The 69,488-nt window shown below is 33.2% G+C and overlaps 10 protein-coding genes, 1 long non-coding RNA gene and 1 other non-coding gene across 44 annotated transcripts in view; 9 read left to right on the top strand and 3 right to left on the bottom strand.

Annotated features, from left to right (window-relative positions):
• The window catches only part of LOC103835593, a 1,833-nt gene extending 528 nt beyond the window's left edge, over positions 1–1,305 (bottom strand). For 3 of the 27 annotated variants that reach the window (XR_626688.3, XM_009111779.3, XM_033286204.1), the window contains exons 1-5: positions 905–1,305; positions 654–760; positions 339–380; positions 155–265; positions 1–21 (exon numbers count right to left, since the gene is read on the bottom strand). The exon at positions 1–21 is cut by the window's left edge. Coding sequence is in view for 3 of the 27 variants with exons in the window: in XM_009111779.3 (XP_009110027.2) it covers positions 12–21; positions 155–265; positions 339–380; positions 654–760; positions 905–1,054 (420 nt within the window). In the remaining 24 variants the exon portion in view is untranslated. Of the gene's footprint in view, positions 266–338; positions 506–570; positions 761–904 lie in introns of all 27 variants that reach the window. The other 24 variants (XR_004455937.1, XR_004455938.1, XR_004455934.1 and 21 more) reach the window with 24 other exon arrangements.
• A 2,668-nt stretch (positions 1,306–3,973) lies between these two features.
• LOC108870726 lies at positions 3,974–8,789 on the top strand. Its single transcript, XR_004455966.1, has 2 exons — positions 3,974–5,390; positions 5,502–8,789. It is a non-coding gene; the product is annotated as an uncharacterized LOC108870726 (transcript).
• A 4,428-nt stretch (positions 8,790–13,217) lies between these two features.
• LOC103835574 (cyclin-dependent protein kinase inhibitor SMR13) lies at positions 13,218–14,237 on the top strand. Its single transcript, XM_009111748.3, has one exon. The coding sequence runs from the start codon at positions 13,559–13,561 to the stop codon at positions 13,982–13,984; it is 426 nt and encodes a 141-aa protein (XP_009109996.1). The 5' UTR covers positions 13,218–13,558; the 3' UTR covers positions 13,985–14,237.
• A 1,629-nt stretch (positions 14,238–15,866) lies between these two features.
• Positions 15,867–17,075, top strand: LOC103836529 (nuclear transcription factor Y subunit A-9). The gene is made up of 3 exons (XM_033286199.1): positions 15,867–16,405; positions 16,507–16,869; positions 16,908–17,075. The coding sequence occupies exons 1-2, from the start codon at positions 16,262–16,264 to the stop codon at positions 16,816–16,818; spliced, it is 456 nt and encodes a 151-aa protein (XP_033142090.1). The 5' UTR covers positions 15,867–16,261; the 3' UTR covers positions 16,819–16,869; positions 16,908–17,075.
• Positions 16,985–19,091, bottom strand: LOC103835563. 2 transcript variants are annotated; one of them, XM_033286189.1, is made up of 5 exons: positions 18,837–19,091; positions 18,264–18,575; positions 17,970–18,174; positions 17,499–17,727; positions 16,985–17,379 (listed from the first exon to the last, which is right to left on the bottom strand). In XM_033286189.1, exons 1-5 carry the CDS (start codon positions 18,933–18,935, stop codon positions 17,157–17,159), a joined length of 1,068 nt encoding a protein of 355 aa, XP_033142080.1. In that variant the 5' UTR covers positions 18,936–19,091; the 3' UTR covers positions 16,985–17,156. The 2 variants fall into 2 exon arrangements, with proteins under 2 accessions (XP_033142080.1, XP_033142077.1); XM_033286186.1 differs by having other exon boundaries at positions 18,264–18,578; positions 18,837–19,090.
• An 8,827-nt stretch (positions 19,092–27,918) lies between these two features.
• Positions 27,919–29,456, top strand: LOC103835542 (peptidyl-prolyl cis-trans isomerase CYP19-1-like). Its single transcript, XM_009111727.3, has one exon. It carries the CDS (start codon positions 28,466–28,468, stop codon positions 29,318–29,320), a length of 855 nt encoding a protein of 284 aa, XP_009109975.1. The 5' UTR covers positions 27,919–28,465; the 3' UTR covers positions 29,321–29,456.
• A 6,107-nt stretch (positions 29,457–35,563) lies between these two features.
• LOC103835551 (peptidyl-prolyl cis-trans isomerase) lies at positions 35,564–40,141 on the top strand. Its single transcript, XM_033280763.1, has 3 exons — positions 35,564–35,897; positions 36,053–37,975; positions 40,009–40,141. The coding sequence occupies exons 1-2, from the start codon at positions 35,668–35,670 to the stop codon at positions 36,312–36,314; spliced, it is 492 nt and encodes a 163-aa protein (XP_033136654.1). The 5' UTR covers positions 35,564–35,667; the 3' UTR covers positions 36,315–37,975; positions 40,009–40,141.
• A 1,892-nt stretch (positions 40,142–42,033) lies between these two features.
• On the top strand, positions 42,034–44,572 carry LOC108871846. Its single transcript, XM_018658833.2, has one exon. The coding sequence runs from the start codon at positions 42,982–42,984 to the stop codon at positions 44,209–44,211; it is 1,230 nt and encodes a 409-aa protein (XP_018514349.1). The 5' UTR covers positions 42,034–42,981; the 3' UTR covers positions 44,212–44,572.
• A 172-nt stretch (positions 44,573–44,744) lies between these two features.
• Positions 44,745–47,258, top strand: LOC117131898. The gene is made up of 2 exons (XR_004455339.1): positions 44,745–45,580; positions 46,780–47,258. It is a non-coding gene; the product is annotated as an uncharacterized LOC117131898 (long non-coding RNA).
• On the bottom strand, positions 47,024–59,430 carry LOC103835523 (photosystem II 5 kDa protein, chloroplastic). Of its 3 annotated transcripts, XM_009111709.3 has the most exons (11): positions 53,492–53,529; positions 53,005–53,176; positions 52,797–52,916; positions 52,479–52,660; positions 52,114–52,227; positions 51,906–52,000; positions 51,693–51,799; positions 51,531–51,604; positions 51,370–51,448; positions 50,966–51,273; positions 50,410–50,902 (listed from the first exon to the last, which is right to left on the bottom strand). In XM_009111709.3, the coding sequence occupies exons 1-11, from the start codon at positions 53,519–53,521 to the stop codon at positions 50,594–50,596; spliced, it is 1,590 nt and encodes a 529-aa protein (XP_009109957.1). In that variant the 5' UTR covers positions 53,522–53,529; the 3' UTR covers positions 50,410–50,593. The 3 variants fall into 3 exon arrangements, with proteins under 3 accessions (XP_033140809.1, XP_009109966.1, XP_009109957.1); XM_033284918.1 differs by lacking the exons at positions 50,410–50,902; positions 50,966–51,273; positions 51,370–51,448; ... (5 more) ...; positions 52,797–52,916; positions 53,005–53,176 and adding exons at positions 47,024–47,452; positions 48,451–48,456; positions 59,379–59,430 and having other exon boundaries at positions 53,520–53,529; XM_009111718.3 differs by lacking the exons at positions 50,410–50,902; positions 50,966–51,273; positions 51,370–51,448; ... (6 more) ...; positions 53,005–53,176; positions 53,492–53,529 and adding exons at positions 47,024–47,452; positions 55,559–55,563.
• Positions 47,710–50,497, top strand: LOC103835503 (protein RBL). Of its 4 annotated transcripts, none has more exons than XM_009111701.3 (7): positions 47,710–47,967; positions 48,046–48,099; positions 48,165–48,263; positions 48,329–49,416; positions 49,509–49,752; positions 49,979–50,173; positions 50,265–50,497. In XM_009111701.3, exons 2-6 carry the CDS (start codon positions 48,081–48,083, stop codon positions 50,167–50,169), a joined length of 1,641 nt encoding a protein of 546 aa, XP_009109949.1. In that variant the 5' UTR covers positions 47,710–47,967; positions 48,046–48,080; the 3' UTR covers positions 50,170–50,173; positions 50,265–50,497. The 4 variants fall into 4 exon arrangements, with proteins under 4 accessions (XP_009109949.1, XP_009109937.1, XP_009109944.1 ...); XM_009111689.3 differs by having other exon boundaries at positions 47,712–47,967; positions 49,976–50,173; XM_009111696.3 differs by having other exon boundaries at positions 47,720–47,967; positions 48,027–48,099; positions 49,976–50,173.
• Positions 55,686–57,937, top strand: LOC103836513. Its single transcript, XM_009112786.2, has 4 exons — positions 55,686–56,600; positions 56,680–57,249; positions 57,382–57,516; positions 57,599–57,937. The coding sequence occupies exons 1-4, from the start codon at positions 55,686–55,688 to the stop codon at positions 57,935–57,937; spliced, it is 1,959 nt and encodes a 652-aa protein (XP_009111034.2).
• Positions 59,431–69,488: the final 10,058 nt, after the last annotated feature.

Here is a 69,488-nt window from a genome sequence, read left to right as displayed (position 1 = left end):
TAGTTGTCCTCTTATTGTAATCTGAAAAGCCAAAATCTATTGCCTTAAACTGAGAGGTGTCTTTTGAGGTTAACAGAAAATTATGTAGCAAACATTGATAAGATGGTGATAAAACATCAAATGTATAAGCAGAAGTGAAGAGTCTTTTAATCACCTTGGGGTTTGAGATATCGGTGTACAACACTTTGGAGATGACAAAATGCAATCACTTACAATATCTTGTACCATAACAAACTTTGCATCCTCCTCCTTATACTTCCCACCTCTGCACATAAAACACACAACTAAGTTCAGTATAGAACAAACAATCCTACGTCTGAAGTGTATTGTTCCCTTACCTTGAAAGTATTATATCCAAAAGCTCTCCTCCTTCCCATAGCCTAAAACAACAAATCACTACATCACTATATAGACATTATCATGATCCTCATATGCATCATAGAACTGAGAAAGGTTATATCATGACCAGACAAAGCTCTCAATATCTTCACTACTCTCCTTTCATCTACAGAACAAATTACAGAAATCATTACTACAGAACCAGAAGACATCAAATCAAAAAGCATTAACCTTTGCTTTGTTATCATTTCTCTTAAACATAGCAGCAGAAATGTGTTAAAAATGGCCACGACCAAATTCATCACCAAGCTCACCGCGATCCCATAAGTCGCTGGAGCCTTCTTGAAGAAGGACTGAGCTGGACTCGCACCATAAAACGGGAAAAGTGGCTAGCATTCACAGTGGCTGGCATGATAGTTGCCTGAAACATTATTGGAAAGATATTATAATAGCAAAGCATATCATACATGGCTAACAAAATCTCTTATAGAACAGATTCGTAATATTAACGGTAGGTCACCGGAAATCGACATAACTATTGTCAGAAGTATAAGAACAGACTCACCTTCGAATCAGGCAAGAACATATGAACGGACATGAGTTCACCACTGGGCCTAACATATCTCGCCTCCCAGAATCGCAACAATCTAACTTGAACTCTAGAAGAACATTTATCGGACTTCAAATCGAAAAGAAAATTTTTGGAGTTAGCCATATCTCAGAAAATAAATGTGTGTTTGCTGTTTAAACAGATTGATAAGATGGTTGCAAGAGGAAGAATGCTCGCCTATTTATACTCGTAGATACACCGACTTCGAATCAAAGCACGCATTAAAGGCCACATCGTGCTTGATTGAATTAATGGAGATTAAACACGACGAAGAAATAATCGGGAGCGTTTCTGTGCTGAGATGATAGAGACGAAGATGAGAAGTCTCGAAGGAGACCACAACACGACACGCTTAGGATTTTCCTTTTTTTTTTTTCTTATCAAAAGCTTAGGGCTTTCCTTATTCAGGTTATGGGCCTGTTTTTAAATCAACCGTAACCTACCATTTTCCCAGCCCAGAGATACAAAAACACGACTCAAATTAATAAAACGCCCGAGTGTTAATATCAGGACACGCGTCATTGTCTGGTGCTTCCAATTAGTGACGTGTTTCTCTGAGAAGAGAGTCCCTCTCTACTTTATGTTATTAGATATATATATATGTATGTATATGCGAGATTGGCTCTAGTGATCATGGGATCCTAAAACATAGGATTCACTATGTTAAAGCGGCTATTTAGATTCTTATACGTCTTAAGTGTTCACACAGACACTGGTAAACAACTTTGTGACTTTTTCTGCCAGCTAAGTATTCATTTGTAAATTTTTATATATAAAAGATACTTTCAATCTCTCCCAGGGGGTCCAGCTCAGATGCCACATCATCAATTCATGCAAGGAGAACGTGACACCTGTCCCGTACTGCAAAGTGCAGCGTTTCATTTAAGTTTTTCCGTCATGGGCTTCGTTTGTGTATGTGTGGTTGGGCTCTGAAATTGAAAGGTCTATCCGGCCCGATTAGATTGATTATGCGTTCCAACCCTAATTCTGTTTGAACGTCTCCTTTCTTCGTCGAGGGTGACGAGTTGACGTTTGCGCTTCTCCATACGATATGAAATGGTCCGAGTTATGGCTTCGTGTTTACTCCCACTGATTTTCACTCCTCCACTATGTCGTCTTCAATGCTTTGTTTCGATCCATAAGGTTGTGTCTCTAATCCTCTAAAACCCACAGCCTCAGAGGCCCTGTACTATTCATCCCTTTCACACTGCCATTAGGGTTTTGTTCTTCTTCCAAGTACGACAATAATAATTTTGTGCTCTCATACAGCTTCAATGCTGTTTCGATAGCTTAGATGACTGAGATCGGGATGAAAAATCTCTTTGTTTGTCTCCACCCGCGTCGTTTAGCCTTCTCCTCTACTCGGACAAAACGGCCGAGTTACAGATCGGTGGCACTCCACCTATCAATAAGGTTAGAATTCATCTCATGAACATTATCCTCACCTATCCTAATACAAGGAAACACCATTTGGCTAATTCATCAATTGTTTTTTCTGATTTGAAATCGGGGTTGCTCTTCCACCATGGAGGTGCTCCTTCACCAGTTTTGGAAGCAAGAAACTTGAAACGCTTCCTCTGACAACGGTACGTCAATACACGCTTCTGGTCATGTTTCTTCAACCACCGTCAAGCTTCCGAAGCCTGCTTCGTTTTCCGTATAGAAGGTGTCGGCTAAATCTCCGACCGAAAGCTCCTCCCTCCGCGTATGATAATGGAGGAGACAAGACTGCTTTGCCAACCACCACGACAGAAATCATTGTTTCAGAATGCGAAGTGGGTTAATGGAACTTGGGATCTGAAAAAAGTTCGAGAAAGAAGACAAGATCTGGTAATAGTTGCTGGTTAGATCCTCTAAAGCTCGATTCTTTATTTCAGTTCTACCCTTATGCTATGTAATTTGTACTAATGTTTTGTTTCACCATGTTAATATTGAAACAGAACGATAGAGGTTTAAAAACAGATAGGTTGGTCAACGTTATGTTATTAGAAAACTTCTTGCTTTGCCTACTACTGCTGAAGTTTGTTCAAGTACGCCTTTGTGACATAACTTGGGTTCTATAGCTCCACTAACAGAGCATGAAGATAATCATTGTAACTTATTATTCCTTTCAATCGTGTGTATAATTATATTAGTGCACTTATTAAAATCCAGTTGGATTTACAAGGACTCATTGTCCGGGTGGCTAGAGAGCATGTGAAGAAGGCCAAAGCCGAAGGCTATGTTTCCAGTGGTCAAAAGGCAGAACCAACAAAGGCAATCATTGAGCTCTGAATTCCAATAAGATGGTATATCTTCAATTTTAACTTTTTCCCATTTCTTCATTTGATTATTCTTAAGCTGTTTTTCTGAGTGACTAAATTGATTTTATTGTGGTATGGTTGTTAATTTTGCTGCTAAGCCACCAAGCTGATCACATATCTTGATAGTGAATGATACTTTCTACTGATCCCTACTTTTTTCCTTGAGGATGATGTAACAGTAAGGTACATCTCAACGCTGGTACTTTTGCAGTCTAGGGAGTAATGCATATGGTGTATTGTGAAATAGGCCGTAAAGATGTTGTGGAAGTTTCAGTAAGCACAAAACCAGTGTAATTTTTTGTTTAAATCTATCTGATTATCCATCCATCCGTACGAAATGATATTGTCCTTTCGTATGTAAAATATTCATGATTAAGTTTTTATATTTTTATTCTTTGTTAAAAACTCTGAAACTTTTTGTAATAAAGTACTGAGAATAATCAATTTAAGCTACTTTACTATATTTTCTTTATTTACAAAATAACACAATACTATTAAAATTAATATTTTACAACAAATAAGCAGTAGCAAAACCATCATATTTATGAGATAGTAAACTATCATTTCATTTATAATTGCTATTTTAAATGTAAAAATTGATAATACTTTTGATGTTCATCAATTTAACAACACAATTACACAAAAAATAACATAAAAATTCTACATGAAACAATCAATTTGATATTGCAAAACTCTATAATCAAAATGTTATTTTTGAATAGCAATTCCCGTGTAGCTGGAATATCACCAACTATATGAGAAAACATTTTGAAATAACCACTCTGATTAAATAAATAAAAAAGAACATCGTTCCATTCAAACCATTTGAAATATTGTATTTAGCAATTAAGTCAAAGCAACCATTGTAAGACTCAAATTCCTAACATTCGAAAATGACAAGAGACCTAACAGTAATTGACACATAATATACAACCAAACATTTAAATGAAATACAAATATAAACAAAAACTCAACCAAGAGGAACTTTTACAAATAAACAGACAACCCTGCTGATGAATATCCAATCAAATTGACAACTCACATGTTCCTAGCAACCCGATATACAACGCATCCAATAATATTCACATAAGCTCACAAGGATGCTCAGTGCATCACAAATAACTAAAAATATAATACACGAGCTACATATTCATAATTACACAATCGACATAAGGTTATCCAAGGAAAAGCAGTTATGGTATCACAAAAACCTCATTTCCCCACTATTTTTTTATAAACCCTCACAAAAGACGGATACAATGGTATTAGAAAACTCGATCTCATTCACTTCGAAACTGGTTGAATAGTTAGAATTCGAAGTTGGAATTTGGTGTAGACAGCATAATCATACTCACACCCAACTTAACATAAAAGAATATTTACACAAAATTATATCTTTTGTAATAACCGATCCATCAAATCCCGTTATATATATATATATATGTATTATAGTGTTATAAAATTTTAAACACTATAAAAGCTTACAATTCATAATTAAAACAGCAAAAATATTTAGAATTCGAACATTATTAGTTATATAGTTGGAATTTGGTGTAGACAACATAATCATACTCACACCCAACTTAACATAAAAGAATATTTACACAAAATTATATCTTTTGTAATAACCAATCCATCAAATCCCGCACGTAGCATTGTATGTGAATTTTATAGAAAATAAACCTTGGTTGTTCATAGGTTATATCTATTGTAATAAAATAGTGATCTTTTTTATTGTACGAGAACCGTCTTCTTATCCATGAGTATATGCCTAATGGAAGCTTGGGAAATCATTTGTTTGAAAGTAAGTAAAGAAACTCTTTTTTAAATCCAACACTTATGGTTTTATCCTCCACATTCCTCATGGCCTGAGTTGTGCTCATTCTAGGAGGTTCCAATGTGCTTTCTTGGTCACTACGTATGAAAATCGCGATTGGTGCTGCTCGAGAACTATGTTTCTTGCATGATTCTAAGAACGAAGTCATTTACAGGGACTTCAAAGCATCAAATATCCTTCTCGATTCAGGATTCAACGCCAAACTCTCAGATTTTGGATTGGCCAGAGAAGGTCCAAAAGATGACCGTTCACACGTGATAACTGAAGTTATTGATACAAAAGGTTACGCTAATCTACCCAGGTTAGATTTACACGTTTAAATAATACATCAATATCAACCTGATTTTGTTTACATGAACTGACCTCACCCATTCTTTGGCATTGCGTACTTGAAACATCTCATTACTTGCAGTGAAAGCAACAGGCCGCCGTACAGGTTCACGAAGACACGGGAGGTAGCATCCCACTAATTATCATGCACTTTAATGATTTGCAAAACTACAATCAATATTATTTTGAGATAATGAGATTCTTTACTCCGTTTTCATTTTTACATTTGGTCCACATAAGACTCTTATTTTATACTATACGTAGAAACATATAAAAATAATAGTAATAGATTGTACACCCATAATATTGCTAGGTAAAAACTATATATCCAAAATTCTGATGTAAGGACATGTATATCAATCAATAATCATTATTAAATTTCAAAAATAATATATTTAGAAAGAGTCAAAAATTAATTACCAAGCCCATAACATTTTCTTCATATAATCAACACTCTAATAGACAATAAATACATGTCAAAATAATATATAAATATAACTGTATAGTTATATTAGTCTGCTAATACCAAAACATGTAAGAAAAATAACTAATATGTATAGTTTTCTATAATATAAATATATATTAAATACATACTATACCGGTTCAATTTTTATTTAATATACATCCCGTCCGTAGGGCGGGCCGACCCTAGTTCGTTATAAATGTATGTCTCATACTGATGTCATATTACATGCAAACAAGTTTAAATTCGCAGAGCAGAAGAAGTTTAAGAGTACATTAATGTATTTGTTCTTAAAGTATGAGTTTCCATTAAGTTAACATTTAGGTACAATGTATACAATTTATTTATTTGTTTCGCAAAGGAATTATACAACGTTATAGTACAAAATAAATAAAAGAGAGACCGGAGTTACGCGATGTTTCATTTTAATAAATCTTATTCAATAGCAAATTATATTGATAAATATGTCATTCTTATAAATCCGCAGGGACACCCGATAATTTTCACATCCTAGCACTTACCCAAGCAAACTCCCATCATCATCATCGCTTGATGGTACACAACATAATGTAGTGACATATACAACTTTTCTCTTCAATAGTACACTAATGGAAGACAGCAGACTTGGACTCTGGATTGAAATATAGTTTCTTTTGGTTTTGGTTAATACGCATATCTTTTTAAAAATGTATACTTTCAAATTTCAAGGGAGATAGAAAGTCCAACAGCAGATTACTTACCAACGCCTAAACCTAACGAAGAAGCCAGTTCAACCATACCATGTCGAAAGATAACAAAGCTATCGAAGATAACAAAGGTAACGGCAAAGATATAGAAGAGTTCAAACATAAACTACATAGAAAAGAGAAAAAGAACCAATCAATTTAGAAGTGCTCAAGAATAATACCCATTTGAGAGCATTGTGGAGGGGGGCTTGTGTTGAAAAAAATTGTAGAGCACCCGAGAGAGATAAAAAAAATCACCTTGTGCAGCACTTTCAGGAATATAGTAAAATGTGATGCTTAAATTTTAAAATGGATTCTGTTTTTTTTTTTTTTTTTGATAAAAAAAAATGGATTCTGTTCCGAATTTCTATTTTACCGCTCTTATTTTTTCTTTTTCCAATTTTAATTTAATTTTGAAACAAATTTAGATAATCATTGATTGATAGTCCTTAGAAATCAGATATATTAGTACAAAATTAAAGACTGATTTTGTGTGTGAATATCTTGATGTACAATGAATGTCATTTTAGGAAAGTGTTATATGAATCAGCACTGTACTTGGAGGTAGAAGCATTGTGATGGGCGATGGAGAATATGCTTCTAACATTCGCCGTGCCAGAGCTTTGAAACAGACTGCAAAGAGCTGATTGCAATAATAAAGGAACTTCAGGAGTGGCCAAGCTTCGCGACAGAACTGGAGAAGATAGAGACGCGGCAGATTTGTTTCCCGTACTTCAAAATCACTCATGTGCCACGTGTGAGCAACCAGTTTTCTGATTTTTTAGGTAAAACTGCTAGAACCTTTCGTAGGGAGTTACTTTTCATTGGTTGTTTTATTCCGGTCTTGTTACCCAAACCACCTCAAGCTTGAATAATAGAATGGTAGTTCGACGTAAAAAAAAGAGAGGCCATTTTTAGTCCTATTTGGAAGGTAGAATAAATGTAGTCGATATGTTAATAATAAAAAGGTTATAATCTAAAATCTCATTTTCTAATAAAAGAAGAGAAATCACATTAAAAATTCACTACTATTGTTTTAATGTGACAAAATATTTTTGTCTCATTTTTATTTATTAAATATAAAAATAAACAGTTTTATAACAAAAAAAATTAGGACAATAGAAATAATTCAATAAATACTCATATCAATTTAGCAGTCTTTTTTGTTATAAAAATTGATAAAATATTTCAAATACTGTTCTACTGAAAGAATATTTCATTTTCTACAAAAAATGAAATAAAATAAATTGTATTCTATGGTTTGTTAGGGAGTCTATGTGTTATATAATCAATAAACTAACTTTCAACCTTATATAACATTTGAGGAATATCTATTGTTATCAACATTCTCTGAATTTTGGTTGAATACATCTTTTACTGTTAACCTATTATTCTGAAATAATCTGAAAACAATTCTAAAATTGATTTCTTTAGTAGAATATATTTTCAAATCTATTGGCTTGTTTCTATATGTACATTGTAAGAACTGTAAATTACGGATAATTATCATCAAATCTCCAAAAGTCTAGAAAACACGGTTACCTAATATTCAGAAAATATTTACAATTTTTTTTATTTATAAATACAGTTACCAAATATCAAAATTTTTTTTTTTAAATTTTGTTCATACACAAACAAATTTCTATGCATGAAAAAAAAAGAAATTAATTTACCCGCTTTGTGAATTATATGTGGGTTCATTTTCTCCTTCTCCGCAACCAAATCAAGACAAACATACCACCGAGCAAACATCCATAACCATTCACACAAATTAAGCAGTTCTGGAAGAAAGGAAAATCCAAGTCTGAGAAAGTATATGCATCTATATTTTCCTTTACAAGAAATTTGACTTCGTTTTTATTGAAGAAAATTGAAAAGATAGAGAGAAGAACATAGATATTATGTCAAGTGAAAAATGAAGTATTTTACTTTTCCAATTATTTATTTTTAATTTTAGTTGAAATATATATATATATATATATATATATATATATGACAATTAGTTTTATTAAGTTTTAAAAGTTAAATAAGGATTTAATTTGAATTTTCGTAGACATTATACTAATGAGATAATATTCCAAAAGGATTATCTTATTAGTACAATAATAGTGAAACTTTTATGCTATTTTCCAATTTTTCCGAAAAGGAATAACAAGAAAGAAAAATAATAAATAAAATTAAATGGAAAAGGTCATTTTTTCAGTTTGTCGTTGTCGGGTACTATGAGCATCCAAGTAATAATATTACTATTCGTATTAACTTTTTCTTAGTTTATATTTTCTTTCTCTCTCTCTCGTCCGACACCATTATTTTAGTTTAAACAGAAAGATTTTTTTGAAGAACTAAAACAGAAAGGTTTTACTCCCTACTTAGAAAATTTACAGTCGCCATGTGAATTGATAGAGAGCCACCACTGTAAACCTGAATTAATGACATCCTGTATTTCACCTTAATATTGACTAGATTTCCACCCGCACGGTTGTGCGGGTATATATTTTCACATTTATATATATAGATATTTGTTTTAATAATTATTATATATTTTTAATGTTACTCACATATTTAAATTTTTGTATAATTATACCAAATATAATAATTTTATAGTTTTCATGCTGTAAATTAAAATCATCACATATATATGTTGCTTATTATATATTTGTCTTATTGAATTTGCGTTTGATTACTAAACTAAAATTTTTAATGCATGAAACAACATATATGAAAACAATTTTGTATTTAATTTATTATAATCATGATCCGTAATTCAAATCGCTAGATTTTTTTAGTAATTTTTTTAATGTTTATTAATTTTATATAATAAATTACTGTATATTAAAAAGTTTGAGATAAGTTAAATTTTTATACATGTATTATATAGTTTACTAATATTAACCCGTTCTACCAACATATTATATTTTTAGCATAAATATTTTATATTTATAAAATAAAATATATTAACATATCAAATTTAAAATAATTTTATCATATTTTGTTCAATATAAAATTTTTATTTTAAAATGATAGATATTATTATAAAATTGATAAAATAGGATATAATTTTATTCTTTTAGTAACATTTCATTACTAATTACAAAATTAGTTGAAAATATTTATATTCAATTTATGACAATTAAGATCTTATTATAATCTTTTTCAAGAGATTTTTTAGAATTTTAATTTTTTTTAAAAAAAAAATTAAAAGATATAAAAGATATTATGATTAAAGTAGTTAAAAATATTATGAATATTAGCATTAGTGATATACATTTAATATAAAATATAAATGATGGTCCAAATAAAAATATCACTCATAAAAAAATCATGATTTTTATTTTATTAGAAAACAAAATTGAAAAAATTAAAATAAATATAAATATTTATTTCTAACAAAATCTTTAAAAATTATTAATAAATATATTTGTGAAATTAATTAATTTCATTTTATTTAAATTTTCGTTTATAAACCAAAACTATATTCAATTTTAATTTCTAATTATATTTCATGATAATTTAAATGAAAACTAACTAATTTTTGAAAGTAAATTTAAAAAGATTCTAAGAAGATTTTAAAATGATTTTGTTAGAACATTTTAAATATATTCATTTGTATTTCAAATAAAAAAATAAAGATATTAAAAGATATAATAATGAAATTATGTTAAATATGATATTTTCTAGGAATGGTCCAAACTAAAAAAATCACACATGAAAAGAAGTCATTACTTATGTTTTAATATATAAGACTAGATTTTGACCCGCGCTTTCAAAGCGCGAGATTATTTCAAAACATTCCAAATTTATTTGATATAAATTTGTATTTTAATTGTATCTACACTTAGATATTACAAATGAAAAATTATATTCAATGTATTGAAATCCGACCCGGCCCGCAGTTAAATTGTCAAATTCGGTGGTTCATATGTAATCCATTTTAGTTTTTTTAAAAAAAATTGTTATTTAAAAATTCTATAAAACCCGTAACAACCGCTAAAACCAGAGATCTGGTTGTCGGTTGAACTGATAGATGATTCAATATGTAATCCGGTTTGATTTATTATTATATTTATGGTACTGTAATATATATTCATGAACGTTCAGATGAATAGTAAATATATTATGAAATTGATATTCCAATTTTAATACAATTTTAGTCCTACTAAAATTCCATCTTGTTAATGGATTAATATTTGAGTGGATGTACACTAAAAATAAAATAGATTTGAGCATCAATAATGTGTATACGTCTATTACAAATTAATGATTTACGTTTGTAAAAAAAAATATAATTGTTTATTTAGTTAGTATACTTTTGTTATTCACATATTATTAGATACTTTTTGATGTTTTGTCTATGGCTTATTTTAAATTTAAAAGTTAATTTCATTATTCGCATTAGAAATGTAAATATTTATTATTTTAATTTTGATATATATTTATTATATTTAATTCTTAATTTTTATAATTTATAGATATAATCATATTTTTTAACAATTAAAATATTGACTCTTACTCTCTGGCTTCGATTTATGTTAATGTAATGTTTTATGATATATTTGTGTTAATATATTTGTTCAATTGGTTTGTATTTGATATATATATTACATGTCTGTTTGAGTAACCCGTAAACAATATATTCATTAAACTATCAATAGTAACATGTTTCATCATATAATTACTATTAATATTTATTTTATAATATATATTTATATATATATATATATTAATAATCTAACTATAAGAATTATATTTTTATGTATTTGGTGAGGGTTTTGAACAATTTGTTTTTTTTTTTGCATTTGGATTAATATATAGTTGTATATATACGAATGAATAGATATATATATATATATATAATTATTTATTACATTAATAACTAAAATATAATTGATTAGTTATTTGAATTTCGAATTAATATAAATTAAATTCATTAGTTTAAAAAATAATCGATTAGTTAGTTAGTTCCTTAATTTTAGGTATGATATATATTTAACAATTAAATTAGATATGAATAGAAATAATAGAAAATATAATTAAATATAATGGTCCAACCTAGACTATTTGTAAGTAGATAAAAATTGTTTCTGTTTTAATAGTATTGATGTTTTCTTATTTTTTATTTCTAATTTTAAATATTTTCGTAGTAGCTTAAGATAATTCTCCAGTAATGAACATTTCAACTATAACTTTTATTAACATATTTCACGCTTTTTTGTTAATTTTTCAACCTCAATAAAATTCTCTCTAAATATATAACAAGTTATTTCTCCTTCGAAATTATCATATAGTATCATATGTTTCCTGAACTATGACTACATTTTATATATCTCCAAATAAAAAATTAAAGACTTGAATCCCTCTAAAATAAAAATTTTACACTTGAATCTCTCTGAAAATAAACTCGAAATTTCAAAATCCCTAAATATTAGTTATATTTAGTGTACGGTTTTCTAAACAAATACTTAACCATATTAAAGCAATCATAAAACCAAATTAAGACTTGATTATATTCAATAGACCACAAAAGTGTCTGATTATGATCCAAACCTGGTTAGTTTTGGTATTTGTTTTCAGTTTGTTCTGGTTTGGTTTATTTTTGGTGATTTGATGGTTTGATTTTTGTATTACATTACAAACCATCAAAACCTACATTCAGAAGAAAATAAGTATGAAATTTTTGATTCGAAAATATATACAATGTGGTCATAGTTTCGGAGACTTCTGATACTATATGATTGTTTTTATGGAAAAAAAGTCTGTTGATTCTATATTATATATCTTGATTTTGCACTGTATACACGACATATCTTTACTTAATATTTCATATGGGTTCTTTACTACTTGAGCTTTATCGTGGTGAAAATATTATAGTGACAAGTTGATACATAGTTCTTCATAAGCTTTGAAATATTTTCAATTTTCCCAGCAAAACAAAGCTAAATAGTTGTTTCTTTATAATCGGACAAAGTAGATGTAAAATTCAATTTTGATGGAAATGTTCACCTCTAGTTTTGTTTACCTAGTCATGCCTTATTATAATGCTTATTCTTTGAGTCTTTTAAAACGGCAGATAAAAATATACGACCCATTTTGTTGGTCAGGCTTACGTGTAACTTACTACATGCAAATTGATCCTTAAAAAAAAATCTTTTTACCTTTGAAAGAAAAATCAGTTACTTTTCTCTTTGGTTCGTCTCAGTTAGTGCTGGGAATATGAATCATTATCCGCGGGCCCCGCCCTATTTGACCCGCTGCGGGGCGGATGCAGATCGAGTGATTTGAAAAATTTGGTTAGCGGGTGCGGGTGCGGGTTGAGTGATTTTTATGTGGGGCGGATGCGGATCAGCCAAAATTCAGTGCGGGTATCCGGCAACCCGCAAAAACTTTTTAAAAAATAATTTAATTTTAATTATAAATAGATTAATATTTATTATTTTTAATAAAAAATATTTAAAATATTAAATTTTATTGTTATTTTTAATAAAAAATATTTAAAATATTAAATTTTATTGTTATTTTAATAAAAAATATTTAAATTAATAATTTTTAATATTATTAATATTATCCGCGGGTCTAGCGGATCACCCGCGGATTTTAGCGGGGCGGGTGCGGATTTCATATTTTCTTCTTGCGGGTCAAGCGGGTCAAATTTTTTGAGTAAAAAAAATCAGTTTATCCGCGGGTTGGCGGGTCAGCGGGGCGGGTTTGACCCGCAACCCAGCTCTAGTCTCAGTGGAAAAATGTAGAAACTTGACACTCCCATTAACGTGTTGACTCGTGTCTCCTACTATATATTATATGCAAAGTAAGCAAATACACAGCGATTCTCTTCTTCCGATCTTTCCTCTCCCTTTCCTCCTCACCTAACCTCGCAAAGAAAAAGAAAATATAAACTCTCTTCCTCTTTTCTTTCCTTTCTTGAAAAAAAATCCTCATCTTTTGATCAGGTCTAAAATGCCATCACAAAAGGCAAGAAAACCAAACCGAGCCGAGAAGAAACTCAAAAGAACTCATTTCAAGAAACCACTTCCACAACACAAGAACACGGACACAACTAGTATTCTAGATCATGCTTCTTCATCCAGTATGGTTTCTTCGTGTTCTTCAACAACGACGTCGTCTTCTCATCAAGATACAAACAACTATGTTCCCTCTCCTTCTCCGGCGGTGCTGACGTCGTTATCACCAGGTGAAGGTGGTGGTGGCGGCGGTTATTGTACCCCTAAAGCTCATAAGCATCGGATACCGGAGTTGTTGACTTGTCCACCGGCGCCGAAGAAGCAAAGAGTCCCACAGAACTGCGTGTTACATCGGAGGCAGATCGTTTTCTTTGCTCCTCCGGAGATCGAGCTCTTCTTCGTCAAAGCAGTGGATCAATGAACAAATTTGAATTAATATTTGTAGTCTTTTTGTTATTGGTGATAGTTAGGATCAATCGATACAGTAAGTTGTATGTGAAGATGATTAAAATTTTCATCTCTTTGATTTGTTAATACAATAACGAAGAGTATATTATAATATTTCGAGTGATGTTTTTTCTTATTATTTTGAGTTGTTTTTTCTGTAACGTTTTGTTCCTTTGGCGCTTGTTTTTTTGGGGATGATTTGAATGAAGTCGGTTTGGGTTTTGTGGTAGGGTAGTATCAAAATCAACTACGATTTAAAAGTATCATTAATAGCCAATCTTTTTTATTATTTTATACTTTTCTGGCATCTTTTTCTTATGTGCTATGTGTTAGGTTGCTATCCTTTAATTTCTGGACCTATTAGCTTTGTCGGTTTCTGTAATTTGGTGCGTGGTTTGAGAATTTTTCCTTTTTTTTTGTTCTTCGTGGCTAGTTTTGTTCATATTGCTCGAGTTTTTTGTTCAATTTCCTCATTCATTTGATCGACAGAAACAGTTGGTCCCTACACGGAACATTCGCACTGTTTGGATCCCAATAGCATTAAGACAACAACGATCATCTTTAGTTACAAGTTCACACCACTGAGTTTGTGATTCTCAAACTATATATCAGCACCGAATACTATTTTTATACATGCATATGTATGCACTCTCACATCTCTTGGTATATAAAAACAAAATTTAAAATAGTCCTTTTTCTATTGGCTATGTAACATAATGGGCGATGATATCACTAATTAATCTCATCGAGTGATCGAGTATGTTGAGAAGCTCAATTTTTTTTGTCCAACTTATTGTACCTTTTTGTTGATATCACTAATTAATCTCATAAGTTACAAAAGACATACTATCTTTACATTATATTTTATAGTTTTTTTTTTTTGAAAAAGTATTTTTATAGTTCACCTGGTTTTGTTACACTTCATTTAAGTCTTCGAAATTTTGTTTGGCCAAACTTTGGTTGTTTTGTTATTTTCCACTAACTAGAAATATAGATATGTTTAAAAATAAAGCGAAAGCAAAGAGACGAAAAATATGTGAAGAGTTAGTGGGGATGGCCACAGTGTCGAGGCAGAGGATAGGTGATAACATCTGCCAAGGGAATCCAATGAAGCGACTCGTGCGGCTTTATCTTCTTCTTTTTTTTTTCCACAATTTCTCAGAAAAAGTTAGAAACACATATTTATTTGATCATTCTTCTCCTTTTTTTCCACAGAAATACAATTCATTATTGACTATTAATACGTTCTGCATACAAATCCACACAAAGGTCAAAGTAAGCGAAAATGTCCTTGTGATATAACTAGAAATGTACAATACATTATACATGACGAAAAATATACAAAATCCATGGACTGAAATAGAAAATAAAACCCCAAGAAGCCAAAAAACATTTTGAAAAAAAAAAAGCTACTGGATTTACTAACTCGAGAAAGAAGAAAAACACCAGACATGATGATAGTTATTTTATCTTATAACCCCGTACAATAATAGATTGCTTTTACAGTTCCATAAAAATTGTAAATTATCCAGATAATTTTTTATACTAATTAGACATGATATTGATTTAAAAGATGATTGTTCCACTGTTTTATAGTCAAATTTAAACTTTTCACTTATTCTACTTATCTGTTTTTATTCTTTTTATGATTTTTTTAGTTTGAGTTTCTACTGTGTTACCATTACCAATCAGGTTACTAGTGCTACAAATCTATATAAAGAGTTCTATATGATTGTTTTTCTTTAATCTTTGCTAAAAGTGTGAAATATACAAAGTTTGAAGATGCTGAAAGAAGTTGAAGAGGTAAACATGTAAGATTGCATTACCAATTTTCTGAGTTTGAGACAGACCAAAAAGAGATACTAGTAGCGGAAAATACAAACACGAAATGAAACTACTAACACAACAACAAAAACAGTAATGAAAAACACGATTGAGAACCGAAACCGAAAGGCAGAGGAGAGAACACTCGAGAGAACTTGAGAGGGTCGCCAAGAGCATGCAAAACGCAAGATCAGAAACTCCATAGTACGGCACCAGTTAAAACATGAGTCACGAGCCGGTAATATTGTACAAGTATTCTTGATAAATATATACGAACTCTAATTTTTTAAGTTGGTGGTTATTGGAAAGAACAAGCAGATGCATTTAGTTAGTTAACTTTGAGACAAATATTTACTCTTTCCATGTGATGTGACTTTCTGATAAGCTATCACTTTCCCTCTATCAGACTTATGTTCCGTATGGTGGGATGCCTCATTCAAGAATGCCACTGCCTCCTGAGATGGCACAAGACCCAGTTTACGTGAATGCTAAACAGTACCAGGCGATTCTGAGGCGAAGGCAGGCTCGTGCCAAGGCAGAGTTAGAGAAGAAGCTAATTAAATCCAGAAAGGTGGTTTGCATGTTATTAATTTCCTGAGAACTATCATCTAAATGTGAACTCAGCATCATACTGATCAATGCCTCTTTTTTCTTTTGCTGCGTGCTACACAGCCTTATCTCCATGAATCTCGGCATCAGCATGCTATAAGGAGGCCTAGGGGTAATGGAGGACGGTTTGCAAAGAAAACGAACACCAAAGCTGCACAGCAAAAAGCTGGAGAAAAGAGAAATGCTTGTCGTACTCAGTCCCCAACATCATCTAGCTCTGATCAGCCTGAAGCTTGGAATGATGAGAATAGAACACAATCCAAGGAGATGCAGAGCACAGCTTGTAAGAGAAGGAAAGAAGCAGACTGCTCAGGTCAGCAATGGAACATCATTTCCTCAAATCATCCTTCTCAAGCTCGTCTAGCAATCAAGTGACATTGTCTAGAGGCAACTCATTCTTGGCTTTCTCTTTGTTGGCTTTTTTTGGTAGCAGCCACTGAAGAGTTTTCTCTATTCTGTACAAAATACTTGTGCTCTTTTCTTTGGCTACTCTCTTTAGTAAACATTTCTTAGCAAGTGATAGAGGTTTGCCTCCCAAGACTTTGAATCCAAAACTATGTGATTAAATAACTAAATACAAGAGTGTGCCAAAGTGATAAGAGTAATGGAATACCACAAAATCTTTCAAGACTTCCATATAAAAAACTATCCTCGTCTTGGTCACACAGGCTGACTTATTGTTACAATGAAATTTCGTTTCTCTATATATATTTTTATGTTTTTATATTAGAGTTGGTCCAGTCTTCAGCTTCCTCCTCGCCTTGAGTTTCGTCTAGGTCAGCTTCTTCGGTATAGTCGGGACTTGCTGCATCTGAGGAGTTGTTAGCCGCCTCTGTGATGTTCACCGGTGGCTGATTCTCCATCAAACCAGAGAGTGCTAGCTTTGGGGACCACTCAAGGACATCATCAATGATGTTGGACATCCTTCTTTGGTACCTGTATGCACAAAAGGTCATCACAAGTCAACAAACCGGAGAACTCATATCAATTAAAGAGAACAACCTTCTCCTGAGGAGAGAGTCCATTAGTTATGTACTGGTTTTAAGTTAGTATACCTAGCTCGAGCAGCCTCATCAGGGGCATGGCGCCTGAGAAGCATGACAACAACAACAGCCACAACTGTGTAGAAAAGTCGAGATGTCCACTTGGGCGGTTCTTCCTCGTCTTTCTTTGGCCAGAAACGGAACAGTTCCTTCAATGTGGCTTCCTCCGCAAGAATGTTGGGGAAGAACCAGACACGCTTTCCAAGAAGAATCCACATTGCACCGAAAGCAACTGCTCTCACTGCAACATTCAGGGTAATCAAGAAAGCATAATTTCAGTATAAGCCAAGCTAGAACTACCTATCACCACTCTCCGTGAGCAGGATAAGCTAGGCATCTATAGCCAGTAAATCACTGCCTAGCAGTGCTTAGTGGTAATTCACCGTTCTTCCAATTCTCAGAAGTACAAAAGAACCAAGAAAGTGACTTTCTATGGTGGAAACTACAACACATTAAACAGATTATAAATGTAGTAGAGCTTACCGAAGAGCAAGGAGAGAATCATCAAAAGAATGCCGGCACATGAGTAGAGAACAATGAGCTTGCAACGGTGTGGGTAGACAGGAAACAAACAGATTGCAAGAGTCAACACAGGCCAGAAGAAGGACAAAAGCGTTTGCCAGAGTGGATGCCGTTTCTCAAACGTCCATGCAAAAAAGGCATCAGTCTCAGAGAAAGCTTGATCTTCCTGCATTACAAAGAGTAAAAAAAAGAATCAAAACCTCAAAACATTTGAGCTTAGCAAATGAACCAACAACCAACAGCAAAACAGCTTACACGGAAAATCTCAAGATGAGCAGGCCAAGTAGAGAGCTTTTTCTTCCCGGGACGAAGGGTTTTAGTAACACGATCACAGCGAACCAAAAGGTTCTTCTCCAACAACACATTGGCGATATCTTCAGTGTCGAGGTCTTTATCTTCTTCTAGAACCTCTTTACACTCGGGGTGGTTCTTAACGAAGCTGACGAAATCTTTGCCTCTGAAGTACTCTACACGCGCTTGCTCCATAACAGCCCATCTCGATTCCAACCCCTTGTGGTCTCTAACTTTCTCAGCAAACAACTGAAACAAATCCTTCTTCACACCTTTCTTCTAGTCAACCACCACAAAAAAAAAAAAAAAAATCAATTCGCATTACAAAGGCTAAAGACTCAAACTTTCAACATGCAAGTGAACAAAATTAACATTCCCACAGGTAAAATGTTCTGAGAAGACAAAACATAACAATGATGTGTACACACAGACGCATATATACAATTTATGGTAAATTGTGTAGTCACAGGTTTACGCTCTATCAGAGACTGAAACAGATCAAACAAAAAGAACGAGAGAAGAGAGGAGCAAACCAACCCTTGGTGGAGCATCAGAACCGGAATCTCTAGCGGCGGTGGATGCAGATCCCGATGATCGTTTAACCCTTTTCTTCTCGGCTCCGACCGGCCTCTTCATCTCTCTCTTCTTCCCAGACGAAACTTGAGAGTTTTTTCGATTTTGTCTTACAGATCCAAAAGTTTTTTTTTTTGTTTTGTTATAGCAAAAAAAAAAAAAATCTCTGGTTTGGTGTAAACCCGTCGAATTGTCGAAGACAGACCGGAAAATGGATTAACGATTCCATCTCCTGTGTTTGACTATATAAATATTTATACAAATAATCAAAACAGATTTTTCACGATTCATGTTTGACTAATTATAGTTCTAGTATAAATCTTAACAACTATCAGTTAGGGGATCTCAGATTTTGCATCTATGTTATATTGATTTTTTTTCTATGAACTTAGGCGGACTTGAAGTGCTCTCTTTTAGGCCCGAAGATGATTGCAGTTCAGAGACTAAGAATTATGGCAATGGAAACCCACACATGTGTTTCCTTGTTTGATCATGAGATATTGAAACGTTGGATGACAAACCAGGAATGATAGTAAAGCACATATGGTTGATCAGTGTGTTCAACTGCTATCTAATGTTTTGTGGATGTGTTTTTTTTTGTTTGTCTTAGCCATGAAATATAAATTTGAGAATAAACCCGACAACATGAAAAAGAGAAATGAAAACGTGAAAAAAAGTAATGTTTTACCTTATCGTCATATTCAAAATGACTTGCAAGAACTGTTATGCGGTCCATCAGCACAATTCTTGCATCAACAAAGTTCCTCATCATACTAGTACTAGTTAGAAAATGTCTTGGTGACATGTTGATAAGCTCATAAATGTCTGGATTGGACACATAAAGAGTCCCGATGTAGGTTTAGTGTCAACTTCAGAAGTTAGTGACATATGTTGGGTGATAGTGCTAATTAAGTCCTTTGACTTCTTGTTGACATCTGATACCCAACATATGTCACGAATCTCTGAAGTTGGTACTAAACCTACATCGGAACTATTTATGTGTACAATCCAGACATATGTCACTAACCTCTGAAGTTGGTACTAAACCTACATCGGGACTTTTTATGTGTCCAATCCAGATTAGATGTCGATCAGATGGTAAAGGTGAATATTTCAGTTAAAAGTTGGTTTGGTTTGATTTGGTTTTGTTAATTCGGTTCTAAGAAACTTTTTACTGAAATTAGTTTGGTTTTGTGTTGGGATCAGTTTTAGTTTGGTTTGGTTTGAGTTTAGTTCAATTCAATAGGTTTGGTTTCTAATTTGGTTTCATTTCGGTTAAAATATAAAAGATGCAATTCAATAATTTTGAATCATATCTTCAAACATAATACAATGATCGTAGATTTCCTTAATGTAGAAAGTTATGTTTCTTTTTGTCGTAAAACATGTTTTCATTGTTGTTTGTGTTTTTTCTATTCATATAAAAAGTAATATAAAACTATGTCTAGTTGTTTATGTTGAATGATTAATTATCTTAATTTTATTGTTATTAGTACATATAATTTTCATGGTCGAGTTTTGTGCATATAGTTAGCCTAATTAAACACAATTTGAGTCTTCAGTTCAGTTTGATTTTGGATTGATAAAAAGATTAACTAAACGATTGAGATATATACATCAATTTAGTTTAGGTCGGTTTGGTTTTGATTGGTTTGATTTGGTTTCTTTTTCCAATCTTACCGGATGGACACAAATTAGAGGTTAGCCATTTTTTAAAAAAATTATCGGGATATGCTAATTTACTGTTTCTTTTCTCTTCGATTATGGTTGTATTGTGTGTTATTAAATGTTAATTTTGTTAACATCATATATTTTTTTGTTGATGAAAATACACATGTGAAATACCGATGGTCACATATTGCGCATCCAACAGATAATTTTGATATTTGTCTCACAACAAGACGTTATTACTTTCTGCGAGTTGGAACAAAGTTTTGATGAACAAATCGACGACTGTATTCCCGAGATTCTAGTTCAACCGAAGCTTCCCCTTATTTGATAATATGAAAAACTCTTGTCAGCTCATTTAGTTTGTATGATTTTCACGTATTAGTGTATTTTGTGCTTCATTTAGATTTTATTTATCATATAACTACAATAATGCTTGTTTAAATGTTTGGTGTGTTTTTGTTTTCACGTTTGGATCTGAATTTGTTGTGTTTTTCTCGATTGTTTACCGATTAATTATGATAACCATAAATTTGGTTGTATTTTGATGGAACCTTTACTACTGTAATATACCATGTGAGACCATTTTTTTTAATAGAATAAATGTTTAAAATAAAAGTTAATACAATTAAATATTTCATCTGTTTTAATTTAAACGGTGTTTTAAGAAAAAAATTGTTTAATTGATATTCTCAAATTTCTATGTATTAACTAAATATAATTGATGTTTATGATTTCATGATTTTTTCTTAGTTGAATCAATTGTAATAATTGTTGTTTCTAGAAAAACAAGATAAAGTGCAGATGTAGTATTTGTTAATAAAAATATGCATTTAATGCATTACAAGTAAAGGTAATTTTTTAAAATACTATTTTAAGTTTTTGTCACCAAAAAAAAATTCATAAGAAAAAAATGATCAAAAGATGTTTTATTAAAGAAACAAAAAACATCTACCCTTTACTTTTATAGATATATAAATGAAAATAAATCATAAAAATAAATTAAAAATACAAATAAATATAATTTTATAGTTTTGAATTATTTTTTTTTCAAATTCGAATTTTTTAATATTTTTGAAATTTTTTGAATTTTTTTAAGTCATTTTTGGAAAACAAATTAAATTTTTTTTTATAAACCTTTTTTTTTAAACAGTTAGGACGAGGATATGTGGATGATTTAGGCCAATGGTATTACAAAAGATATGACACAATATGAGAAGTAGTCCACTGTTTCAGACAAAACACAGAAATGCAAGCTTGGATTACGAGAGGGAACTCTTACGATCGAAGGAAGAGGAAATTTGAAGATTTTGACAAAAGAAGAGAAGACAAAGATGATGAAGAATGTGACTTTTGGTCCCGAGTTGAAAGAGGGCTATGGGACATCGTTGAAAACGGAGTATCGCCAGATCCATCAAATATTCCAGTGTTAGAGGCGACCATTCAAGCTCAATATCTTGCAACATGGAGATATTTTGTGGGTGGAGACATGAAAGCGCTCCGGATAATGCAACCGTCTCTACCTGATTGGATATTCAGAGAGACAATGGAGTCTGCTTCCGCCAAAAAACTTTGGGATCTGCTAGAATACCTTTAGATAACTACGTTACGTAGGTGTCATACGAATAGAGTGATATTTATAATGTTTTGATAAAATAAATGATATATCTATACTATTAAAAGAGAATCACTCCTAAAAAATCTACTTAAACAAGGTTGTTGGACCTATTTATTTTCAACTTAACATATTATAATAACCAAAATATAATTTAACTCAATTATAGGAACAAACGAATATCCTTATCCTATTACAGTTAATCAAACCAACGTTTATACGTTAGCAACAAATGATGTTTGCAAAACTATGTCTTCCAACTTCTTTCATCAACTTCATAACAAAACTATGTGAGACGTCGATAGATTTACGTTTTGAATGTTTTTTATCTCGAAATATGTTGACTCCATAATACTACAATCTGAATTTGTTGACTATTATATAGACACAGTCCTAACTATGTTGTCAAATGTTAAACCATCATCATCTTAAGGGTTGGGTTTGTTGCGAGAGTCATAGCTAACCATTTAACCAACAGGTTAACTTTTGAAAACGTGTAGTTCAAAACATTTAAGTAAATTACACAAAAAACTGTATTATCAAATATTCTGCAGTCAAGAGAATATACATTTTATTCTGATATCTAATAAATACATTTAAATAAATAAACATATATATATACTTTTTATTTTGATATCTAAGCAAATATCTTACTAGACAACTTATGAGAAAACCACTTTACACAATTTCTCAAATAATTTGTAAAGAAAACATCCTATAATTATAGAAATATATTATAAGATTTTTCCAATTTATGCAGATTACGACATATAATTAAAATGCAACAAGATTGAAAATAATAAGTATTTAATATATAATGAACACATTGAAATTAACTTCTGAATTTAAACAATAGCAATTTAAAACAAATTAGATTAGATATCGATCAAACTTCGAGTTTTAGCGTTTTTGGGATTTTAAGATAATGGATATCTCTTAAAATCCAAACCAGATTAAATATCGCATCACCAAGTTATCAATTCAACCGCGGGTCCAGTTTGAGTTTAAAAACACTGATTTAAATGCGTAATGCTTTAAATAGACAAAATTCTTACAAAATGTTTTAAATGGAAAAATCGACAATTAATATATTTACTACATTTAAATAATGAAAACACATTGTTCTTTAGCATATAATATCGATACTATTAAATCACACATATCATCTTTAAATCTATTTCGAATAAAAAACAAATGATAAAACATAAAACCTCAATTGTTAAGATTTGAAACAAAAATAATGGTAGTTTTAAACTAATTTTGAATTAATAAGTAAAAAAAATGCACGCTTTCTAAGAAAAGTTGGAAACCGGCTAATATGCAAAAAAAAAGAAATGAGTCAAATTCAGTTTTTGTTTGATTATGGTTTTTCGGATAATTACGGATTTAGAAATAAAAATATCGGATAATTTGGGGTTTCCATTTTAAATATAGGACAGTTCGGATAAAAATATCGGACAATCAGGACAATTTTTAATCTTTTGACTAAAAACTGATTAGGTAATTTGTTTTTTTTTTGGGTAATTCGGTTTGTAAATAGTATTTTCAGATATTTGGTTATTTATAAATTAAATATAATTAATATTTTTAAGTATAATTTATATTTTTAAATTTAGGTATCCATTTGGTTTTCAGTTCGTTTCAGTTTTTCGGTTTTAGAGATTTATAATCTGCTCGGTTATTTATGAAGTTTAGTTAAATTTTGTTTTCAATTTTTTCAGTTTGGTTTGCGGTTCCTGCTAAATGTACTCAAACCTATACATTATTTTATGGGATTTTTGCCAAAACTAACCCACAACTTGATTTTAATCCCAACCCTATACCCAAACTTGAATCAAATGCAAAACTAACCTAAAAGCCTAGTGAAATTACAGCTCAGCCCCTTGTGACCAAACAAAAAAACAGAAGCCATTTTTACGAATATAGCCCCAGTAAATCGTCTGAGTCGTCTGAGATGTTGGAAGTCGTCTGGACGACTGAAGTGTAAGTCGTCTGGTACCAGTTTATTTTAAAAATAATTTATAAATCTTGTAAAAAAATATTTTGATGCGTAAAAAATAAAAATCAAGTAATTATAAACAGTTTTAACTGATATAAATTAAGATATGATAAAATTGATTTGTTTTGAAGATAGATGAGTGGAAGTAGTGAATCTTGAAATACTTTGGTTTAGGAGTTTGGCAAACATATGTTGTAGTATTGTATGTATTGTTAGGGTTAGATTTTGGAAAACTAAAATGTTTTTTTCAAAAATTAGTTTTCACCTATATGTTTTTATTTCTGTGTATAGTAAGCACTTTTCAAGTTTGATTTGGTTTTATGAAGTGTTTAATTAGATAATTAAGTTTAGGGGTTATGTTTAGGGTGTGGACGACTTATATTTCAGTCGTCTGTTGAATAATTTACCCGGACGACATATATTTCAGTCGTCCACATCGTACCGAACCTTATATTTTACCAATGTACGTTTTAACCTAACCGGATCATTTTACTCGGACGACTTACATTTCAGTCGTCTGGTGAAGAAATTAAAACAGACGACTTACATGTAAGTCGTCCAAATATTCCCGCCTAAAATTTTTAAAAAAAATTATTTTCCCGCTTAAATAATTTAAACCAGACGACTTACTTGTAAATCGTCTGGAAAGTCTTCTATTTTAGTTTCTCACTAAAAATATTTAATTTTCCGCTAAAAATATTAAACTCTTCTGGACGACTTACATGTAAGTCGTCTGTTTTAATTTCTTCACCAGACGACTGAAATGTAAGTCGTCCAGGAAGTCGTCTGAGTCAAAAATATTTAACCTAATTGGATTTTTTGTCTCCCTATATAAAGAAAAATTTACACATTCTCTCTCCTCCTCTCAAATGGCTGCAACAAAAATGTAATGTTCATCATTCTAAAACTCTCCAACCTCTCTCTAATCTCTTTGACTTGAAAACACCAAACTTTATATGAATTTTTCAGTTTTGTCTCATGTATTTCTTACTAATCTATCTCTTTTGCAGGTTTTTAATCAAATGGTACTCATCTTCCACTAATTTAGAGGTAGATCTATTAATTTTAGATATGTATTTTTGTGTGTTCTATAAATGTAGATTTATCTAATCTTCCACTCATTTTCTCTATTTTTAAGTCATTTGAAAGTTTTTGGATATGCAGGTTTTTCAGATCTGGATTTGATGTGTAGGTTTTTTTAGATCTGGAAGACTTCTGGGACGACTTACCTGTTAGTCGTCTGGAAGTCGTCTGGACTTCTTGGAAGTCTTCTGACAAAGTCGTCTGGACTTCCAGGAAGTCGTCTGGACTTCTAGGAAGTCGTCTGGATTTTTCTGAGCGTTTTGGTAAGTTCTTATGTCTGATTTTTCTTCATTTGGTAACTTCTTGTTGTATAAAGTTCTTACTTTTTTTCCAAACTAAAACTCTCCAAACCCACTCTAATCTCTTTGACTTGAAAACACCAAATTTTATATGAATTTTTCAATTTTGTCTCATGTCTTTCTTACTAATCTATTTTTTTTTGCAGATTTTTTAGATGGTACTTATCTTCCACTAATTTAAAGGTAGATCTATTATTTTTAGATATGTATTTTTGTGTGTTCTGTAAAGGTAGATTTATCTAATCTTCCACTCATTTTTTCTGTTTTTAAGCCATTTGAACGTTTTTGAATATGCAGGTTTTTCAGATCTGGATAATATGCAGGTTTTTCAGATCTGGAAGAATTCTGGGACGGCTTACTTGTTAGTCGTCTGGAAGTCGTCTGGACTTCCTAAAAGTCGTCTGGACTTCCTGTAAAGTCGTTTGGAAGTCGTCTGACTTCCTTAAAGTCTTTTGACAAAGTCGTCTGAACTTCTTGGAAGTCGTCTGGACTTCTTAGAAGTCTTCTGGACTTCTTAAAAGTCGTCTGGTCTTGTCTACTCAAGTGGAATCCAAGCTTGTCTTTGTAGATGAATGATCTATAATAGTTTTGTTTGTGGTCTGTTTTGTGAATTGCATGTATACTCTTTTAGTTGTGAATTTTTTTGTAAAATCAGTAATAATGTTTTCCAAGATGTATTAAATGTGTTAACAATGTGTTTACACATTTACAAATCAATGAAATAATAGACTTCAGTAGCCTTTTTCTTATCTTTGGATCTCTCATATGCAATAATAAACTCCAATGGCATTTTTCTCATCTTAATAAACAAGTCAAAGCATATCATATTTTTTATAAGTTTGCATTGAAAAGCTTAGTAACTAGTCAAAGCATATCATATTTTTTATAAGTTTGCATTGAAAAGCTTAGTCAAATTTAGTAAAACTAAGGGAGAGAACATATTTTGTAAATATGAGTTTTACATATCTTGAAGTTACTTATCACTCTTAAAAATACAAGTTATTCAAAAACTAACGTAGAAGACTTAAAAACTAGTGGAGAAGACGCGGACGACTTCAATCTAAGTTGTCTTGACGACTAAACTATATGTCGTCTGGTCAACGCAGAGGTTATTTTTGCAATTGACTTTGAAATCTGTTATTTCGGACGACTGAAAGTTAAGTCGTCTACTATTGTTTGGTTAAAAAAAACTCCAAAAAAGCTAGACGACTTACATTTCAGTCGTCAGAGGTTAGTTTTGCATTTGACTGGATTATTTCAGAAGTTTGACTTTTTGGACGGCTTACATTTCAGTCGTCTAGTGAAAATTAAAATAATAATATTTTTTTAAAAGTAGACGACTTACAGTTAAGTCGTCATAGGTTAGTTTTGCAATTGAAAAAAAAAACTTCAAGATTTAATTATATACAGACGACTTATAATTCAGTCGTCCACGAGACGACTGAAATGTAAGTCGTCCAGGATTTACGAGGTTTGACCAGAATCTCGGAAAAAAATCCTGGACGACTTACAATTAAGTCGTCTGGTGGACGACTGAATTATAAGTCGTCTGTGTATAATTAAATCTTGAAGTTTTTTTTTCAATTGCAAAACTAACCTCTGACTACTTAATTGTAAGTCGTTTACTTTAAAAAAAATATTATTATTTTAATTTTTGCCAGACGACTGAAATGTAAGTCGTCTAGGGAAGTCAAACTTCTGAAATTATCCAGTCAAATGCAAAAATAACCTATGACGACTGAAATGTAAGTCGTCTAGGTTCTTTGGAATTTTTTTTGAAACCAAACAATAGTAGACGACTTAACTTTCAGTCGTCTCAGGTTACAGATTTCAAAGTCAATTGCAAAAATAACCTATGCGTTGACCAGACGACTTCCAGGTAAGTCGTCTACAGCCAGACGACTTCCAGGTAAGTCGTCTACAGCCAGACGACTTCCCAAGTAAGTCGTCTGACGAACAGATCTAGAAAAAAACTCGATGTTATACCTTAAATTGGTGAGATAAGTTCCTTAGCATACATAAGGCTTCTCCAAGCACACAGAATCACAAACGAAATTCACCCACCCATAATCGTTAGCTTCTATGACTCTATGAACCATAAAAATTTTAGAATCAAAATCTTGGGTTTTTTTAGCTCATTGTGGAGAGAAAGTGAGAGATATGTTGTGTTTAGTTCACAAGAATGGAAAAAGAAGAAGGGTAAATCGATTTTGGGAGCATTAAGAGCTTCAAATTGGTTGTTCATGGTGGTTGTGGTATTGATGACAATGGCAATCTTGTAATTACTTGAAGATGATGAGGGTGAGAGAGTAAAAATGTCATTTTCGAAAAGAAAAAAAAATTGATGGTATTTTTGTAAATTATATGAACTTGTGGGGTGAATAGGACAAAACCAATTTTCAAAAAAAAAGGTGGTTAGTTTTGTGTTTAACTTTAAGTTGTAGGTCAATTTTGCAAAAACCCCTTATTTTATATAGAAATATGTTTAAAAATTAATTTCAAAAACAAATGCGGGTCAAAATCTAGTATAGGTTAAGTATTAAAAAGTTATCAATTAATTATTTTTATAAAGTAATAATAAAAGATTTTTCAGTTGACCATCACGTGGATATCTAATGATTTCTACCGTAAAGTACATTAAATTATAACATTTATCGTAACTCTACTCGGATATTCCACCTCTGAAAGCAATGTTTAAATAACAGATTAAAAAAAATGTTTACATAAACATACTTTATTTTTTTGGTCTAAATATAAACATGCTTTCTTTTATCCACGGTGAATCTATTCACTTTAAGATCTTTACACGTGTATCCAAGGTCAGTGGCTTCTTACTTTTTTAATCGTTTGGAACTAGTTCCTCTTTCCATACACCTGCGAATCTCTTCTCGCAGAAGAAACCCTAAATTTATCTGATCCATCTCAGAACATGGAAATTACTTTTCGTTTTAATGAAACCGACAGAGCCGCCTTTACAATTAACGTTCCGTCAGGTGGTGGATTCACAGTTAACTTTAAACCCGTCGGCCAACTCGTTCCACCGGCTGGTGGCCGATTAAACAACAATGGATCCCACGTTCATCCTCAGGCTAGTGGTGGCTTCACAATCAACGTTAACCCTATTGGCCTACCTGTACCACCTGCCAATGGACTAAACGTTAATGGAGCCCATGTTCATCCTCCTTCGGCTGGTGGCGTCAAAGAGAAATATGAATCTGAAAACCCTAAACACTCTGATCCCTCTTTGAAAATGGCCAACCCTAGGGTTTTCTTTGATATGACCGTGGGCGGCAAACCAGCTGGTCGGATCGTGATGGAGCTCTTTGCCGACACAACACCACGGACGGCAGAGAACTTCCGTGCCCTCTGTACTGGCGAGAAAGGCATTGGGAAGTTTGGTAAGCCACTCCACTACAAGGGAACAATCTTCCACAAGGTATTTCCCAATTATACCTTGTGTGGAGGAGATATCATTGGTGGCGGGGAGGAACCAGGAGGCGAATGTATCTACGGAAGTAGGTTTTTCGACGACGAGAACTTCATCAAGACGCACAGCGGTCCAGGTATCCTCACCATGTGGAATTGTAGAGAAAACACCAACGGATCTCAGTTCATGATCTGCTTGAGGAAGATCGTGGAATTTGACCAAGAATGCGTCGCGTTTGGCCAAGTTGTTGAGGGATTGGATGTGATTCAGAACATTGAGAAAGAGGTCGGCCGACCTGATCTTAGCGGCGTGCCTAACAAGCTCGTGGTGATTGCCGACTGCGGTCAAATTTCCTAGGTCTCAGAGATTTTTATCCTTTTGTTTTCATGTTTTGTGTGTCTTTTGTTCTTGGTTTGGATTTTATTTTGGTATGTTTTACTCGAGTTTGGATTCGCTACCATTGAATAAGAATAATTAGTGATATTATTGGTTATTATTTCATCACAAGTGTTTTTAACGATGGTTCTTATTAGAGTCACATCTTAAGCTTTTGGCCGATATGAAAATTCCGGCGGCTTTAAGCTGGTAAATAAAGTAAGATATTGGTGATAAGATGATTGTTTTCAACGTTTAGATGAGAAAAAGGGATAATAAGTTCTGCAAATCGAGCGTTGAAGTTAATGTATATGTGCTTTGTTTTTTGTTCTTGGGATTTGAGTTTGGTGTGTTTCACTAGAGTTTGGATTCCCTACCATCAAATTATGAAAGATAACATAAGTCTTTAGCTATTATTGCTACAGCAAATTTCAAAACAAAAAAAAACTGTTGCAAACGTTATTATCATCACAAGTAATTATTTTTTTAAGGATGCTGCTTATTAGAGTTACATCTAATCAAATATGATTATTTCGCCGGCTTTGAGGTGGTAACGGGATGAAACTGTAAGATGATTGTTTCCACCATTTGGATGAGAAAAAAATGGCTCATAAGTTCTGCAAATCGAGCAATAGAGTTGATATATACATGTGTTATGACAGAAATCTCTACCATTATATATTTGTTAATAAAAATATGGGTTGGTCTTTTGAAAAAAAAAAGATGGAGACTGAGAAAACTCTCAATCAGCAAGTTTAAAAATATTATTTAAATCTTAATCTTGACCAAATTCATTGGATTCTTGCAAATGCATTAAAGTAAACCAACACCGTTTCGAATTTTCATTTGGTTAATTATTTCAAAATTAATATAGGACTTACGGTTATGTAAAGTGTCACTATATAAAAATTAGGAAAATGTTCGTGTGAGGGCTATATATATTCGCTTCTTCTTCCTCCAAGAGAAAACAAAAAGAAAAGTTTTAAAGAAACCCTAACCGTTACGTCTATGGCGGCAGCGAGTCTCTCCGATGACTTTGACTACGACAACTGGGCGCCAACGGCGAAAGCGACTCTAACCGAGAAAGGACTTTGGGATGTCGTCGAAAACGGAGTCCCACCGGATCCATCGAAGATTCCAGAGCTATCTGTGACGATTCAAGCCCAAGAACTCTCTCAATGGAGAGATCTCGTGGTGAAAGACATGAAAGCCCTCCAGGTATTGCAATCTTCTCTCACTGATTCTGCTTTCAAGAAGACTCTCTCGGCTTCTTCGGCCAGACAAGTTTGGGATCTGCTCGAAAAGAGTAACGAACAAGCGACGCAAAGTAGGTTAGAGAAGTTGATTAGGGAGGAGGAAGGAGAGGAAGGTGTGGACAAGTTCAGTGAGGATATGTGGATGATCTACGCCAATGGTACCACTAATCATCTTACTCCGTATGAGAAGTACTTCACTGTTTTGGACAAAACACAGAAAGGCAAGCTTGGGTTCCCAGACGGAAAACATCTTAGGATCGAAGGAAGAGGAGATGTGAAGATCATGATGAAGGGAGGCAAGAAGAAGACGATGAAGGATGTGAGTTTTGTCCCCGAGTTCGACAGAAATGTGTTGAGTCTTGATTTGATGATAGCGAGAGGCTATACAATTGCATCGAAACCAGACAAATGTGTTTTTGTTGACCGAACCGGGGCAGAGTTTGGGGATACTGTGTGGGGCAATGAGAGAAGAGGACCAGCTCTGTGTTTGAACGTGATTGAACGTGAAGAAAGGATGTGAAAGACATGGTCTGCGTTTGGAGGACCTGGACCTCACCTGTTAATTACTTTCATGTTTTCACTTTGGTGCAGGACTTGGCTAGTAAGGTGGACGTATGTGGTTCTTTTTTTGGTTTGATGTCATTGTCTGATTATATTTACTGTTCGTTTAAAATCGGATTCTACTAGTTCGATGGATCTATTGAATTATCATTTGAGTTGATTTAGAATTATTTGATTTTCATTGAGTTTTTAGATAATTTTTAGATGAACTATGAAAGTTTTACAAAATCACAAATCAGTCCTCCCCGGAACTCTATTTTAAAAGGCCCCAACAGATAGTTCAAATAAAATAGAATTTAAATTACAAATTCAATAATATTTTAAATTTTAAGAGTTTTAAAATTCAATTTTGCTTGGAACTAGTTTCCTCCTCTTCTAGCAAAACAACCCTAATTTTTCCAGTTGAGTATGGAAATTACTTTTCGATTTAATGAAACCGACAGAGCCGCCGTTACAATGTCGGGTGGTAAATTCACAGTTAACTTTAACCCTGTTGGCCCACTCGTACCACCGGCTGGTAGCAGATTAAACGACAATGGATCCCACGTTCATCCGCAGGCTAGTGGTGGGTTCACAATTAACGTTAATCCTCTTGGCCAGTTCGTACCACTGGCTGGTGGCGGATTGAACGTTAACAAGGCCCATGTTCATCCTCCTGCGGGTGGCTTTAAAAAGGGATATTTTTTTTTTTGCCAAAATGTGAATTTCATAGTAAATATGAGAAGAGTTTGTAAACTACAAAAAGGTAAGACTAGGTCAAGTTAGCCAAGGCAAAAAATAAACAAGGCTAAGCTGACAATGAATTTAAATCAAGTGTGCTATTCATATTGTAACCAAATCTGCATCAGAGGCTGAAAGTGTTTGAGCTTCCTCTTCCCAAGAAGGGCGTCCCTGATGAAGCGATCTATCATCTTGAAGATAGCTGCTGGGGACCGAGATACTGAATCATGGAGCCGTTTATTCCTCTCAGTCCAGATGCTTGATATTGTGGCTTGTGAGACCAACCTCTTGAGTGTTCTGCTTGTCACCGAGTCACTCAATGCTGACCATTCCGCAAACGCTAACCATGTGTGAAACGCTCGATGAGAATATCCAAGTCTCCTGAGCACCATATCCCAAATTGCCTCACTGATTTCACATTGAAGGAATAGGTGTGTTCTGGTTTCATCCGCTCTATTACATAGACAGCAAGAAGATGATATATTCATACCCCAGTTCACCAATCTCATCCTTGTAGGGAGGCGGTTTTGGTGAGCAATCCAAGTCGTGAAAGCGTGTCGGGGAACATGACCCTTGAACCATATATTTCGGGTCCAGTCTTTCTCCACTTCTCTGTTTCGGACTGCATTCCATGTCTTCTGTGTAGAGAAAGTATTTAGCTCAGCGCCATCTACCTCCCAAGCATAGTTATCGTCGTTTGGTGAGATTGCAGGAAGCGGAATGGATGTAAGATAAATCTGAAGTTCCTCTGCTGCTGGGGATCGAGCACCACGAAGGTACCAACCCGTATTAGAGCATGCTTCAGAGACGGTGGCGGAGATAGGAACAGATAGCTCTCTTGGACCCAAAGCTCCAAATCTGTGGATGAGTGGACCCAGAGATGTCCAATGGTCATGCCAGAAACTTATCTGCTGCCCATTCCCAATTTTAGCGCGAATGAATTGAGCTGCCAGACCTCGCAGTGATAGCAGCGCTTTCCAAGTTGATGAAGTGGCATTTTCCGCATCAAGGGACCAAAGGTTCTCTTCTTTTATTCTATATTCCTTCACCCATTGTGCCCATAATGAGTCGCCGTCAGTGAACAACTTCCAGATCAGCTTCAAGCACAAAGTTTTGTTCCAAAGATGTATATCTCGCAGACCCAGACCACCTTCACGCTTAGGGAGACATACAGTTTTCCATGAGACCTTAGCAATACATTTCTTTGTCTCAGTTCCTCCCCAAAGGAAGTGGGAACACATACTTTCAATCTTTTTTATGCATCCTTTAGGCAGTATAAATGCAGACGTCCAAAAGTTGATGGACCCATAGATGACTGAGGAGAGGAGCTGTCTCCGTCCCGCAAAAGACAGAGCTTTAGCAGACCAGCAGTTGAAGTTCGAGGAGATCTTATCCAGCAGTGGCCTGTAGTCTGTAATCCTCAGCTTTCTATACATCAGTGGAAGCCCCAAGTATCTGATTGGCATTGAGCCCCTATTGAAGCCAAGACTAGTAATGTCAAGAGTTTCAGCATCATTCAAGCCAGCAGTGAAGAGCTCGGTTTTTTCCTTATTCATTCTTAGTCCCGACCAAAGTGCAAATTCCTCCATCGTATCAGCAATGCATTGCACAGATCGTGAAGTACCATCAGTGAAGATCATTAAGTCATCAGCGAAGGATAGATGTGTGACCTGAAGAGCAGACGTGTTTGGGTGATAACCAATGGAACCATCTAGATATTTCTGCTTCAGTTGCTGCGAGAATACTTCTAAAGCAAGGACGAACAGGTAAGGCGAGAGAGGGTCACCTTGGCGGAGGCCCCTAGTTCCTTTGAAGTAACCACATGACTCACCATTTATAGCCACTGAGAATTGAGTTGTTGTCAAGCATTTCCTGAAGAGATTCCGGAACATTGGCGGAAAATCAAGAGCTTCTAGGGTGTGGAGAACGAAATCCCAATCAAGAGTATCAAACGCTTTTTGGAGATCAACTTTCAGCATGCATCGCTTTGAGATTTTTTTCCAGTTGTAGCCCGAGACAAGTTCTGTGGCTAGAAGGACGTTTTCTACTAGCAACCGACCTGGTACAAAAGCTGATTGGGAGCTAGAGATTAGAGTCGTTAGGTGCACTTTTAGCCTGTTTGCAAGGAGCTTAGAGGCTACTTTGTAGACTGTATTGCAGCATGATATTGGTCTAAACTCCGTAATCTTGTTGGCATTGACCTTCTTTGGGACTAAGGTGATGAGAGTCGTGTTCCATTGCTGCAATAGCTTGCCTGTATTCAGGAACTCTTTGACTGCATCTATCATATCTCTTCCCACAGCCCTCCAATTCCCTGTGAAGAACTCAGCGGGATAACCATCGGGCCCCGGAGACTTATTCCTTGGAAGGGACAAGAAAACATCCTGAATATCCTTGTCAGTAAAAGGAGCCGAGAGAGCAGTGATGGCATCCTGGGAACATTTAACTTGCATAAGAGAAGCAATATCCGCTGGCGTCGAGGTTGTTGGTGTGTTTGAACCACCAAGAAGCCGATGGAAGTAGTCCACAGCGTGTTGCTTAACTCCCTCAAGCGTATCGATCACCTTACCATCATCGTCAATGAGGAGGTGGATGTGGTTTTGATTTTGCCTGATCTTTATAACACGGTGGTAAAAGGTCGTGTTTGCATCACCATCCACTGCCCACTGAATCCGAGATCTTTGTTTGAGGAATTTATCCTCCGCTCTCGCCAATGTAAACCATTTGGAGTGGGCTTCACGTTCCGCTTCTGAATTGAGAGAGCTCGGAGTAGATAGAGACAGATGCTGGCATCGGGTGAGATGGTCAAATGCTTCTTGTACTCGCTTCTCCAGGTCTGAGTAGTTGTCTTTATTGAAGGAACGAATAAAAGGCTTCAGATGTTTAAGCTTCTTTGACACACATAACTGCTTAGATCCTTGGAAAGGTAGAGAGTTCCAGGTTGATCTGATAAGCTCCGCGAAGTCAGGATGTAGGTTTAGATGGGCGAAGAATCTGAAGGAGCGTTTCTGGGATGGCTTGAGCTGGTCAAGGAAAGTACAGCAAGGACTATGATCAGACATTCCAGGCTCTCCAAAGACAGCGATGGAATCAGAGAATTGTTCCAACCATTCTTCATTACAAAGGACACGGTCTAGCTTCTTTGAGACTGTTGAGTTAGACCAAGTGAAAGTAGTACCGCTGAATTGAAGATCGGAGAGAGAGCACCTGTGCAGGCATTCTCTGAAGTCTCGCATACCTCTTGTAGAGGTTGATTGATCAGCGCATGAGTGTTCTGTAGATGAGATGATCTCATTGAAATCACCCATAACAATCCAAGGAAGACCGCAAAGCTGAGGCAAGCAAGAAGTAGTTTCAAGTTCACCCCATAATAGTCTTCGTTCCTTTCGACAATTTGAACCGTAGACAAAAGAAACCCCAAATTCACACGACTGAAATGGCAGTTTGACAAGACAGGTGATCATTTGGAGGGACTTTGATATTATTTTCAGTTGCACTGATGGCTTCCAAACGACCCAGAGCTTCCCAAGATCGGAAAACTCATAATTCCCCTCAAAAGACCAACCAGGCAAGATGTTATTAACCGTAGAGACCGCATTAGGCTGCTGTACATGAGTCTCAACGAGACAACCAAAATAAGGATTGTATTTACGAATCCATTTACGAAAACTACGCCGCTTTACAGAGTTATTTATCCCTCTTACATTCCAGCAAAAAAGATCCATAAGGAAGAAAAGGGTTAAAAAGGGATATGGATCTGAAAATACTAAACTCTTTGATCCATCTTTGAAAATGGCTAATCCTAGGGTTTTCTTTGATATGACCGTGGACGGCAAACCGGCTGGTCGGATAGTGATGGAGCTCTTTGCCGACACAACTCCACGGACGGCAGAGAACTTCCGTTCCCTCTGTACAGGCGAGAAAGGCATTGGGAAGTTCGGTAAACCACTCCACTACAAGGGATCAATCATCCACGAGGTGTTCCCTGGTTATACCTTGTGTGGAGGAGATATCATTGGTGGCTGGGAGGAACCAGTGGCCAACCTAGGTAGAGGAGAGTAGGTGCACTTGCCCCATAATAACTTTAAAATTTATTACATTTCTTAACAAATTTGATGCCTACACCTATAATCACATCTAAGTTTACACTATTCTAGCATTTGTGCATCCACTAAAAAAAATTTGGATTCGCCGAATGTATCTACGGAAGTAGGTTTTTCGACGATGAGAACTTCATCAAGATGCACACCGGTCCAGGTATACTCACCATGTGGGACTGTAGACCAAACACCAACGGATCTCAGACTCAGTTCATGATCTGCTTGAGGAAGATTGTGGAATTCGACGGGGAGTGCGTCCTGTTTGGCCAAGTTGTTGAGGGATTGGATATGATTGAGAACATTGAGAAGGAGGTCGCTCGAACTGATGATGTATCTTAATGGCGTGCCTACAAAGCGTGTGGTGATTGCCGACTGCGGTCAAATTTCGTAGGTCTTAGAGATTTGTATTTTGTCTTTGTCCTTTAACAAAAAGTGGTCGTTTGGATGTTTCGTGTGTCTTTAATATTCTTGGTTTGGATTTGATTTCGGTCTGTTCCACTCGAATTTGGATTCGCTACCATCGACTAATGAGTGATATCCATAAATCTTAGCTATAACTGCTACGTAGTAGGAGAACAAATTTCCATAAATATGTTAAAAACGTTATTATCGTCACAAGTGTTTTTAACGATGATTCTTGTTAGTTAAATCTTAAGGTTAGGCCGATATGAAAATTCCTGCGGCTTTAAACTTGGTAAACTAGATTTTGACCCGCGCTTGGAAAGCGCGGGTTTGTTTTTGTAATTAAATATATTGTAAACGAATTTCTATATAAGATAGTGTATAAGTTTGAGCACATTTATCTAAAACCACGGACCAAACTATTCCAAGCTGAAAAACCAAAATTGAATTGAATTGCATAAATAATATAGCAAATCATAAATCTATAACCGAAAAATTGAAACCGAACCGAGAACCAAATGAGTACCTAAATTTTTAAATAAAAATTATATATTTAAAAATATTAATTACATTCAATTTTTAAATAACCACATATCCTAAAAATACTATTTATAAACCGGATAACACGAAAACTTGAATTACCCGAATATTTTTATTTGGTTGATAAATAATTTAGTTAACCAAAAGTATAATTTATGTATATAATTATTTATTTCAAATATATATAACTATGTTTAATATAACACATAGTATCAAAACTATTTTCAAAATAATATTATGTTTTAAAATAAGTAGATTTTGTTCTAAAACACAATTCTACTGCTAACATGTTTTAAAGTATCGATATAGTGTTAATAAATAACAAAGTGTTTTCAAAGTTTTAGAAGTTATCACTAACCGATTTATAATTGGTTAGACTAAATATCTAACAGAACCGAAAATAAATAGTCATTTTCTGAAAATATAGCAGATGGAAAGATTGAACCGGTTTTATGTAGACCATAATCATATGTATGGATTTTTATAGGAACTGGTTTGGTATTAAAATAATACAACCAACTTGGAATATTAAGTTGTGACAAACATCGTTTAATTTGTGAATGATAATGTTGAAGTATTCATATATATAACATGGTTAATGAAATCAGTTTAGTTAATAAGGTTAGTATAAAATAATGGTTCATCTCTGTAAAAAATGTATTTTTTACAATGGATATTATATTTTGTTTATAGTCTTCGAAGATATTATCTATTAAATAAATCACAAGTAACCATATACTATATAAATATAGGGTGGACATTATTTAATATTAGCTCAAAATATTTATGATGGAATAATGCGTATATAGTAAACGTATAAGTAGATAATTAGGTTAGTACCATTTTTTATGACTAATTTGCTTTTACTGAAGAATAATTAAGTTAGTAGTATAAGAAATAATAGGATATCTAATTAAATGAAATGGTCCAACTATGACTTGTTTTAAGTAAATTTTTTAGGGTTCCTTCCTTTTTAATAGTATTGATAAAGTAAAGTATCCCCCTGTATATTAAAAGAGAAATCACTTTAGTGATTTCTGGTGACGTGTCGCTCATAGGTGAAGTTTCAATTTAATTGTTATAATTTGATTTGTCGATTGTTCTTAATTTTTATTTATTTAATTTAAATCTAAAAATTTAAGGTAAGTCTAAAATCATTTAACACCACTTGCCATATAATCTAAAGAATATTACAAATAACAATTTATGGAAACTAATTCTCGAAATTATAGAAAGATTAATAATGTTTTATTTATCACTTTCAATATTTATAAACTATAAAATATAATGAACGAAATTTTATATAAGACAATTATAATAGTTTTATACTCTACTTGATGAATTGTATTCGAATATAATTATATAATAACTATTTTAAATATAACAAAATCCAAACATGTTTATTAATATTATTTTTAAATTATTTATCGTTGTTTAAAGAATAAATTTATTAGAATTTTAAAATAACTTATGAATAGTTTAAATGTAAGTTACCTTATTTATTTTGCAAAGTAACTTATGAATAATTTTTTTTTCTTGCGCAAATTGCAAAGTAACTTATGAATAGTTTAAATGTAAGTTACTTTATTTATTTTAAACATTTCTTGCCCAAGTTATTATCACATTTATTAAAATTTTAAATGCCAATTTACCTTAATGTTTCTAAATTCTTAATTCGTTTATAATGACTTACCTTATTACAATATAAAATTCCCGGTGAAATAGTTAATAGGGGGATAACTTTCTTTAATCTTTTTCAATATTTATTATGAAAAACAAATATAGCAACGTCATTTATTTTTGAAAGGTCGACAATATAAAGTTGCCTTATTGAGAATAAGCATTTCTTGCGCAAGTTAGTATCACATTAATTCAACTTTTAAATCTTTCTTGCCTTGTTTTAAATATGCATTACTTGCGCAAGTTCTTATATATATTAAATGCAAACCAGCTTATGACAATGTAGAGTTAATATCTTTTTTTAATCTATTTTAATATTTATTGCGGAAAATAAATATTCAAACGTCATTTATTATGAAAAGTTGACTATATATAAAGATACTCCCAAGGTCTTACATACAATACAATACAGTGTTGTGAAGATATCAAAATTTTTAAAACAGTATGGCAATAGTTCAACCTCCCAAACACCGAGTGTCTTTTATCAGGCAATTAAAACCATGTAAAGATACATGACATATTGACGTTAGGGATTCTTCACTTGTGGAGAAATTACAACAAAGATTCCGGAAACACCATCGGAATGGTTTTCGTTGATAAAGAAGTAAGTAGATTACTACATTTTTTACAACTCATAATCGTCTTTAGTCTTTTGTTCTCAATCTAACTCATATAACTTTATCTCATCTTCGTGTAGGGGACAAGAATTCATGCTTCAGTTGGTGAACAGCTCATCAAACAATTTGAAGGGAAACTAATCGAGGGCGATGCGAAGGTCGTCCAGTTATTCAAATTGTACGATGCTATTGGTGATTATCGGACAACCGCGCATCCGTACAAAATTGGTTTCTTTCAAACAAATTTTGTTGGAACAGCTGATGAATTTCCGAGTGAAGTTCTGGAGAAGTATTTTGTGGATGTGCTGTATGTCAATTTAATATTTCGACAATTTCAATTTAATATTTCGCCTATTTTGCGGATGCGCGGTATACCTTCACAGCTTACGAATCAAGTATTTCGACTATTTCGATGACGGTATATCAATTTAAAATTATTTTCTGTTCAATAAAATTTAGAAACTTATAGATCTATCAAATAATGTTAACCCGTCCAATTGCTTACAAAATTTAAGAAATTTTTTGATCAAAGAATTGTACTTCACAATTTATATTATTTATGGATAATATTTTCAATTTTATTATATTTTCTTTTAATATGTCTACATAAATTTTTCGATATTATTTATGTAAAAATAATATTATTCACCTAAAATAAAGAATTACAACACATATACAATACAATTCTAATTAATGATAATATAAAATCTGTTACTTCTAAAACTATGTACTATTTATTCCATATTTTGAAAGAGAAGTCACTTTAGTGATTTCTGGTGATGTGTCGCTCATAGGTAAAGTTTCAAGAAATTGTTATAATTTGATTGGTCGATTGTTCTTAATTTTTATTTATTTAATTTAGATCTAAAATTTAAGGTAAGTCTAAAATCATTTAACATCACGTACCATATAATCTAAAAAATATTACAAATAACAATTTATGGAAACTAATTCTCTAAATTATTGAAAGATTAATAATGTTTTATTTATTACTTTCAATATTTATAAACTATAAAATATAATGAACGGAATTTTATATAAGATAATTATAATAGTTTTATACTCTACTTGATGAATTGTATTCGAATATAGTTATATAATAACTATTTTAAATATAACAAAATCCAAACATTTTTATTAATATTATTTTTAAATTATTTATCGTTGTTTAAAGAATAAATTTATCAGAATTTTAAAATAATTTATAAAATGTTATAAATTATTTATAAAAATATAAACCTACTACATATTGATTGAGAAGTCATATAAGTGATTTTTTTATTACGTGTCGATCATAAATGAACTCTTCAAATTGTTATAATTTGATTGGCCGATGATTTGAGGATTTTATTTATTATAATTATATCTAAATGGAAAGGATAATTCAATTACCACTTTTCAAATAATCTACATAATTTTAGAAATAATTATTTATGGTAACTAATTGTTGAAACTATGAAAGAGTAATAATGTGATCAAATTTTTTATATATTTATAAATTACATAAAATAAGAAACAAAAATGTTTATTTGAATTGATATAATGATTTTATATACGTATAGAAAGCCTTATATTTGTATATAAAGTATCATAATAACTATTAATATCTAATAAATTTCATGCATGCTTTATAAATCATTTATTAAATTATAAATAAATTTATAAAATTATTTATATTGGCTTATCATATGTTTTAAATTATAATAAGAGGTTCTATATGTTCTTTGGGAATGTGAGCTATATCATCATTTTTTTTTTCTTCAGCTATTTTCCTATTGCACATGTCGTTTTCTGATTTGACATGTGCAAGTTGCAAAGTAACTTATGAATAGTTTAAATGTATGTTACCTTATTTATTTTAAACATTTTTTGTCCAAGTTATTATCACAATTATTGAAATTTTAAATATCAATTTACCTTAATGTTTCTAAATTCTTAATTCGTTTGTAATGACTTAACTTATTACAATATAAAATCCCTCTTGAAATTTTCTTCTTAAACACACAAATTATTTTGGGACGTTGCAATTATACATATACACAATAACTACCTTTTGATACTGAAGTTACTTTGTTCCCTCTCGTCAATGTCAAATATTGAGTACCAGCTTTTTCTCCATGACTGATGCTTTCTCACAAAGACGGTGGTATTAAGATGTAAAATTTGTTACTTCTAAAACTATACACTATTTATTCTATATTTTGAATTTTGTTATGCCCGGTCACCTAGTCTTCTCTATTAAAAGAGAAGTACCATTTTTATCTATCATAAAAAGTCATACTAGCCTTATTAAGTCCATTTCATTAATTACATTTATTTAATATTAATCTATTCAATATAAAAAGATATTAATAATAAATCAATTTTAACTGTAAATTCAAATTTTATTTTTCGTTATAACAAAATGTTAAGAAAAAATCTAACAAAATCTTTTTAAAAATTTAAAATATTTTATTTAAATTAATACCATTTATTAATTTTGTAATTAATAATATATACTATTATAGATTAATTTAAACAAAATTGTATTATAAAAAAAATAAAATAAAAGTGTATGCTATTTTTCAAATTTTATAATCATATTCTATATCTTCTTTATTAAAAGAAATACCATAAAAATTCATACTAGGTCTATTTCATCAATTACATCTATTTGACTATTTAAGTTAATCTATTTAATATATAACATTTCTAAAAAATCTTATAAATTATATAGATATTAATAAATAAATTTTAACTATAAATTTAAATTTTATTTTTACTTATAACAAAATATGTTGAAAAAACTTAACAAAATCTTAATAAAATTTTAAAATATTTTTAAATTAATGCAGAGATTGATTTCATAATTAATACTATAGTATTATTATAATGTATTTACTCATAAAATCCAACAATATACTAAAATAAATAACATAGAAATATAAATTATGCTAAGAAAATATCAGTTTTATAGTATAACTAAATAAAATTTTAAAATGAATTGTATTCCGTCTGTAAAAGTTAGAAAAAATGAAGAAGATTCTCAATTTTTTTATTTTATACTATGATTTTATTTTACCAAACTCGAAAATATGTTAACATATAATAACAATTAATAATAAAGTAAAATATATAAAATAAATTATTATACATTAATAATATCGAATAAGAAACATAACCAATAACATTATAGATTTACACAATATATAACACTAAAATGTAAATATATATCTTTTAAAGTTTTGCGATGGTATCCGTTATATATTTATAAAATGAAAATATATATGTACGGATGTGCGGGTGAAAAATCTAGTTTGTTATAAGATGATTGTTTCCACCATCTAGATGAGGAAAAAAGAGATCATAACTTTTGCAAATCGAGCGTTAGTTAATGTATATGTTGTTAATACTGTATGTGTTATACAGAAATCTCTACCATTAAATATTTGTTAATGAAAAGATCGGTTGGTCATTTTCCTTTCTATGGCCATTATAATTTACCAAAAGTGCTTTAAATAAAAATAATTTAAAACTTTCTACCAATCAAACTTTGACCACATTCATTAGGATTCTTGCAAATGCATTAAAGTAAAATCAAAACCGTCTGGTAACTCGAAACGTTTCATTTGGTTAATTATTTCAAAATTAATTTAGGGATCACGGTTAAGTAACGTCTAACTATTATTAAAAGAGGATGATCGTGTGAGGGAGGCTATATAAGTTTATTCGCTTCCTCTTTCTCCAAGAGAAAACAAAAAGTTTTAAAAACCCTAACCGTTACGGCTATGGCGGCAGCGAGTTTCTCAGATGGCTTTGACTACGAAACATGGGCTCTAACGACGAAAGCGACTCTAACCGAGCAAGGACTTTGGGACGTCGTCGAAAACGGAGTCCCACCGGATCCATCCAAGATTCCAGAGCTATCGGCAACGATTAAATCCCAAGAACTCTCTCAATGGAGAGATCTCGTGATTAAAGACATGAACGCGCTTCAGGTAATGCAATCTTCTCTCACTGACTCCGCTTTCAAGAAGACTCTCTCCGCTTCTTCATCCAAAGACGTTTGGGATATGCTCAAAAAGAGCAACGAGCAAGCTAGACTAAGTAGTAGGTTAGAGGAGGAAGAAGTTCATGAGTACTTGATGTTAGTAGAAGGTGTGGATGAGTTGAGCTATGATGAGGATATGTGGATGATCTGCGCCAAGGGTACGACGAATCATATGTCACGGTACGAGAAGCACTTCTCCGTTTTGGACAGAACACACAAAGGCAAGGTTAGGTTAGCAGACGGAACGTTTCTCAGGGTTGAAGGTAGAGGACACGTGAGGATTATGATGAAGGAAGGGAAGAAGACCAAGACTAAGACGATGAGGGATGTGATTTTTGTTCCGGGGTTGAACGTGAACGTTTTGAGTATCGATCTGATGATAGCAAGAGGTTACTCACTAGAATCGAAACGGGACACGTGCGTTTTTTTCGATCGGAAGGGGGCGGTGTTTGGGGATGCCGTGATGGACAAGAAAGGACCAGCTCTGCGTTTGAACATGATTGAAGGTACTCAGGAGGAAGAGATCGCTGTTGATTATGTGATGGCTGCGGTGATAAGCAAAACTGATTTGGTTTATGATGAGGACATGTGGATGGTCTCTTGCTTCTCCACGATCCACATGACTCCGTATGAGAATGTTTTCACGGCTCTTGACAGGACACACAAAGGGAAGGTTGGGTTGAAGGATGGGACGGTGCTCAAGGCAGAAGGAAAAGGAGATGTGGAGATTGTGATGAAGGGAGGGAAGAAGAAGAAGACGATCAAGAATGTGCTTTTTGTTCCTGAGATTATGAGAAACGTGCTGAGTTTTAGTCAGATGGAGACATACGGCTGTTCGTTTAGAGAGGGACGAGGTGGTGAGTGCATTATAAGCGATGAGACTGGGGCAGTGTATGGGGATACTACGTGGGATGTGAAAGATATGGCTCTGCGTTTGGAGGTGATCAAAGCTAACCGCACCTCTTAATTAGCTTCCTGCTTTTCACTTTGGTACTAGACTTGACTATTAAGGTGGACGTTTGTGGTTCTTTTTTAGTTTGGTGTCATTGTGTGATTTTATTTTCTGTTCGTTTAAATTTGAATTCTACTAGTTCGATGGGTTCTATTGAATTATCATTTGAGTTGATTAAGAATAAATTTTATTGAGTTTTTAGATAATTTTAGATGAATTCTGAAAGTTTATAATTTTATTAATTAAATCATAAATCACTCTTCGGAACTCTATTCGAAAATATACGATCAAATTTTATGTTTTTTTTAATCTAAAAGCTCTTAAAATAGTTTCAATAAAATATATTTTAAAAATAAAAAAATCATAAAAAATTTAAAGAGTTTTTACAATTAAGATTAAATCCAACTTAGACGTTGTTCTTTTAACCATGGCTTGGTATTATTCCAAAAACTATTCTTGTTTCTTCGCTTACCAACCCATATAAATTGAACCATATCAAGTATCAACTCACATCCCGATTTGAAAACTTGTGTACCAACCAGATTTACGACGCGTATGTAACCGAGTCGAATACTTGACCGATATTCACTAATTGTATTAAACCGAACCGATAACCAAGATGGTACAGCTGAGGATATTTAGCTACTTGGGTTTTGAATATTGTGTCACTATTATATAAATAGAAGTGTAGTCAATTATTGTTGCGTTCATCTTGCTCTGATTAATTTTCAATATCATTCATCACCAACTCAATTGCTGGAAAGTGGACAGACTTACTTAACCGGGTCAACTAACCTAAATTAAACCAGACTTGGCCAAAAATTGATTTAGCAAAGTTCCAAACAATGCTTAATCTTTATAGACAAGTGAACTGATTTGAAAACTTCAAATGTGTTGAATTTTTACCATACGAATGAACCGAGGCGAATAATTGATCGAAGCTAATTAGTAAATACATTCTCTAATTGCTTTAAACCGGACCATAACCGAGCCACTACGTTAAACCGGACACAAATAAGTTAATTAGGGTTTGCGGTTTATGTGTATTTTCACCGTGACGAGTGAATACAGTAAGATTGATTTACACCAGTGCTTCGAATCACATGGTGAAGTATTTCACGACTTTAGACAGAACATACAGGGGTCGTGTTGGATTAGCTGGTAGACTGGTTATCAGGGCAGAAGGGAGAGGAGATGTCAGTATTGTAATGAAGGGAGTGAGGAAGACTATCAAGAATGTTCTTTTTGTTCCTGGGTTAAAGAGAAATGTGTTGAGTGTTGCTCAGATGACATCATCAAGAGGGTATACAGTGATAATGGGAGCTGGTGAATGCATTATTAAGGACGAGACTGGGATTGTTTTTGGGGAGAGAGTCATAGAGGTGTCAACCGGGCGGGCTGACCATGGGCTAACCCAGTCAAATTCATTTTGGGCGGGCTATGGACGTGCCCAATTAATAAATGGTCCAACTGGACAAAAGACCAATTGGTACATGGTCCAGTTGGGGGCGAAGACCAAATGGACAATGGGTGTCTATGGGCTTCATAAAACATGATTTCATGAGTTTAATAAAAGAAAACATAACTTTACAATTTAACCCAAAAAAACAGTTTTATCGTTAAAATAAAAAATTAACGATTTTGACGGAAAACGTAATTTCACAATTTTGACGGAAAAATGAATTTCATAAATTTGGCGGGAAAATTTAATTTTTCGGTTTTGGCGGAAAAACACAATTTCTCGGTTTTGGCGGGAAAATGCAATTTCTCAGATTTTTGCGGGAAAACATAATTTCTCGGTTTTAGCGGGAAAATTCAATTTTTCGGTTTTAGCGGGAAAATTCAATTTTTCGGTTTTAGCGGGAAAACACAATTTCTTGGTTTTGGCGGGAAAACACAATTTCTCAGATTTTGACGGGAAAATACAATTTCTCGGTTTTGGCGGGAAAATACAATTTCTCGGTTTTGGCGGGAAAGCACAATTTTTTGGTTTTGGCGGGACAACGCAATTTCTCGGTTTTGGCGGGACAACGCAATTTCCCGGGTTTGGCGGAAAAACCCAATTTCTCGGTTTTGGCGGAAAAAAACATAATTTCTCGGTTTTGGCGGGAAATATATAATTTCTCGGTTTTGGCGGGAAAACGTAATTTCTCAATTTTAGCGGAAAACGTAATTTCTCGGTTTTCGCAAGAAAACGTAATTTCTCGGTTTTGGCGGAAAAATAAAAAAAATTCGGTTTTGGCGGAAAAACGCAATTTCTCAGTTTTTACGGGAAAATGAATTTTTTTCGATTTTGAGAGGAAAACATAGTTTTACAGTTTCGACAGAAAAAAATTACTTTTATAATTTTAGAAAGTAAAAATAATTTCAAAATTTTAGAAATAAAATCTAAACTAATAATTAAAAAATAATTATAAATATTATTGGGTGTCCATGGGCATGCCCATTTGGACATGGTCTTTAATTGGTCTTGGATATTTGTTAGACCATTGTCCAATATGGACCACCCATTACTGCCCAAAACTGAAATGGTCCAAATGGTCATGCCAATTGGGCCATGGACGGACCATTTGACAGCTCTAGAGAGAGAGGCATTGGTCTGCGTTTGCAGGTGATTGAAGGTACTGTCACCTCTTAGTTAGAGGCTAGTCACTTCATAGACTTACTTGTCAGGTGGACATCTCAGTCTTTTTTGGTTTGCTTCTTTAGAATCAGTATTGGTCTTTTAACCTACAGCGGTTTGGTTTTAATCTCTAGTTGTCGGAACACTATTTTGTAATAACTATGCATTGCTTTTGTAAACCTTGTTGAATATGGTGAAAAACGATTTCTTGTAGAAAGATAATGATCAAATATATATGATTACATACCAAACTTAATTGAGAGAGATAGAGAGAGAGACATGAAAGGTGGATAGTTGAATCAGTAACGGCAGATCTTGGCGGTAGGCATAGTGACACAAACTTGAGCGTACTTCTTCTTCGCCGCCTCTGTCCCTCGCTTGGGCTCCTCCTCGTCAGCCATGGCTGCCTTAGCCAAGGAACAGACCGCCGCAGCTGCAGCAGTGAACATGAGATCCCTCCTCATTGTGGTGCTGCTCTGTTCCTCCTTGGCCTTGACTTGTAAGCTGGTTGCGTTCTCGCTCGTCGAGGCTCTGACCACCGAGAGCCTTCGTCCGCCGGTGGTTGACGGAAGCTTAGCGACGGCCGGAAGAAACGTTGATGTCATGGTCATCGTTGCCATTGCTTGAATCCTACTCTCTAAAAATCGCTCGCTCTCCTCTCTCTCGGTATATGCTTGTGAGACGGTGGAATGTGTTTTAAGAAGTTTGTGAATAATTTGAGTCTGTGGAAAGCGTTTAAGTTTGTGGTGAATATTATCCATTTTCTTATCCAAATATGATTTTTTGTGCAAATGGTCTGTTGCCACGTGTCACGTTCTATCTTTGTTGCGAATAATTCGCGAGGCGCTCTCGCAGTTGTGAAGACCACATGTGGGTCCATACAAAATAGTAAGCCCAAAAGATTAATAATATCTTCGTCAGATAAACAACCTATCCGAATTATAAGACCGGCCGGGTAGCGCCCGACCCGTATTTAACCGGATACACAGTTTTAAACGACATTAATCGCTCTCTCTCGCTCTCAAGTTTCCTTTGTTCATCCTCGAGAGATTCGAATCGAAGCCAAGCTTCTTCGATTTCTCCCTCTAATACCTCAATCCTGCTTTCGCATTGCTTCTCTGATTTCGTTTCTCCCTCCGAGGAATCAAGTAAAGAGACTCATAAAACCCTAATCTTCTCTGATTCACGGCTCTTATAATCGTTAAAGGTTTTTGATTGCGTTGTAGAAAAGCAATTCGCATTGAAGACAAAGCAAGAGAGTATGAATGCTCCGATCATAGGTGAGCTCGATTCACAGTCCTTTCTCAAACAGTTCTAGTTACTTATTCACTTTCTCTCTGTGTAGATCCGTTGCAAGGAGACTTTCCGGAGGTGATCGAAGAGTATCTGGAGCATGGGGTCATCAAGTGTGTTGCTTTTAATCACCGTGGTTCTCTTCTCGCTGGTAAAGTTGTCTCCTTTAAGCCTTCTGTGTCTCGTTTTTGATGTTATCTTTGATTTGTTTGATAGCTGGATGTGCGGATGGGAGCTGTGTCATCTGGGACTTCGAAACTAGAGGCATTGCAAAAGTGCTTCGTGATAACGATTGTGCCGCTGCGATTACAAGCGTCTCCTGGTCAAAGTATGGACACCGTTTGCTTGTCTCAGCTGCAGATAAGTCTTTAACTCTTTGGGATGTCTCCATCGGGGAGAAGATTGCTCGGACAACTCTTCAGCAGACTCCTTTGCACGCTCGTCTCAACCCTGGCTTGAGTTCGCCTTCTCTTTGCCTCGCGTGCCCGCTCTCTTCTGCTCCCATGATTGTTGACTTTGAGATTGGCTGCACGACTTTGCTTCCTGTGTGTGTGCCTGAGATGCCTGATGTGTTAGCCCCTCCGCAGCGCAGTAAATGTCCGGAGTCAGGTCCTCCTTTCTCTCCCGCTGCAGCGTGTTTTAACAAGTGTGGGGATTTAGTTTATGTGGGGAATGCTAAAGGGGAGATACTTATTGTTGATTATAAGAGTGTTCGAGTTCTTGCTTTGGTTCCTGTGTCTGGTGGGTCTGCGGTGAAGAACATTGTGTTTAGCAGGGACGGGAAGTATCTTCTCACGAATTCGCACGACCGCATCATCAGGATATATGAGAATCTTCTCCCAGCTAAAGATGTGCTTAGATCACTTGAGGACTTGGGTAAGAACGTAGATGGGGTTGATGGTGTTGAGAAAATGAAGACTGTTGGATCGAAATGCTTAACGCTCTTCAGGGAGTTCCAAGATTTAGTTACCAAAATGCATTGGAAAGCGCCTTGTTTCAGCGGTGATGGTGAGTGGGTAGTTGGAGGTTCTGCATGCAAAGGAGAGCATAAGATCTACATATGGGATCGAGCGGGGCATCTCGTGAAAATACTAGAAGGTCCAAAGGAGGCCTTGATTGATCTTGCTTGGCATCCTGTTCATCCTGTAATAGTCTCTGTTTCCTTGACCGGTTTAGTATACATTTGGGCGAAAGATTACACAGAGAACTGGAGTGCGTTTGCTCCTGATTTCAAGGAGCTTGAGGAGAATGAAGAGTATGTGGAACGTGAAGATGAATTTGATCTGATGCCTGAGACAGGAAAGGTGAGAAATTGAATAGATAGATGCATAAGGATTCTCTATTAATTAATCTATCTCACATGTTTACCTGAATATATGTGGTTGTATGTGTGTAGGTGAAAGTATCAAGTGTTAATGAAGATGAGGAAGTTGACATAGAGACAGTGGAAAAGGATGCTTTCAGTGATTCAGATATGTCAGTGGAGGAACTCCGCTACCTTCCAGCTGAACCGATCCCAGATACAAATGAGGAGCAAGACGAGTTAAAGTTAATCGAAGCTCGTATATCTGCATCTCCTGCTTCCGAAGAGGCTGTTCAGAATGGACATGTGACAGACCTTGTATCAAGTCCACAAGGAGGTGAGAAAGATCGTAACAGCTTCATATGAAAAAGACAGTTTATGAATTCCCCTACATTACATACTGGGAGAATATATTCAAATTACTCGTAAAAAGCATAAAGTCTTGTCTGAATAGATGTCTGGTTTGTAGATTAGTATTGTGGATAGATGTATGAATCTGTGATATTTTATTCCATAGACTTAGATATTTATTTACTAATGCATTTGGCTCTGTGTTGTAGAAGAAATGGGTGAAACACGAGGAAAGAGAAAAAGGAAACCATCAGAGAAAGCCATGGAGTTGCAGGCGGAGAAAGCAAAGGCATCAAAAGCTTCAGGAAGAACAGTACGAGAGAAAAGCAGAGCAGTAGGCGATCAAGAAATCGATGAGAGTGTAAATGGTGGTGGTGATGATGACGACGATGCATATTATTGACCAAGTAAGTCTACTAACCTATATGTATGCAACATAAAAAAGTTGCAGCAAGCTTAAGATATGGAATCAATTTTATTTGAATGTTTTGATTGCAGGCAATGCTGTGTTCTTCTCTACCACGACACATCTGCGCTGTGAATCAAGCTGGATTCTGCACACTAGGAATATATGTAGCCAGGATCTTAAATTTAAGCGTGTATTAAGACAATTTTTAAGCAGTTTAGAGTAAGAGATAGAGAGGGAACATAAACATCTTTTGATTCATTAATTTTGATCATCACATTAACAGAATTATTGCTCATAACAGTTACAGAATACATTTCCTTTACAACAAACAATGGATACAACCAGATAGATAGATAGATAGATGTCAGGACTATGTGTGTATGGTTTTTAAAACGAAGAGTCCTGGATAAATTTGTTTTTAAGTTTCACGAGGGCCGTCAGAAGATTGAGTCTTCCTTAGGTTCCAGTGAAGACCGTCGTGGATGCTGCGTAGGAAGTCATTAGTGGATTCGACCTGGCAAGCCGTTGAGACTGGCCACGGTGCCATGCTACACACCAGTGCATCCCCTGCTTCAAGCTGTTTACGGCCTTTCCCATCAAACGATACCCAAGCAGAGCTTCTGCTGTTGAATGGCACTTGCACTCTCACTGTCACGTGGTCCGGTAATATCAGTGGCCGGAATGACAGAGAATGCGGACAGATGGGTGTGAACAAGATCCCAGGAACCTGCACAAAACATCAAAAGTTCAGAATCTGAAAAATGCCATCATGAGGGAGCATATATATTACCTGTGGATGGACCATTGACCCTCCAGCTGCAAGTGAATAGGCGGTGCTACCAGATGTTGTGGATAGTATGAGTCCGTCGCCTTGAACACATGTGACAAATGAGTTGTCGCAGTAGCATTCAAGGTTTGTGAGGAAAGAAGTTATCCCACGGTCGATGGTGACTTCATTAAGAACAAGCATGTTCTCCTCTGTCTCGTAGTCATGCCTAGCTTTATCTCTGATGATGTGACAGTGCAACCTGTGTCGTAGTGTTATACTGAGTGGACCCTTCAAAACCGCTTCAAGACATTCTCGGTATTGTTCGCTATCTGGGATCAAAAGAGTCAAAGAAAAGTTTCTAGTGACAGATAATGATGCTTTTAATGCAACTGATTCTTATAGCTAAAGTAAAAGATGAAGGATACGGAAAGGAGTCATGAATCCCAGAGATCCCATGGAAAATGGAACAATTGGAGGCACTGGTCCTTTAAACATCGATGCTGCCTGTAATCATTAAGACGTTTCATGTTATAAAGAAGGATACAGATGTGAAGTGTTATAAACTTGAGTTGAGATGTGACATTACCCATAGAACAGTACCATCCCCACCAAGAGTTATAACAAGGTCAATCTTTGGGTGTAGAAGTGAAATTTCTTTGTCTGCATAAACAAAATGATAAATGAAGCTTTCATATACATTATGTCTCTAAGCTTTATTAAAATGTAGAGCATATATCAAATATCTTACCATCTTCCCAAGTTTGTACAAAGTCAAAGGAACTTGATTCGGATAAAAGTTCTGCCTTCACTCGTGGTTCAACGTAAACATTTAACCCTTTCTGCTCTCTCAACCATCTGAAATCAATATGTGTTTACTTTATCTTAAGCAAAAAATTTTACATTTCAACAGACATTCTGAGAGAAGTACTGAAACTGATCCTATGGTTTCTTAGATACTGACCTGACCATTTCCACAGAAAGAACTTGTACAGAAGTCGATTTAGGTTTAGTGAAAATAAGAACATTTTGTGGACTGGTCTCCCATGTCAGTGAAATCTGAATGAATATTACAAAGTTGTTTTACGTTAGTCTACTACATACTGAACAACTGTGTATTTGCCTTCACTAAAACAATGGGATAGATGCAATGAAAACAAAGACTGGTTTACCTGTTTACTACTGCGGTCTGCTGTAGTGATATTCCCACTCTCAAACGAGACGATATCTTTCTTGTGTTGATCATTGGCCTGCCCCTTGCATCCCCATGAAAGCTTAAACGATGCCTGCATCAACGTTGAAAATGTAATACACTAAATGCGAACGTGAAGTAGAGACAGGAGAGAGAGTTTTTGAATGCAACAGGATACAGCAAAAAGAGCAATATTCATCTAAATCGATGTTCAACGTCTGGTGAGTGCAGAGAGAATGTGCAAGTCCAACAAATACATTGCCTAATTATGTTTATTGACTTTGCATATACCAACAAGATATAATAAGCAAATAACTGGACCAAAACAAATGAACTATGTACTACCTTTCGCTTCAGTTTGTTGTTAGACCCAATAGGACTGTTAGGCTCACAATCTTGGAGCACTTCATGAGCGCAGATACGCTCCAAGGAATACCTTGTTGATTTCCCATTTTCCGGAACATGAAGCCGTGGAGACTTGGTTATATGATCCAGCTCCATGCTATTAGCTTCTTCATTTAAAGGTGCTGTAATACAAGCCAGTAAACTATTGTTACATCCATGGCCAATAATAGCAAAACGACTAGATCTAATTGGTGAAGACATTTGGAATTGGAGAGAGAGTAAATGATTTCAAAGATAGTTAGAAAGAAGAAAACAGACCTTGACGTAGCAAGTCAAGGTTCTTAGACCTCTCCAGCTCATATCTACGTTTCCATTCAGCAGCCTCAGCTTGAGCCAATGCCTTCCCTTCAGCAGATCCTCTTAGAGCCTTTGCAACAGCTATAATGAATATGCAATTAGAAAAAGAAGTAAGTTCCTAATGACAAGAGAAACACACAAAGCATGAGGCTTTTAGCTTCAACATTACTTCTCAAGGCCTCAGAGAACTCAATGAGATGATCATCTGAAGCCTGCATAGGAGTCTGTTGAATAAGAAGCTCCTCAACTGCTTTCTCTGATTGGGCTAGTGAAGTCAAATCACTGAAAGCATTCTCCGGGTTTGATCGCAAACTGTTTGCATCTCCATTGCCCAATGAATCCTGCCCACAGAAATTTTTTTTTTTTTTAAAGTCAAATACTTTAAACAATGTTGTGATTGAAAAACATGAGTGCTTTGAAGATAGACGACAGGAACAACACTTTCGTGCACATTCTCAATGAACCAAAATTTGGGGCGATCATAAAAGAGAAATCTTTTTACAAGTTTGATTTAAAAATATCTCAAATTGAAGACGAAAAAAACAAAAAAAAAACAGAGAGATTGAATAAACACACGCAAAAGAAAAAGCAGAGGAAAGAGAGTGGTGATCGATGACTAAAACAGAGAAGCGAGGAAGGAGAGGAAAATGAAGTACAGTGTGATTGAGCTTGTAGTTCGACGACATTGAATTCTCTATGATCGAAGACGTCAGAGGTAGAAATGTAAGTGCGGTTACACGGAGAAGAAGAAGCTTATGGATTTGTTTTGACAAGACGGCAGATTTATATAGAAAGAGTCGTAACTGGGTAAGGTAAGCATCAATCCAAGTTTTTTTTTCTTTTTTTTTTTGAAACAGTAATTTCTTTCAACTTAACGACCGGAACACATTTTTGACCCCTCAACTAAAATATTCTCTGTTTTTAAATATACAACCACAAAAACAAAACAGAAAAATAATTAGGGCAAATCTCCAAAATAGCAGAAAGTTTATATCACAAAAATAGTACTCAAAAACTAAAATGATCAAAATAGCATTTTATCTTTTATAAAATTTAAATTTTTTTATTTTTCAAAATTTGAAATCTTACCTCCAAAACCTCACTTCTCAACTCTAAACTCTAAAACCTAAACTCTAAACCCTAAACCCTAAACCCTAAACTCTAAACCCAAAACCCCACCCCTTGAGTGCTATTTTTGTGACTTTTGATCTTGAGTGCTAGTTTGGGAACAAAATCTTGATTTAGTGTTATTTTGGTCTTTTTCTCAAATAATTATTATGAAAAAGGTACTGTATATGCAACGGTAGACTTTTTTTCTCAATAATCATTATATTTTACAATTTTTACAGTCACATTTTTGCTCTGTTTTACATTTGTTCATAAACATTACATTTTAATAATATGTTCTCCCTTTTTATTTACATATTTTCATGGAAAGTTCAAATATTTTTTGGGTCATCTTACTTTTTTGTTTACAAATATAATAAACCCTCGATGAAAGTCATATACTTTCATGCATGCTTTGCTAATGGAGAAGAATATACTTGCTTGGTGTAAATGATTTGTGAGACATATGTGAAGTTGGGGGAGGTGATGATGCTTCCTTCATTCAGACTAAAGAATAATGATTCATCTATCTCCACCTTTTGGGGAGGTGGTATCAAGCACTTCTATGATAAAACACAACTTTACATCTTTTGCTCGTATAATTATGTTTTTTATTTTACCAAAACTTTGTTAAGTGCTAGTGAATGATTAGAATATGAGAAAAATCAGAAAATAATAATAGAGACATTCAGGCAAGCAAAGACTTTAAGAAACAAATACTAGCAAGTATATGAGGGTAGAGGAGAAACCCATTAGAGCATTTTCATTGAATGGGTTCTTAGTTTAAAATAGGCCTATTTAACTAGAAATCAAAATTCTGGGTGGTAATTGCAGAAGTGTGCAAATTTTTTTAATAATTGGCGAACCATGACAATTTTAACATGAGTTCCCAATTCTCTCCTTCAGCCCCACATTCGTGGTAACCTGCTACCCGGGTTGCTCCCAAATAATTCAATTTGTACAGAAAACGCCAAATACTTGGGGAAACCGGATACATTCATTTAAAACTATGATATTAGATATTGCATCCGGATGTAGGTGTCAAAAGTAAAGAGACTTGAATTTTGATAAATTTAACAAATTGTTAGGACGGATGCTAAAGGTGCAGAGTATATTGTCCATAAAAATCTTAACAGTTCTCGGTCAACACTATTTTGCCCTCTCGGTTTCACTATCATTTTCCCGGACCTCCCCTTTCATCTGCATTGGTTATCTGGTTCTGGGTCTTCCGTTCTGTTCACCCGGTGTTGCTACGTAAAGTGCTAAATTTGTTGGATCTTGACGTTCTTTGCAACCGGAAATACCTACAATAATTGGAGGTAGAAGAGATGTGAGATATTTTACAAGTTGATGTGACGGGCGCGACAGTGTTATGATATTTTGAGTATAACCGGACACCTTTGGGTTCATATATGGGCCGCGTATTTTGCTTGTTTATTTATAAAGTTTATTCTGGCCCGTTATAACAAACATAATTGGGCTTTTTGGTGATGATTTCAATCCCTAATTTACACCGATAATAACCGGGAAACAACTGTAACCCTATTGCACCGTCTCCGAGAGTCTGAAAGACGTCCTGTCAGTTTTGACATGCACGCTTCGTGAAAAATAAAGACGGTCTGGTTTCCGAAACTTGAAATATTTTTAAAATTTTTCATTAAAACTTACCAACTTGAGCGACCCTGTTCATTTCTCTTCTCCCCTCTGAATTTTTTTGACTAAAAGCTTAGAAACTCTGGGAAAATGGACGCATCGCCACTACCGGTTCATCCAGAACCCCTAATTGGCGACGATAACTTACCTCTACCTGAGATGATGTTTGCGGCGGGTGAAGAACCAGTTGGAGTTAGAGTTCTTACTTACCAGTCCTCCAGATCCATTAATCACATCCTTGAATCGCTCGAAGACGATGAGATCCAGACATTAAGGATGTCCCCCTTTTGGAAGATTGTGGAGATAAGCGAGAAACCAAGTTTCTCTGGAAGATTTGCTCGATTCATGCTTTCACGGCAGCTAAAAGTGGAGAAGAAACACGAGGCTTGGTTCCGTTTTGCTGGGAAACCAATAAGGTTTTCGATTCGGGAGTTTGCAATTGTTACGGGTCTAAACTGCGGGAAATATCCAAAAAATTGCAAAAGGAATGCGAAGGTGAAGAGAAAGGCAAAACCGTATTGGCCGGAGTTATTTGGCAGAAGCGATGAGCTTCGGGTAACAACAGCTTTGAAAAATCTCCGGAGAAAAACGATAACAGATAAAGAAGTGAGGATTAAGTTGGCATGTCTGGCGATCGTGTTTTCGGTCATACTAGCTACGAACTTGAAGATGAAGATGATTAAAGAACATGCAGATGCAATGGTTGACTTGGAAGAGTTCTTTTCCTTTCCATGGGGTCGCCTAGCATTTGAAATGCTTATGGGGAGTATAAAACAACGAAACGAGGTCTCGTTATCAACCGATACAATTGCTGTAAAAGGTTTTGCCTTGGCTCTGCAACTGGTTATGGTCGAAGCTGTACCAGCTCTTACCGAAGTGGTTCTGGAAAGTTACTCATCTTCTGACTCAGACAGCTCCGACGATGGAGATGATTTCTTTCAGAAGAATAACAGACAGAAAACACTGAGCCTCGGGCATGCGCGAGACCTAGACAAAACAAAAGATGTATGTCTCTTGTCTGCACTCCGCTGTGGTTTTACAAATTATGTTTTCCCGAATAATGTTGTTTATATGGTTACTACAGGTTGTAGTAAGAAGCATAATCCCTGATGATCCGGATAGACCCATAATCGCTGAATCTCTACAATGGGAAGACGAGGTGATGGACGTGAAAGTCGATAATCTGTTAAAGCTTATAGCTGAAGGGTATTCTTTCACCGCTGAGATGTTCAAAGGAGGCGCAACAAAAGCTGACGTCCAAAGAATGCGTGAGATACACGCAGAGGGGGGGAAGCGGAAGAGGAAGAGTATACCTGTGAAAGAAAAAGAAACGGACGAGGAGAAGCGTATCGCTTCAATTGTTTCGGCGATGCTGCAAAGTGAGTTTGAGAGAGTCGATGCAAGTGTAGCCAACGCCGTTTCCTTGTCGGATAAAACATCTGCGGAAGTGGAAGCCTTAGAGAGAAGGATAATGGTATCCATTAAAAATGAGCTTCAAAACTTCAAAGAAGAAGTCATCCGCTCTGTAATGGAAGTCCACAACAAAGCAAACGCGACAACAGTTACGACGGGGCCCAACGTGAATAGTTCGAACAATGAAGTGCGAGAAGGTGATAACGCCGTGCCTCAACGTGACCCTTACGCGGGTGACCGAGTAAGTCTTAAAACTTATGACATACATAACCGGTACTAAGTCCTAACAACCGGATTCTTGATATTAAGGGAATTTTTAAATTTCCAGTTCTATATTTTAAATCTTTGTCAATTTCTTTATCAAATTTTGCAGGGAGTAGATGCGAGGACATCTACAGCGGCAAATCCGGCTTCGCCTTTCCCTTTTGTTGTGCAGCCAAACGTCCCATCCTCGCATGATCCCCCTTTATCAGCTACTAGTGAAAACAATGGATCTACCAAAATAGCGGTAGTGTTTCTCCCATAATTTATTGATTTACCTCTTACCAAATATATGTTGTCTATTATTTTAAAATTGCCTCCTTAATTAGGTGAAATCCTATCTCTTCTACAAAATGCCTATTTCATCTGCTCGTTTGAGAGAAGAGCAGAACCCCTCCCCGTCTGCGACTGGATTCGTACAAAGTATTGACACAGGGTTGGAGCATGGAGAGGAAGATGCAAATGAGGAGGCACTTCTACCTCCGTCATCGCCCAAAACCAAGCGCCATAAGAGTCTCCCATCGGATGCCGTGAGAGAAACCAACCCTCGGAGTGAGAATCTTACCGTTAATCCACCTGATGCTAATCCTTTCAATGCGTACTCCGACATTGACGTAGTAATGTCTAAATATACGAAGCTCTGTCAAAAATTAAGCCAGTCATTGTAAGTTTCCCAAAATTAACCTTATTTAAAAGTACATTACAAAATTAAATTGGAAAAAACTTGATTTCTAAAACTGATTACGGTTTTATTTGTCTCCGTTTGTTATTACAGTGTTATAAATGTCGCCGGTCTGGCTGTGACGTCGACGTACTTAACATCAATTGCAGAACTTAGGCGTTCGCTGCCAGCTAGGGTGAGTATTTGGTCACATTTTTTTTCCGGTACGGTCACAAATTCAAATAACTAAAATATCGAAACGTATTTTATACGTAGGTTATTGACATCTTGGTGAGGTCTTCCTCCTCGCTTTGCTGACATGGTACTCTGTTTCCTCATCTTCACTTTCTGATTCCGACGAAGAACACGCATCTTGAACCACTTCTGTCAAAGAAGGAACAGCTTCTGCAATTACAAGCTGGAGAGCCAACGCAAAACCTTTTAACGCGATGGTATTCTGAGATAACGCTATCTCATCCCTGTTTTTTATGCTTGTCATCAGCATATCAAATGCAAGACGGCCCCATGGGTAACTCATAAAATCCTCGATGTCTACAAGAAGCTCAGCGTACTCCTTCAGCATTTTCATGTTTATATTTGTTGACAGCAACACAGAAGAGACTATAGCAAGACATGCCAATTTAATCCGGATTTCTGGATCTGTAACGGTTTTTTTCCGAAGCATCTTCAACGCCCGCGAAACGCGCAAATCTTCCATACTGCCAAAAACCTGCGGCCAATAAGGTTTCTCGTTGATGTTCTTCTTCTTCTTCAACTGCGGTTTTTTGGGGAGTTCACCGCAATTAAGTCCGGTGACGATGGCGAACTCCCGCAATGAAAACCTTATAGGGTGACCGGCAAAACGAAACCACGCTTCGTGTTTTTTTGTAACCTTAAGTTGACGAGACATTAGATATCTAGCAAATCTACCAGAAAAAGCCGGTTTTTCGCCTATCTCCAATAGTTTACCGAAAGGTGAAGCTCTCAGATATAGGATCTCATCCTCGTTGAGAGCATTGACGATGTTGCTGATTGATCTTGACGACTGGTACGTCAGGACCCTCACGCCGACTGGTTCTTCTCCATCCGCGAACATCATCCGAGGTAACTCGACCTCTGTTTCATCTCCTATGTCTTCTGGAAAATCTACTAGTCTTGTAGACCCCATTACGTAAAGGGATGTAAGAGATTTGGCAGACTGAACTAACAAATAATTGTTTAGGCGGAAGAGATAATATATTGGAATTAAGAGAATTGGCAGACCTCTTTGGTTTTTAGCATTTTCAGAAGTTTCGAGGTTATTTGCATTATTGGTTCTTCCGATAAGGTGCAAACTGTCGCGTCAATCTTTCACTTTTGACGTGTCAGTCGACGTAGTGTATATTTAGTTGTGGAGATGAGGACAATTTTGGTATTACCACAGTTTGCACAGTATCTTTACCAGATACCCAATTACCACTCATAACTTTACTATCTAGTGCAATTTCCCTTTAAAATATCTAACCTAGAAATAAAATAAAAAGTAACAATTGATTGGATCAGTATCTCAAAATGTTGTGATATCCACCCAGAAATATTTAAAATGATATACTTAAAAATACTTCTAAATATGTATCTCAACATTTTGAAATATTCATTCAATTAATTGTTATTTTCCTTATATTTAGTTAGATATTCTAAAATAAGAACCCATGCAATGAAAATGCTCTAACAAAACATCATCTTAGATCAATGGTAAAAGAAAAGACCAACTCGTTTTCCAACTTCCAGAGAAAAGGTCTTTGACTAATTGTATGATAGACAAATTTCTAAGATGACCATTAAATATGTTTTTTAATCAAAAAATATCATGAAGAAGAAAATGACCGGAATTTATTTTATTAAAAAGGGTAAAAAAAACTATTAAATCCTTATTTTATAGATGTTTAAATATATCTAATTATTTACATAAATTAAAAAAAATATTTTCGAATAATAAGTTTTTGAATTCGAACTTTTAAATTTTAATTTCTTTTTCAAGTATAAAAATATTTTGAAATACGAAATTCTTATTAAAACGATTTTTTATTTTCTTAGTTTTTATTTATTTATTTTAAAAAATTATAAACTCCAACTCAAAACTTCATCTTTAAAATCTAAACACTAAATTAGATTAGTTAATCATATAAGGTCTAAAAATTTTGTTAGTCATTTTGATCTTTGAAAACTATATTCGTGATAAAATATTTCTTATATTTATCCTTGAAATTTCTCTTCTATGATTGTGGTTGATTTGAAAATTCCATTTGCATAATTTAGATATTAATTTCGTTTATATGATTATCTTTCCGAATACTTTGTTAACTGATCATTGCGTGATCGAATATAATATACTGACCGAATTTCGATCATGTTTTTATATTAATCAATACTATTAAAACAGAAGGCCCTTTTTTGAGGTGCCCTTATGTTTTAACAATATTTACAAGATTCTGCCACTATATTATTTTTAAGCTATGATTTTAATTAAAAAGTTTTTTTGTTTTTTCCAATAAAACGCAGCCTCCCAGGTAACCTTCTCCTAATTTTGTGTATTCTTTTTCCACTTATTTAATTAAAAAGTTAGATTGCTTTGACCCACTTACGTTTAAGTCTTTCAAAAACGTTTTTGATTGAAATACTGACGAAAATAACTAACATTTCTTTTTCCCTAAAAAATAATAAATTATAAGTATTGTATCCCTAAACCCTAAAACATTGATAGGATGTTCATTGCATACCAAGTCCATTGAATACAAATTTGATATTAAAATTATCATCTGAGCAGCATGAACTTTAGAAAAAAACGGATTGCCCCATTGTATATCGTATACCTAGCAAACGAATCAATAAACCCTACAACGCCTAATTTCAAGTGAATCCATAAACCCTAGAACTATTTTTACAAGTGTTGTCTCAATATAAATTTTTTTTAACACAAATATAAAAAATTGTTTACCATGCAAAAACAAACCATAAACCCCATATTGATCCGTGAATATATTATTGCATATTATATATTTCCATTTACAATATGATAATAATAATAATTAGATGAGCACAAACGAAATATGAAACTTTGAATTTTTCATAATTCAAACCATAAACCCCATATTGTCTATCAATTTTCCGACTTAATACTATTAATCGTTAATAAAATTTTTTATTGATCTTATCACTAATAGAAAATGTCTCACACAAACAACCAAATATGCAAATAAAGATATGCCTTGCGAAACGGATTACCAAATATCTATCAAGTCAGTAACAGGTCCATATTTTCTAAGCATATTCTCTCAACAATAAATTAATTACGCTAACCACCAATATATTTCAATCCTTTGAAGTTTAATAATTAATTTAAATTTCCATAATGAATCCAAAAATAATATATTCCTAATTTATAGCAAAATCCGACTCGCAAGGCATATCTTACTAACAATTTTTTAAATAAAATCTTTAATATCTTTCTTTATTCTCACCAAATCTTTTCCTTTTGCTATATATATTATCTACTCGACCCATTCAACCTAACACCTTGCTAAAAAATTAGGCATAGAAAATGAAGCCTACACTGAAGTTATCATACATGTCCGATATCAAGGCGTACAAAACTGAAACGTGGATCCAAGTCAAAGTTTTTTCACACCTGGATTTTGATAAAGTGAACAATTTAGTGAGACAACGGAAATCATTTTCTCTGACAAGAAGGTAAACAATTTTGAGGTGCTTTTTGTCTATAATATGAGAGTAAGGTTTCAGATGGCTATCAGTTACGAGCTGGTCATATGTCGGATCCAATATCTATACACTGCAAAAGTAAGATTTACATCAATTTTGTAAACATGGACGGGCATATATTATAACACACTTTGCTGCTCAGATACACTAAATACGACAAAATATCCAACTTCATAGAGGAGCAGACTTAATACAGATTTAAAAGGTATGTGTTGCTACTTTAGATATTTATTTTGATTTGGTATACTTTTAGCAAAATCATAATAACTAAAAACCAGAAACTGAGCAAATAATACAGAGCAAAACAATGTTACAATCTGGTGTGAAGCAAAGCAGTCATGTTTTAAGAAAAGATGGTGCTAAGTCTACTCCTAAACTAAGGCAGATAGCAGTAACATGAACTAATAGCTCCAACGTTACGAATCCATTCCAGGTTAGGTATGTTTCAGATAATAACATCTTCCCTGAATGTATATATAAGCACTCAAATATGTTTATTATGAACAGTTAATTTTTAGCAGTCAAGAAAGTGATGTATCAAATGTTTCCGATCATGCTCAAGATTTATTTAGAGAAGCTGTATCAGAGAAAGCAAAGATTGAGTCTATGATGGCAAGGATTAGAAAGATGTGTGAAAGCAAGGGGAAATTAAAAAAAAAACATAGAGTACACAGATTATCCCAAAAACTATTGGTAAAAGTTATAATTTAATGATTAAAGACTAAAGTATAGTAATACTGAACATTGAGTACACAGACTACCCAAAAACTACAACTATGCAAACGTGTGTCATCAATCATGCAGCCAGCAAAGTTTTTCCTAAAATAATTCATGTAATGCAGAGAAAAAATGATTTTCATTACGGCTAATACTTCAACTAAAAAAATTAAATTCAAACCATCAGTATGTAAAGACCGATCGGAGAAGACAGATATTTACCCGCCAGGTTATCAACGATCTGGTTTTGCATGTTACGAAAAAGCATCAAGAAACAAAAGAGAAGATAGTTTGAATCATAGATGAAGGAAACGAAAATGTACTTTCTCTCGATTATAAAAAAAAATCAACCTGATCCACTCGATTTGTTGTACTCTCTTTAGATCGGTTAGGGTGAGGACGGTTATAGCGCCTCAGAAATCGATCATCGATTCTAGAAATGGAGGTTTGATGAAGATGAGCTTTCGGCGTGGAAGATTCGAATGACTTTCCTTTTTTTTTAGCAAATTAACAGTCAATATTGATTTTTTGTCTGACTTTTTTCAAAACTAATGAAGATATATTATGTTTTTGTTCTTATATTATTGCTGTCGGAAGCCCACTTAAACATGGTGAGAATTTTGTAATAAATAGACTTTTATTAACTAGCCCATATATTGTTTAAAAAAAAAGGAAGCTCATATTAACTTTATGATTTAGTTTACAGTCTAAAAATCACTTTTTCAAACCAATTTAATATATTAAAAATTAATTATAAAAAACATTTGTCAAACTATTAAAATTGTTAAACATTTCATAAATCTTGATAACATATTTTACTCAGTATGTGAATACTTATTATTGACGGATATATATATATATAATTATATATATATATTTTTGACAAAAAAAACACTGATAAAGATTGTTTGTATTATAATGTTGATATATTGTACCAAAAACACATTTCATACATCACATTTTATTTCATAAAAACCTTAAATCATTTAATATAAATCATGCACACCCAAAACGTATGAAACCACTACTAAAAATATACATAATATATTAAGTTCATACAAACATTTAATAATAATAATTTTTGACAGCAAAAATATAATATAAAATTTATTTGTTAATTAGTACCCTATTAAAACATCAACACCCCTAAAATAATAATATGCCATATATATTACATGTTCACATGTTTGAACCATATCGATTAAAAAACCATAAATAACTTAACCAACCATTATACGAATGAGATCACGTCACACAAACCAGAAGTTGCAAAAGTCTTTTCTTTTAGAGTTTCTTTTTTGCTAAACTTTGGTCTTTTCTTTTAGAGTTAGTCAAGTCTTTTTATATACCCTAGTGTAATACCCTATTGAAACTCGTTTCTCGTTAAGAAGAAACTGATACCACAAAACTTTTTGTACTATTCTATGAAGATCATGATTTAAATTAGCGAGATGTAAAAAATGATATAAACAGAAATGGTACAAAGAAATGGTCAAACCTAACGATTTTGTGATCGAAAACCTTTAATGCTTTCGTTCGATCATTAGTTATAAGCAGTGGCGGTTCGATCATTAGTTATAAGTAGTGCCGGAGCCAGAAAATATTTATACCGGAATAAAATTAATTAAATTAAAATTAAAATTTAATTTATTAATAATATTTTAAAAGTATTTGTAACATAAACTATTAAGCTGTTTGAATTTTTAAAAATTATATATGAAAGAATGTGAAAGATTGGGATGGGAAACAAAACGGAATGTATCAGATTTTTAGCATTTAAAAATTAATTGTTAAATAAAGTTTTAAAAAGTAGAAAATGAATAAAATAAATTGCAAAAAATAAGTAAACAGCTGAAAGAAAAAAAATATGTGGCAAAAGAAATATATTCTCTATAATGGATGTTTTAAAGGTCCAATGAAAACGTAAACAAGCAGAAAAACATAAGAGAACATTTGAAAAGAGTTTGACTTATATGTTCATTTTAAAACTGGATTTTTAGATCCAAATTAGTTAAAGAAAAAAAAAATTTAAAAAAGATAAGAGGGTGCAAAGACGTGTATCGATCTTGGATAAGGGGGGTCAAAACAAAGTAGTTAAACTGAGCAGCTTTTATTTACATCACATATCTAAGCTTCAAAATTTAGTTTTTCAAGCCTTAGTTTCAAAAAAAATTTTAGTTTTTCATATTTGACTAGGGTTAGCTGACCCCTGTCCTTACCATGTAGCTCTGCCCCTGGTTATAAGTTATAACATAGATATATTGATTGACCATTACTAGAAAATAACCAACACATATTGGTAGTTTCTTTTTCTTTGTTGTTGACAACTTGCACTGGTAATTTGAACCATAAGTAATTCAATTTTCAAGATAGTTCAATTTCAATAAGTGACACATCTATATAGGAAAAGAAACCACAAATCAAGAGAAAATAAACTCATCTCCTTTCTCCATTTTATCTTTCATATGATGATTAATGATTATTAGTTGATTAATGACTAACTAGGTGTGGGCCCGCATTTTTGCGGGCTAATATATATTCTTAATAATTTTCTGTTAATGTTAATTTTTATATTTATACTAATTTATTTAATTAGATATAAATATTAAATTATTTTCTGTATGTTTTTGGGGTTTTAACCAAATCTTAATTGCTTATTATATGGACTTATTTTTCTTTTTTATACATGATTCTTCTATATCGAAGTTGAATGATTTGCTTGATTGAATCCAAATTTAACAGTATTTTTTATTTGCTTGATTACATTTGTCTATTTTTAACATTTTTGGCTCAAGTACCATAGTTTTAGAGTTTTTTTTTGTTTATTTAGTGTCCTAAATAAAGGTAGATGCGAAATATTTAAAAGCAATTTAGAGTTTATTTTGGGTGGTTCAAGTGAAATCATACTCATCTCATGTTATTAAAAGTACGAAGAAATACATATTTTTGGACACATAACTATGTAGAGAATTCAGATAAAAATTCAATAATACATATCACCGGTGATTTATAAGACTGATTTAAATAAATATGACACTTGATTAGCATATCCAAACCACAATGTGCACGTTAAACATATATCATAACATATTAAATATTCAAATCATTATGTTATAAAAATTAAATTAAACGCCGCATAAAATCTACATTGTGTCACGAATAGTTAATTATAATTTAATTGAAGATCTTCTAAAGGTCAAACATTCAAAACTTCACCAAAAATGTCTAAAACTTAAAACATTAGTTCGAAGAACTGATGAACATACATAACATAAACATGACACATCAATAAAAACAAAAAAATGATATAAAAAATTCACCGACTAAAACTTTCTTTTCATATTGACGTTCTAATATTTCTTTTTAATTCCTTGAAATAACTATTTGCCAACTTTTTTGAGAGATCATCACAAGAAGGGATTTTGGTTGTTCTATAGAGTTTTATCTTAAAAGGCAAAGGATTCATTCTATATTATGTGGTATAGTCCCCGATAGTGAAACTACTCATAAAAAAATTCATTTGATCAAAATTCCTTCGAGAAAAATTACCTCAAATTATGAAAAATATCATCAGTCAATATCAGAACTTATAGTCACACAATAAAACGAAATCATCTATCATGATGTTTCTTCAAATTATATAATTTATATACATGATTAGAACCATTGTTTTGAGAATGTTTACGTGATCTTTTATGTTTCAAAATATTCATCTTTTTCTTCTTTGTAAGTTTGCCATTTGTATGTTTTTTATTACGATTTGTAATTGAGCATTAAACTTGTATCACTGGAGTATAAGCATAAGTTTTTATAGTGATAACAAAAAAATATTAAATTACATACACCAGTTAAAACCTGAAATTTTTTTCTTTTTAACTACTCACCTATTAACTAAAAATAATAAATTACATACACCTATAAAACATGGGACTTGTTCTATTGTAACTATTAAAAATGTTATCTTTCTGGGGACTGATGAGCTAATGTTAACAAAATACAAAACAATATATATAACTAACAAAACCATGAACAATATAACTTTTTTTAACATATGAAAGCGGATATTTTTTTTGTAAAATAATAAATAAGATAATATCAAATATTTATGTAGATCATACGTCGTAGTTATCATAAATGTTTTTCTTTTGTAAAATATTAACTATTTCATTATTAAAAGAAACTTAGTTACATTTAAAGTTTTGATAGAATTTTTTAATCTCTGTTAATTAATATATTAAGATAATCACTAAAATTGTTCAAAACTAATAGTTCTATAATCTATATTATTAAAAAGAAGTACCCACTAAAAAATATCCCTAAGTTTTCTAATTTATTTACACTTCCATACCACTGAGAATTAAATTAAACTATATATTTTAATGCTTGTTTTTTCCAGTTAAATTAATTAGTTTTCCTTAATCAAATTCAAATTTAATGTCATTAAATGAACCTACCTATTTTAATGCTTGTCTTATTCCAGTTAAATTAATGAGTTTTCCTTAATCAAATTTAAACTTAATGTCAATAAATGAACCTAAAAATACATCATATTTAACGTAGCTTTATTACGGACGAGTACGGTCCAATAATGAACTTGAATTTTATTTTTACGAAAACGTGAATCACTTGACGTATGTAATATTTAAAATATATTAACTACAATATAACAAATGCATATAACCTACATATACTTTAGTTTGAAATGGTCATGGTCAAGTTTTATATAGTCAACTTACATCATGCAACGATCGATGAACAATATTCAGACCACCTATAATTTTCGTTTTCTTTATAAGATGTATCAACCAACCAATCATCCTATTGATTTTCTAAGCTTTATAAAAAACAAATCAATAAATACAAAGCCTATAAATAATTTATTATTAATAAAATTATGAAATTATTTATCGCCTTTTTTAATATGTTAGATTTTTCATATAAGTTTAAAAATCATTGTATTTTGTTTAAACATGTATAACTAATTTATAATCTTTTATGCCATACTAAGTCATAATATAATATTTTTTCATATTTTACATTAATACCATTGTTTTTATATATCGTCCACAATTCTCTAATTACGTCTATTTGTTCAATTTTTTATATAATATCGAATATTTTTCATAAATAGATGGTTTAAGACGCCAACAAAATTATTTACTTGGTGAATATAATACATCAAATATTACAAATACATCATTTAGTTAAATAAATAACCAAAAACCGAAAATTCATACCCGCGCTGGCGCGCGGGTAAGGGTCTAGTTTATTTATTAAAATTAATGACACATCCTAATATTATGAAAAATGCGACAAATCAGCAAAATCACTTCTTAAATAATAGTATAGATTGTAGGATTAGTTTTGGATATAGATCAATGAAATATTAAGTAGTTTTAGATTGTAGATTTATAAGAGTTAACTAGATCTCGACCCGTACAACCGTGCGGGTTTCTTATTTCTATACTAAAATATTTTAGTTTATATAACAAAATTTACCAATAACTTAATGTAATTTAGTGCTATATATTATGTAATTCTATAATAACTATGTTTACATGGCTTATATATTATTACTATAAATTTTGTATTTTTGTAAAAAAAATTATTTTGGAAACTTTATTATGTAACAATATTACTTTACATACTTTTTATTTAAAATTTAAAATTTATATGAAAGGAAATTAAATTGGATCTATATAGTAGAGAAGAAAGTTTTTGAGATACTGTAAAGAATTTCTTTTAACGAAATACTATAATACATTGTACTTCAAAATAAGTTTGTCGTAAACATCATATTTAAGAAATACACTAAGTTGGATAAAATATCTTCTTTTAGTTTGAAATAAAAATGAATCTTTCTAACAAAATCTTTGTAATTTTTATTTTTGAAAATTAATCAGCTGAAATTGTTATTATCATTGAAAATATAATTATAGTACTCTGTATAATTTTAAATTTTCATATATAAATCAAAACTAAAGTAAACTTTAATTTCTAATTATAGTTTATGATAAATAATTTAAAATTAATTACTTTTGTATATACAATTTAAATAATTCTGAAAATGTTTTTAAAAGATTTTGTTTAGAACTTTCTTTTAAAAAATCATTTGTATTCAATTATAAAGATAAATACTATAATATTATAATTACTTCATGTAAAATTTAATAAAATTTTAAGGAGTGGTCCAAATTAAAACCAGTATATGGTTGAATCCATAGAAATGTATTTAAAAATATTATATATTTATCAGTACATTTTTGTTAACACAATATCTTAATAAATATTGATACATGTATAATTTATAACATAAATAATAATAATAACATGATTTTTTATTCGATTTTATTATTTGCATAGTGTAATTCTAACATGATTTTATTTGCATACTAAATATTAATTACTATTATTACTAATTAGATCATATACAGGTATTAACTCTAGAATAATTAAATGTTATTATTATTAAGTATATTATAAATGGTTATATGCAACTATAATTATATATTGATGGAATAAATATATTTTAGAAATTATCCATATCTAATAACATTTTGATGAAATAAAAAGAGAATTAAATATCTTGTTAGGATATTGTTATGAAAATATAAAAAATAAATAATGTAAGCAACTTTCTAGGAATGGTCCATTTAAAATATCACACATTAAATAAGTCATGACTTCTCTTTTAATAGTATAGATATACAAAAAATTATCTAATTTAAAAATTATTTTAAGTTTTACTGAAATTTCTATTAAATTATTTATGACACAAACTTTCTAAGTCAATCCTAATTATTATTTTTTTATCAAATCAAAATCAATCCTACTAATTAATTGATTAGAAGCAATTACACCATTTACTTTGGTGATTACAGATATAAGTGGGTCCATCAGGAACGCTTGGTTGTTTTATAATTTATAGGACTTTTGATTGTTTTGGGTTTATAGATTACTTTTTGGTTTTTGTTTTTCCAAAAACCATTTTCCATCCAATCAAGATTTTGAAAAAATGAATTCCCTAGAATGTAGGAAAACTAGTTTTTGTAAATAACTGATTTCTCAACATAGAAACCAAA

The sequence above is a fragment of the Brassica rapa genome, chromosome A01 (genome assembly GCF_000309985.2).
Source record: "Brassica rapa cultivar Chiifu-401-42 chromosome A01, CAAS_Brap_v3.01, whole genome shotgun sequence".
NCBI classification, from domain to species: domain Eukaryota; kingdom Viridiplantae; phylum Streptophyta; class Magnoliopsida; order Brassicales; family Brassicaceae; genus Brassica; species Brassica rapa.
Note: the sequence above shows the minus strand (reverse complement) of the source record. Positions and strands in the feature narration are given on the sequence as shown.

Bases quoted from the DNA above. Each gene is read 5' to 3' on its own strand.
- LOC103835574 (XM_009111748.3), top strand. From the start codon at position 13,559: ATGCCATCACAAAAGGCAAGAAAACCAAACCGAGCCGAGAAGAAACTC.
- LOC103836529 (XM_033286199.1), top strand. From the start codon at position 16,262: ATGCCTCATTCAAGAATGCCACTGCCTCCTGAGATGGCACAAGACCCA. The intron at 16,406-16,506 runs GTGGTTTGCATG...CGTGCTACACAG, and splicing joins AGCTAATTAAATCCAGAAAG to CCTTATCTCCATGAATCTCG.
- LOC103835563 (XM_033286186.1), bottom strand. From the start codon at position 18,935: ATGAAGAGGCCGGTCGGAGCCGAGAAGAAAAGGGTTAAACGATCATCG. The intron at 18,579-18,836 runs GTTGGTTTGCTC...GTGGTTGACTAG, and splicing joins GTTCTGATGCTCCACCAAGG to AAGAAAGGTGTGAAGAAGGA. The intron at 17,728-17,969 runs GTAAGCTCTACT...TGAATGTTGCAG, and splicing joins GATTCTCTCCTTGCTCTTCG to TGAGAGCAGTTGCTTTCGGT.
- LOC103835542 (XM_009111727.3), top strand. From the start codon at position 28,466: ATGGAAATTACTTTTCGTTTTAATGAAACCGACAGAGCCGCCTTTACA.
- LOC103835551 (XM_033280763.1), top strand. From the start codon at position 35,668: ATGGCTAATCCTAGGGTTTTCTTTGATATGACCGTGGACGGCAAACCG. The intron at 35,898-36,052 runs CTGGGAGGAACC...CATCCACTAAAA, and splicing joins GGAGGAGATATCATTGGTGG to AAAATTTGGATTCGCCGAAT.
- LOC108871846 (XM_018658833.2), top strand. From the start codon at position 42,982: ATGGCGGCAGCGAGTTTCTCAGATGGCTTTGACTACGAAACATGGGCT.
- LOC103835503 (XM_009111689.3), top strand. The intron at 48,264-48,328 runs GTAAAGTTGTCT...TTTGTTTGATAG, and splicing joins CCGTGGTTCTCTTCTCGCTG to CTGGATGTGCGGATGGGAGC. The intron at 49,753-49,975 runs GTGAGAAAGATC...TCTGTGTTGTAG, and splicing joins TGTATCAAGTCCACAAGGAG to AAGAAATGGGTGAAACACGA.
- LOC103835523 (XM_009111709.3), bottom strand. From the start codon at position 53,521: ATGTCGTCGAACTACAAGCTCAATCACACT. The intron at 53,177-53,491 runs GTACTTCATTTT...TTCTGTGGGCAG, and splicing joins ACTACAAGCTCAATCACACT to GATTCATTGGGCAATGGAGA. The intron at 52,661-52,796 runs GTCTGTTTTCTT...CTTGTATTACAG, and splicing joins CCTTGACTTGCTACGTCAAG to CACCTTTAAATGAAGAAGCT.
- LOC103836513 (XM_009112786.2), top strand. From the start codon at position 55,686: ATGGACGCATCGCCACTACCGGTTCATCCAGAACCCCTAATTGGCGAC. The intron at 56,601-56,679 runs GTATGTCTCTTG...TGGTTACTACAG, and splicing joins ACCTAGACAAAACAAAAGAT to GTTGTAGTAAGAAGCATAAT. The intron at 57,250-57,381 runs GTAAGTCTTAAA...CAAATTTTGCAG, and splicing joins ACCCTTACGCGGGTGACCGA to GGAGTAGATGCGAGGACATC.